Source organism: Prosopis cineraria, unplaced genomic scaffold, assembly GCF_029017545.1.
Source record: "Prosopis cineraria cultivar Desert tree isolate PC_DT_omini unplaced genomic scaffold, ASM2901754v1 PC1, whole genome shotgun sequence".
NCBI classification, from domain to species: domain Eukaryota; kingdom Viridiplantae; phylum Streptophyta; class Magnoliopsida; order Fabales; family Fabaceae; genus Prosopis; species Prosopis cineraria.
This window is the reverse complement of record NW_026555332.1, coordinates 19,193,752-19,265,840: the sequence shown is the minus strand read 5'-3', so window position 1 is coordinate 19,265,840 and position 72,089 is coordinate 19,193,752. Positions and strand designations below refer to the sequence as shown.

Here is a 72,089-nt window from a genome sequence, read left to right as displayed (position 1 = left end):
GATCAATTAGGTATATTAGGTCCTTTTGGACTTGATTCAAGGCCTTGTGTGGTCTAATGAGAGAAAAAGATCGATTTAAGCACTTGGGTGTGCAAATTTTTCAGAAAAAATGACTTTTTGCACCTAGGTATTTAAATTTTAATTGGACCATTATGTGTCTAAACCTATTTCATTAGTTAGCTTATGAGTTAAACTTCATATGGGTGTTTGAATCACTCTAATTGGATGTCGTATGTAAAAACGATGCATGCTAAAAGTTTATCAGTTTTATTGTCAAAATGATAGCAGAAAATCGAATAGGCATGCCGCAGTTCATGGTGTCACATGCCGCGGCACATGACACAGAATAGGTTGAGCGTGTAACTCTATGCCACATGCTGCGATGAACATATTGCACACCACGGCGCAAGAACCAAATTTCTACTTGATTTTTATGATGAGATACATGCATTTGAGATAGGAATGCTGGTGGGCTATGTTCCCTACATATTACAAAAATGTATGATTTGCTTCTGCTGTGTTTTCCTCTGATTGTATTGTGATTTTGGATGATTTGATGAAATGAGTCTTGGACCCAAGCTTTCAAACAAAATATTGTTTAAGGATTGAATTGTGGATGATATGGTAACACTATAATCTTCTCTTATATTAAGTAGATATAAGAAGAGGTTATAATTCAACTAAAGAAATCGACTGTCGAGGGTTAGCATATGCTTCATTTGATGGTCGACCATGTTCAAAAGTGGAATTATTGTATTCAGCATAAAATAATGCATGATCATCAAGTAAAGACATAAAGTGATAATTGGATAGTAATTAACCTAGATGGACTAAATGGAAAGAAATGGATGCCTAGTTATAGCTTTAACTAACAATCAAGTAGTTTTGGTCAATTTGATCAATTGACTAATAATGCCAATTGTGTGTAGATTGGTGTATTTCATGAGTAAATTATGGGAAGAAGCTTATAGAAAGCTATAGTGATAATTAAAAGTCCCACGAGTATCCTTTCTTATGATAGAAGGGTTAAGGTAATCGAATAACTTCTTTTGTTTGACTATTTATTGTAACTGTATGGAAGTATGCTATCTAATGCATGAAATTATTTTAAACTAAGCATATTTTATGGCATTGTATGAATGTTACATGAAAAAGGGGCTTTTGATCAAATAGACAAGTGAAAACAATCGATTTCATTCTTTATATATATATATATATTATGTATTATGGATACATGTATAAATGTGAATGTGAATCTTGTGATTGATTCAGAAAGCATGATCATAAGGGTGGGAATTCACTTGTACGGAGTGTAGTGAAAGACTGTATGGTATCATTCTCTTTAGTGCCTAATAGGGTGTAGTGTTGGAGAATTGTATCTTCTTAATGCCTTTTGAGTTGTGGTGTTGGAGATTCGAACTCCTTAATATCGATGTGATGCAATATTGAAGTCAACAACACCCAATTATGTGTATTAGAGGAAACCATAGTTCGGAAGTGAGATAGAACACTTTTGGCTGAATGATTCTACCACTTTTGGCCAATAAGATTATATATTGGTCTAAAGCAAGCCTATGGTTTCAAGTCAGGGTGATTTGGAGATTCGGTTGGTAGTGGTCATGCTATATGTTAGAAAAATGGTGAAAAGTAGTGAATTGTGGTGAATATATTTAAAAGTGGTGAAATGTTATGTTGATATGATTTGAAGTGAAACTTATGTTATATGCTATAATTAACGGTATATTATGCTATGCTTTCTTATAGTTGTATGTGATAGTCGATAGTAGAGAGTTATTATGTTACTGAGATTATTATCTCACCCCATGGTTACATTTTTATAGGACAAAGCAGTGAGCCAGGCAAAGGGAAAGAGTCTGGACTGGCGCAGTGGTACCATTGCCATGGAAACTCTTGAGTTTGTGTATTGAACTAACTTGGTGTGAATAGTGTATATATAAGTTGCCATAGAATTTGCATGCATGTTTAAGTTGTGATTTGTGAAAAATTTGTAATGACTTTGTGAATCTTAGCCCATATGTGAAATTTTGTGCTAAAATGATTAACTGAGGCTAAGATTTAGTTGTGTATATGTTGTGAATATGTGAAGGTGTAATTTATGGTGATATTATGGTGAAAATATCTACGTGGTGAATAGTTATTGAAATGTGAAAATGGGCTGTCGAATGGCTAAATTTTGATATGTGTGTGTATGTGATATATTATGGTCTATCAAGTGTATTAGGTCTTTTCAGACTTGATTCAAGGTCTACTATGGTCTAATGAGACAATGTAATTGATTTGAACGCTTGGTTATGCTAAAGTTTTATAAAAAGTGACTTTTTGTAACCCGAGTTGTCTAAATTTTGATCGGACTATTAGATCGTATCTAACATATCTCATTAGTTAGCTTATGAGTTAAGCTTTATGTAGATGCCTGAATTACTCTGATTGGACATCGTTTGTAGAAACGGCACATGTCAGAAGTTTGTCATTTGTGTTGTCAAATGACAATAGCATAAATGGGCTTGTGCAGCATGGCACATTGCACATCATGCCACGGCTCATGGTACAAAGAAGGTTAGGGCATGTGGTTCTGTGCCACATGCCATAGTGCATGTGTTGCATACCACAACACATGGCCCCTAATCTAACCTTAATTCTTTGTTTTAAAAGCATGTAATGAATGATATGAATGAATATGTTTTGTTTCCACTGCATATTGCTCTGTGTTATGAATTTTGTTGATTTTACAAAATAAGTCTTGGGCCCAAGTTTTTCAAATAAAGAATTTAATTATGGTTTAGTTTTTTTGTGGTGGTAATTGTGTTAATCCTTTCCTATATCTGGTGGATATAAGAGAGGGTTACAGTTTGGTATTAGTTTCTTAAGTTTCAAGACTTATAAATGCTATGTTTGAATATGTGTGTGTGTGCGCGCGCGCGCGCGCGCACAATACTTTCTTATAGTTACCTTTGATAGTTTAAAGGAACGAGTTATTCTATTACTAAGATTATTATTTCACCTCATAGTTAATTTTTACAGGCCAAAGTAGTAAGCCAAGAAAAGGGAAAGATGTTGGACCGGCATAATAGAGCTATTGTCGTGAGATCTCGAGGTTTGTGTAATGAACTTGATATGTTATATGTTTGTATTTGAATAAGTTGCTATAGGATGTCATATGCATGTTTTAAACTATGACTTGTAGTGATTTTGTGAATCTTAGCCTTGTATGTGAATAAAGGTGTGATATGTGGCGAATTATGTGGCATTAGGCTAAGATATGATTACATATATGTTGTAAATGTGTAAATAGTGAATATATATGGATTATATGGGACATTGGTCAATGGTGTACGTTATGGTGACATAGGACACACAACTCTTTTATTATGTAAATCGGTAATTGGTTGGCCTGTACTTAATTTATATATATATATATATACATTGTGAATATTGGTCAATCATGTGTAAATGGTCCTTTTAGACTTGGTTCTAAGCCCAAAACGACTTAATGAGACAAAGTGTGTGATTTGAACACTTTGGTGCATGAAATTTTTTAGAAAAGTGACTTTTTGCACAAGAATGTCCAAATTTAGATTGGACCTTTAGATCGTGTCCAAGCTCATCTCATTAGCTAGCTTATGATATAAGCTTTGTGTGGGTATTTAAATCACTTCGATCGGACGTTGTATATGGAAATGATGCATGCTGGAAGTTTACCTTTACGAACTGTCATATGATAGTAAAATTATGTCATGTGTGTCGTGGTGCATGGCGCAACATGCTGGGGCACATGGCATAGAATGGGAGCTCGTGGCTCTATGGCACGTGCAGCTACATATGTGGTGCACATCATGGCGCATTGTCCACTTTTTGGCCTTATTTCTCTTGTGATAAAGCATATGCTTGGTGTGATGAATGCTAATACTTGTCTTCCGCTGTGCAATGTGAAATAAGTATTTGATTTCAAATGAATTTACTTGATTTTAGGTGGGTATAGTAATGTGATGATTGAATTAACCCCTTCTTATGTCAGATTTATGGTGGGACCATAGTTTGATATGGGAAGAGGTTACACAAGTAGGTAAAATAATGGAATGAAATTTTAGTTGGCAAATTAACCATCAAAATACACATAACTCAAACTAAGAGGCCTAGAAGTAAGATTTACTCAAAATCTTGTCTCTAGTCATTTTCCTCGATCCTGGTCTAATAGGTTAGGCTTTGAAAATATTGAATAAGAGGTGAGTACAACCACTTAATAACCAAGATCAATCTAGCCTATACAGCTGCATATTAATTAAAAATGGATGCAAATGGCAATAAATATGAATATCATGCACATATAACAAGTATAGCTCTAGCCACAACAATAACAACCATATGACTGGGCATGCAACTCATATCATTAGATATTACAATTATGCACATCTTGGGGTCATAAAACTAACAACCATGTGCCCTTTAAACATGCCGAACCATAATAACAATAACCATATGGCCAGAACTATATACATGATTAATGCCAGCCTTATATGTAACATCCTCAATTTTTTTAACCCGATTAATTAAGCTTGATTAGATGTAATTAGGTTATTAGTGAGGTGTATGGCTAGAGGTGTCTAATGGGCATGTGTGGTTGTAACTTCAACCCTAAATATGGGTTTGAGGGAGAGTTGGGTCACCCGAGGATGAAAAGAGGAAGAAAATCAAAAGGGCAAGGTTCTATGCCACACACCGTAGCTTGTGGATGGGTTGCCAGGACACATGTGTGTTGATACGCTTGGGGAGGACTTCTCTATGCCATGAGCCGCAGTACATTGTGCATCCGCTGTGGCACATGGCCACTTTTCTGTAGAAATAAGATCGTGAAATGAAGCATAAAAAGAGAAGAAATAAAAGGGAAGTGAAGGAGAGACAAAATTGCTTTCTTAGGATTAGAGGAATTTGAACATTAGGAGTAAATTGGAGCTAGAAAACATTAAAGGTAAGCTTTCCAAGCCTAAATCTTCCTACCTTCTTCCATTTTCTTGATGTTAGAAGTTAGAGTTTAGTTAATAATGATGATTTCAATCCATATAGGCTGTAGGTCCAAACTCATTGACTCAAATAGAGTTAATGGGAGTTGTTTGAGTTATTAAAACCTAATATTTATGGTTTTATGATTATTGGTGGTTGGGGGAGCATTTAATATCCGAAATTCCACCATAAATATGATAGTTGGGGAAATATGGCTCTATTAATTGCTATATAAGAGTTTAATGAAGTTAATGTGAGTTAGAGGAAGCTAAGAAACCCTATGAATACTTTTTTATAAGTAGAAAATGAATCTTAAGAGTGAAGAAGTGTTTAAGTTATAATGGAAAACTATCCAAAAATGGATATTAATGAATTATACTGTAAATGTTTGTGGAGTAATCATATTAACACCATTCAAACTTCTTGGAAGCTTTGGAAGTGAGTATTTGAGGGGTGAAACCTTTGATCTCGTAAAAGTTTGAGGTAACCAAAGGAATTCTACCTTGTGCTTTTGTGTGTTAATTAGTTTGTTGTTTGATAATTGATAATTTAAATGTGTGAAATTAAATGAATTGCAAGTGTGGTATGAAATACTTGAGAAATCCACTATGTTGATTTTTGCAAAGTTTAGAACATGTTATATGAAAAATTCTATGAAATATTGTTAATAGAGTTTGTTGACGAGTTTTTCATTGGAGTTCAATGATGTGTGTGTATTGATAAAGAGTTCAATGATTAATTGTTATGGGAGTTCAACGATTATATGTTTTGGTAGAGTACAATGAGTATGTGTTAATGAAGTTCTATGAATATATGTGAAAATGTGAAGTTTCGACGATTGTGAAAATGTAGAGGTTAATAAGTGTAAATGTGGAGTTCAATGATGATATTGTGCATGCTCCTATAATAAATATTTGCATGGTATGAGAAAGTTGCATATCGATGCACTGTATGATCATGGGAGGCGAGAGTTCGCCTCGGGAGAGAAATAGAGATTTAAATCCATGTGGTAAGACTCCCATCTGAGCTCGATGGTTAGCCTAGATTTATTTTGTACTTTGTCTTATTTGTTCAACGAAGAACTTAAACCTAACTAGCTATCCACTTGTTCGACGAGAAAGTTAGTCTAGGGAGAATGACAACCCACAGTGTGAGAAAATGGAGGAAACTGTGACCTATAAGTGAGTTGGGAAGGCTTGGCCTGGTAATCTCTCATAAGTGTTTTCGCTAGGATAGTCTTAGCACATAGATGAACCCAATGTGTGATAGCCCATGATTTCATGTCAAAGGAAGAAGGAGGATATAAGAGAGATGTAATCATGCATATAGTGAAAAAGGGCACATGGTTGTCTATATTGTGACCCTAATAATGAAAATTATGAGTTTAGCTTTATTTTCATATGGAAATATGTTGATAAATCGTGTGATTAGTTCTTTTGTTATATGAAAATTGTGTTACTAATCATGATCTCTTGAGGATGTGCTATTATGCTTGAGAATGTGGATTTATTGTAATATCCCAAATTTCTAATCCTGCATTAATGACTAATTAGGGATAAATTAGTGATTTAATGTGGGATTACGGTTCTAAGTGGTGAAGTGTTATATTGACTCATTGGGATGTTATATGAATAGATATGAGTAGAAGAGCGGAGTCCTGAAGCAGAGCATGTGAGCATAGTGAGGATTTCCTTTATTGTGCCACGCGCCGCGGCGCATGGAGCAAAAATCAGATTAATAGGGACATGTTCTCTTGAAAAACAGAAAGGAGACACGTGGGAGGAGAGGTCTGGTGTGGAGAAGAGAAAAGGCTGTGCTAGGGCAAGCTAAATCAAAAGCAAGGATGTGTCTCCGACTCGTTACTTATCGGGTAAGTTACGTACTGCCTTAACCTCTAAATCTAACCTATTTTCTCTTAGTTTTAACCAATAAGAAAGTGAATTTGGGAGTTTTAAGGGGTTGATTTCTTACCCAATAGTAATAAAAAGGTTCTTTGGAACTAAACTAGCGCTTTGTGACTGATTGCAGTCGAAACAATAAAGTTTTGAAGTTGTAGGCAAGAATTGCCCTAATCTAGAGAGAGAGTAGTGAGAGAAAATTGCTAGAAAATGTTAAAGCTTGAAATGAGGGGTGATCAGTGGTAATGTGCATAATCAAGTGTGAAATATGGATTTGATAACAATTGAGTGTTTAAATGCGATAATTGGCGCTTTTGGTCAAGGAAGAAATTGACTCTGAATGCCAATTCTATGTAGATTATAGTGTGTGACACATAAATTACAAGAAAGGAGCTTGAATAAGGTTGAAGTTACACGGGTAATGTAACATCCAAAAAAAATTTAAGACTCGAATTTATTTTAAAAAATAAAATAAAATATCTATAATTAAATTAAAATTTAAAATAATTTGATAGAGATCCAGAGTTTTAATTTTACTAAGCAAAAGTTTAGTTTTATTTGATTTTTAACTATGAAAAAAATTACCAAAGTTGACTCGAGCTTTTGTGCTATAATAAAAAATGTCGGGCCCTTTATTATAATTTTCCCCAAAGTCTAATATCAGCAATTTAAAAGGGAAAATAGACGCAGAAATTGAAAAGAAAGAAGGAAAGAAAGAAAACGAACACGTGAGAGAGAGAGAGAGAGAGAAAGAAGAAAGGAGAAAGAGAGGGAGTTAGGTTCAGATCTAGGAGGCTTTGCGGCCGTTACGAGCTCGGCTACGCGATAGGTAAACTCCCTACTTCAATCCTCTTCCCTCCCTCTTTGTTTTTATCATTTTTAGAAAAGGAAATTTCTAAAATTTGATCCAAAATGCTTTATTTTTGTAAGCTTTAATTTTCTTAGGTTCTAGGGAGGATGTTTTGAGTTTCTATATGGTGTTCTAATGTTTTGAGTGGATAATTGATGAAAAGAGGTGTTTTGGGCACAAATCAAACCCCAAGAGGTTGGGTTTTGCTCTTCAATGATTTAAGTCTATTGATTTAGTTATAATTTTGCCATTTGAGCCCAATAAGATTTAAATTAAGGTTGGTTTTCATTATAAGGGCTAATGGTGAAAGTTGGTGATAGTAAGTGAAGGTTTTTAATTGATAAAAAAATTATATAAATTGAAAATTAGCCGAATGATGGCTAATATATGGTTTTGGTGGTTAAGTGAGACTATGTGAATGGTTGGTTTAATGTATAGGCCATTGGGATGGATTATGGCTCATAGACTCAAGTTGTATGGTATGAGTTATAGTCTTCATTAATGCTATTTGTCATGATAAGTGATGTGGATCACTTATATGTTGTAGGGATTGTTGGTGGGATTTGTTCGAAAGTTAAGGAACAAGCCGAGTCCTATTTTGTACAAGAGAAACCCTTTTGGTACCAAAGGGTTGAGGTAACAGGAGAATTTATATTTCTTATTACTTTATTTTAGCTATTTTTGAATAAATATTACTAGCTATCATGCATTACGTGTTTTAAAAGATTAAATGTGCTTTATAAGGGGTTATGGGGTACTACTTTGATTATAGTGCAAATATGTTTTCTAATTATTTAACAACAATATTTTTATGAAAACGAGATTTGTTTACATGTATTTTAATCATAAGGAATAGAAGTTGCACTTAAAGAAGGTAACTAAGTAAGGTACCTTAGATAGGCTAAGGAACCATTTAAGAGAGGTTTATAAATGTTATGCTACCTTAGAGTGTTGAAGTGATCAATACTCGGGAAAGGTAGGCATGAATAAAAGGCATGATCTCGGTGGGAGTTCACCAATGAGAAGGTGTAGACTTTTGATATTCTATGGCACACTGCCAGTACTCAGTATTGCCTTACGTATTATGGGCTCAGTGCACTAAAGTGGTTAGTGTATTGAGTGTTTGACACCTCTCAGTGGGGGAGGGAATCCAACATATGAAGTGTGAGGTTGAGTGCCTAGGCCAAGGTAGCCCTCACATGGAGAGTAAGTCGGGCTGGCTCTGGGAGGGAGTTAGCTTCAACTGCTCAGGATTCACGTCGAAGGGGCATAGGCGGTTCGGTGGATTAGATCATGCCTTAGATTTTATTTTGTGCATGTGGAGGTACAAGTAGATATAAGATTTACCTGCGAGTTAAAGAGTGCCAGGGGGCATTCTGTTGGTCATGAAAGGCCATACCGGCCTACGTTATGCATTCATGCATTTTAAATGGCTAAATTATATACTATGTTGAATTTATTATTCATTTATTCGATTATGGCTTACTTTGTAATAATCAATGCAGATTTCTCTGTTACTGAGATTATGGTTGTCTCACCCCTTTCTTTTCAATATTCTAGGTCCAAGCAAAGGAACCAGTGGAGGACGGGGAAAGGAGCAGAGCTAGGGGTTGTTTGTGAATTGTAAAGAACTGCAATCCCTTTCTTTTGAGCAAATCTATTGTAATGTATTTAGAATTAGGGTGCCAGTAGGATATGATTATGTATATGTGCATGAGTATGTGTGGATTGTATGGCTTGTGTATGAATTTTTGTTTGCTTGTAGACTTGTGGCTAGGAAACTTAGCTATGGTATGTGGTTTTGATGGATTTATTTAGTAGACTAAGTTTCCACTACAAGAAAATATTTATTTTGATATATATGTGATTTCACAAGCAAATGCAAAATGGTTGCATTACAAATGGTGTGTTATGGGCAAACATATACCTTGGATAGAGAGAATGGGTGCATGGGCCCCACAGAGATCTCTGAGCCAAGTGAAAATGTTTAGCGTGTCTATTCATATGTGTATACGATATTGGAATAGTTTTTGACCACTCTTGTGTGATTTGTGCATTCTGGGGGTTTAGGGTCCATTTTGGGAAATAGCACCCGAGTGGTCAAATTTTGGTATAAAGGGTTTTTCTACCATTTTAAATGTTCTATCAAGTGTTTTTAGTCCTATTTGACATATCCAAAGTGTTCCCACAAGTTTGTGACCATTAGGATGAGATTTGGACAATTTTGAAAATGGTTTTTATCAAAAACCTGTACTTTTACATCTGGGTGTCCAAATCTTAATCCGACCATTGGATTTCTCTAAAATTTGGATCACAAGTAAAACTTTTTATAAGCTTCATGTAGGCTTTAGAATCACATTAATCGAATATCGGACGGAGAAATGGTGTACTCCAGAATTTGGTCCAAAGGAGCTGTCATGATAGCAAAAGTGCTGTCATGACAGCAATAATTGATAATGTTGCAACTTGTGCGAAATTTAATCCGTCTGTTAGATCTTTTAAAAATTTGGTATGATAATAGTACTATTTAAAAGTGACATGTGGGCTTTGGAATCGCTCTGATTGGAGGTCGGATGATGAAATGATGCACCCCAGAAGTTAGTCCGGAGGTGCTGTCATGACAGCTAAAGACAGCAAAAATAGCCAATTTTTAACATGTCTAATTTTTAATCTGACCATTGAATCTTTTTGAAATTTGGTACACTTATATTACCCTTTGAATGTGACATGTGAGCTTTAAATCACTTCGATTGAAGGTTGAATGACGGAACGGTACCTCCCAGAAGTTGGCCCAGGAGGGCTGTCATGACAGCAATATAATGCTGTCATGACAGCATCTTTTTATTCCACTTTCATCTAGCTTGCTTCCGTGCTCTATAGGTAGAACCTATAAAAAAATTTTTAAGGTTTTAAATGATTTATTTCTTCAGTTGGTTAGAGGATCAACTCTTTAACCACACTTAATTTATTTAAATTATGTGATTTTTGGATAACACTCAAGGCAAGTGTTACATTTGGAGGATTAGTTTATACAGAAGAGCCTATGGTTTCGTGTCGAGGTGCATTGGAGGACTAGTGGATAGTTGATCATGCTAAGGTGTAATAGTATTTGAAACGTGATTCCTATGCAAAAGTGATAATTTAGTATTGATATGTTCTATATATGTGTGTTATATGATGATTTCAGTTACCTTGGCATGGTTATTTGTAGTAATAGACATTTAATGAGCTATATTTGGTTACTGAGATTTTTTATCTCACCTATGGTTATTTACATTTTTTAGGTTTTGGTATTAATAGATCTAAGGGAAAGAATATAGGTTGAGTTGACATCTCTTGCCTAAATCTTTGTAAGATATGGTGTAATGAATTTGGTTGATATTAGTCTTGTATATGTATAAGTTGCTATAGGAGTTGTACATGTGCATAAAATATGATTGTGGTATGTTTTGTAATTTTAACTCCCTAACCCTTGCATATGTGTGAATGATGAAATGACTGGAAGGGCTAGTGGATGGATGTAATTATGTGTGAATATGAAATGGGTGGAGATTATTTGTAGTGCTTTGACCATATATGAAATTAAAGAAATGAAATGTGAATTTAGCCTGAAGGGAGAAATGGGCACTTTATAGGTTGAAATTGTGTATGTGTGTTATATTGTGTATGTGTATGGTTAATTAGGTATGTTTTGTCCATTTGGACTTGGTCAAGGCCCAAAAGGAGGCTAATGGCAATTAGTTTCGAATTGAGACACTTAAGTGGCAAAAATTTAACAGAAAATGGTCAAAGTGCACTTTAGTGTCTAATTTTTGATAGAAATATTGAATTAGGATGAAACTAGTGTCATTAGTTAGATTTTGAAACAAGCTTCATATGGGCACTTGAACTATCTTAATCGAACTTCATATGTGGAAATGGTGCGCACTTGAGTTTCATATCAGAAACTGCCATTTGACAGCAAATTTAGGTGTGTGCACCACGATGCATGTACTCGTATGCTGCAGTGCACAGCACAGAGTGAACGACTGTGGCCTCTATGCCACATGCCGCGGTGCATGTAGCATAAGCCACGGCACACGGTGCTAATTTTTACTTTATTTTTTTGTGATGCACATGTTTTGTAGATTTTTTTACACACAATGCTTTATTACTTCCGCTGTGTATAGTAAGACTTGTACTTGAGTAAATTACATAAAGATTTCTAAAAATCTTTTATTAGGATCCCAATGTTTTCAATAATTTCAACTTAAATGTTCGAAGTAATTAGCCATTTTGTAGTGGAGCATATAGTAATGTCAGTAAGGGCATTACATTTATACTCCTAAATATGTTACATGATTTGAAAATTGAATTGTAACTTGTCACTCGTATTTAAATTAATTAACATGCATTAGTATAAATTAGTTAGATCTTGTCACTGAGTAGTTGTGCTCACCCTATTATCTTCAATATTACAGGAAACAGCTTAAGAAGATCGAACAAAGGAAAATAACCGGAGGCACAGGATTGTTATACTATTAGTAGGCCTCCTTTACTTTTGAGTATTTAGGTGTGTATGTTGAATGATATTGCCAACTAGGACTAATCAATTTGGAACTTACTTGCATTTTGTGTTTTGTGAATTATAAAATGTATTTTAGGCCCTAGGGTGTATATATGAGAATTGTGATATCTATAATAGGGCTAAAATACTGGTATAAGTAAGAGTTGATTATAACATATGGTTTTTGTGGATTATTTGTTGAAATGAGAAATTTGAGTTCCCCTTTCTATTTTTGAGATTAAGGGGTTGAACATTGAAAATTTGATTTATAAGTCTTGTAGATGTTGTGGTGTGTTGCACCGGTCCATTTTTGTCTATTCTATGTGGTTTAGGTGATATTTGTGGCTTTTGGCTTTTGGTATTGAAATTGGACACTTAAGTTTTGTGTTAAAGGTAAAAAAGTGAGAATTTTAAAATGAGTGTCCAATTCTCTATTGGGAAATAATTTGAGTGTGAAACTAAAGCCATTAGCTAAAGTTTGGAAAAAGCTTTTTATGGACACCTAAATTGTGACAATCGGATGTCAGATGGAGAAATAAGGCGAATTGAAAGTTACCCTGGTTGCTGTCAAATTGACAATAGAATTTTGCTATCATGAGACATGTAATGTGCCATGGTGTAATGTTCAATGAGCCGTGACTCATGGCATAGAGACTCATGAGCTACAACTTGAGTTCAATTAGCCATGGCGCATACCTCTAATTATGCAAAATTTTCTTGTTTTCTAATTGAAAGCAAATGCATTGATTCTTTTTGAAATCTTATGCTTTTGCATACTTAATAAACTTTGATTTCTCATTTGTAAGACTTTTTGAGATGGTTTAACTTTGAAAACTTGGGATCCTTTCTTTATAACTTATTAGTGAATTTGTCAGACTTGATGATTACTTTGAGTTAACCTTGAACCAAGTAAGATTTTGAGTTAAACAAATATAATTAATTAAGAGATTACATTATACCCTCCTATTACCTCCAACATAAAACTGGTGGCTATCAGTGGCTACGTCCATAACTTGGACTAACCTAGCCTTCCACTTGTGAGGAGTTACCAGACTAGGGTTAATTCACTCACTTGAGTACCGCAGTTTCCTCCAATACTAACAACTATGGGGTGCCATACCTCTAATCTAGCCTCCTCATGAACCGATGGAGACTAGTTAGGTTTGAGTCCCTTAAAAAATAAGTGGGACACTCTTGAATCAACCATGGGACAAAAACTACCTCCTAATTCCAACGGTTGGTGCTAAAGGAAGCATCTGATTCCAATAGTAAGCTGCCATTACCAGGTAGATTTACCAATCTACTTCTCTCCTTAAGTGAAACTCCCACCAATGATCATGCTATGCATATATTGATACTTAATATGTCATTTTAACTTAAATCACAATCTCTTATCATGTTCACAAAATTTTCTCACTCTAACATACTCCACATGTTAAATGTCACACATTTCTCATTTTCATAATTTCATGCTTTCTAATCATCATCACTAGTCATATATGTAAATAACAAGCATATGGTTTTCCACAATACAAGATAATTCCATATATATAAATAATCATATTGCCAACATTTGCATCAATAGTTTTCAAACACCAAACAAGTTTCAAATCATTAATTTCAAGAAATAACTAATTAATAAACAACTATACAAACTAGACTTTCCCCTAGTTATCTAAAACCTTTAAGAAATCAAAGGTTTACCCCTTAAAATACTGACTTCCAAAACTTCTTCTAAAGCTTGAATGATGCCAATTGATTATCTACAATTATATCACAAGGATATTCATTATTACCCCATATTTGGGCAATTTCCAACACTCTAACTCCACATACTCCTTTTCATCAAAGTTATAAATTCATTATCCATTATACCAAATGGGTTTAATAGGTCCTAACAACTCTCATTGTCATTAATAAACCATTAGCCCACCTTTAATGGCCATCAAACACTCCCAACAACCTTATTTATTGTCATTTTTAGGTATTAATGGTCCCCAACCACTAAGGCTCTATTTGGTTGGAGGTAAATGGAGTAGAGGGGAGGGGTTCTATTTCTCTCATTTGGTTCAAAATTTTTGGAGGGGAGGGGAGTCAAAATTTTGGCTCCCCTCCCCTCCCCTCCCCTTATTTTGGCTCCCTCTAAATTAGGGTTTTTTAGAGGGAGAGTTAAATTTGTTGACTAATTTGCCCTCATTATTTTTATAAAATTACGTTATTGCCCTTGAAACACAATAAATACGTTTGGCTTTCTTTTTCTTCCAGGAGCTCGGTCTGTCTCTAGGGTCTTCTTCTCAGTCTGTCAGAGCTCTCGGTCTGTCGGAGTTCTCGCCGTGCGTCTGGTCTGCCGTGCTCGAAGCCCTGCCATGCGTCATCCCATCAGGTCCTCTTCTTCGAAGCTCTCACCGTGTATTCTTAGGTCAGATGCGTTTTTTTCCGTTCAGACCCTGTTTTGAGATCTATGGTTGTTCTGCTTGTTCTGGTTTTCTTTCCGTTCGAAGCTCTCACCTCCTTTTCATCAAATGCATGGCTTTGTTCTGGTTGTTCTGTTCTGAGCTCTCGGTCTATCTTCTTTGTTCTTTGTTCTGCTTTGTTCCCGTCAGATCACCCTGTTCTTTGTTCTGGGATGTGGCTTTGTTCTTTGATGCCACATCCCTCTCAGCTGCAGCACTGACTAAATCACGTGCACTGTTAGAAACATCAGGAGGTGGGGTTCTTGTTGATGCTGTTAAAATCTGTACATCTTGGACCCAACCCTTGCAAATTTAACGGTTTACCATTCGTAGAAAACCAACTGAGAAGAGAGAGAGAGAGAGATGGAGAGAGCAAGAAGATGAAGCTATATATATAAGGTTAATGGTTATTAAACTTCATGGAATTATGGATAAATTAAGTTGATCTTTTTATCAAAATAGTTTTGCTAAGTCAATTTGACAGGACTTACTTAAACTTATATATCTTCAATTTTTTTTTAGTTTTTTTATTGCTCATATAGGTATCTTTCCATTGTGAAGACAGTCTCCCAATAAGGATTTAAATTTTAATTAGCCAAGATCAGCTCCTTTCGCTATATCCAACTGACCGGTTGGTTTCTTTTGGTATTGAATCACCCACAAGTATTGGGGCCCTAGGTGATCTATGGTGTGAACGTACACAGCCGATCCATGATGATAACTGAATCGTCGCCTTACTAGATTGGAACACACATTAATGCCATGCAATGGTATAGACAAAGAGAGAAAAAGAGTACAAGTGTTCATTACAATATTACAGGAATACCCAGCTGCTGAGTGTCTTGAAAACATTTGGGTTCAGTTTCACCGAGCCATCATCAATACTTCATTTTCTATGTTGGGACTTTATCTAAGGTTTCTCTTTTCACGAAAAAGATCCCTTCCCTCTCTCTGCAAAACATGACACTATTAGCGAAAATGTTTTTGTCTTATCAGAGATTGGGATCACTTCTACTATATATCATTTTATTAGTTGTATATGCACATATATATAGTTTCCTTGTTCTCCATCACAACATATTCAAACGTTAAAGAGTGGTTTAATTTATAGAATGGTATTGCAATAATGAAATATGAATATTAAGGCTTGTTTATTGATTTTCATTATTCTTCTTGATTGCTTTGTTAGATGAGCAGGGAATCTGAAAAATTTTTACTGGTGCAACATTGGTTTGAATTGCGTCGAAGAGCACTAGCTCTTCTTGCTTATGTCCTTGTAAAAGTATGTGCAAGTGACATGTGTTCGAAAAAAATAAGTTACAGTTTGAGTGGCAAGAGAGAAATGGTACGTGATGAAATAATGAGCCGAATTAGTGATTGTCCCTCCAGTCGAAATATCATTAGAATGGCTCCTAGAACTTTTTTAGAATTATGTGCTATGTTAGAAAGAGAGGTTGGCCTGCAACCCGCGCGATGGTCAAGTGTGGAAGAAATGGTTGCAAAAACTCTATACATATTGACACACAACGCAAAAAATCATGAAGTGAATTTTTGGTTTAGGCGTTCTGGTGAGACAATTAGTCGCCATTTTCATCAAGTTTTGACAGCTATCATTGACTTAGAAGAAAAATTTCTGGTTCAACCTAATGGCTCAACCATTCTTCCTGAAATTGAAAAAGATAAGAAATTCTTCCCATATTTTAAGGATTGTGTCGGTGCTATTGATGGAACACATATACGAGTCAAGATGCCTTCTTTAGATGCTCCTAGATACTGTGGTAGGAAGGAATTTCCGACACGGAACATGCTAGCAACATGTACCTTTGATCTAAAGTTCACTTATGTGCTCCCTAGATGAGAAGGTACTGCATCTGACTCTAGAATCATTAAGAATGCATTAACACGAGAAGATAAGCTTATAATTCCTGAAGGTAAATATTTTACCAATTTTGATAAAGTTTATATTTATGAATGTAAAATTATTATAGTAATTATTTTCCTTTATGATAGGTAAATATTACCTTGTCGATGCTGGATTCATGTTAACAAGAGGACTTATAACACCTTACCGAGGAGTCCGTTATCATTTGAAAGAATATTCAAAACAAAATCCCCCCCTAAATTATAGAGAGTTATTTAACCTTCGACATGCAAGGTTACGCAATGCCATTGAACGTGCTTTTGGTGTTTTGAAAAAAAGATTTTCCATTCTATCCAATGCAACTGAACCTACATATGGAATCAAAGCACAAAAAATGATAATATATGTATGTTGCATTCTTCATAACTTCCTTATGAGTATGGACCCTATTGAAGATCTTTTAGAGGAAGTTAATGCTGTTCTTATAAGAGAAAACCATTCAAATGATAATAACCGTGCTCAAAGAGGGGACAATAATGAGGCTGCTCGAGGTGAACTTGTTAGAGAAAATATAGCCAATCAGATGTGGGCAGATTATCAGGAACATCTGGCTGCTCTTGAGGATGAACTTGATGATTGAATTTTGATTTTTTCAATAAGTTAGACTTTATTGTATCATTATAGACATTTAAATATGTTGTATTATTACATTGACTTATATTGAGTTTAATTGAGGTTTGATCAAATATTAAAATTTGTTGTTTTATTGACTTTTATTTGCTTTGTATTATTTGTTTAGTTTGCTATTGAAATTTGATTAGCTTTTCATATTGGGATTGGTATTATGTGATTATATTGTTATGTGATAGGATGGCACCAAACAATAATAAGGAGATTGTGAATTGGACAAGATTAATGGATGATGCTCTCGTTAGTGCTTTCATGAATGAATATAATGAGGGTCATAAAGTTAACGGCACTTTTACAACTACAGCTTATGATAACATATGTAAATATTTGAGTGCTTTATTCTGTAAACAAATTGACAAGGAAAAGGTGAAAAATCGATGGAAGACTTTAAAGAAAAACTTTTCAGATGTTTATGACATTTTTAAAAGTTTGAGTGGGTTCGCTTGGAATCCAATAACTCAAGTATGGGATGCTGAGCCTGAAGTTTGGGATGCATTAATTGAGGTAAATTTCTTACATATGCATTGATTATATTATTATTTGAAAATGAAAAAGTATGCATTTGCAATTGAATTGCTTTTGTAATTTCACTTGTTTCAGGCTAAACCTAAAGCAGCATTGTGGAGAACTACTCCTTTTCCAAACTATGAAAAAATGATGACATTATATGGAGTAGATAGAGATAATGGAGATGAGAATGAGACAGCCCGTGAGTAGAGAAAGAGATGTCATTCTCAGGAAGTAAGTCACTGAAACCGTTAATGACATTAACAATATTGTCTCACAAAATAGAGCCACAATTAATGTTGAGCTTGATAGACAAGAAAACTCACCGAGACAAGAAAACTCACCTAATCAAGAGCACTCACCCACTATTAATAGTGCATGTAGTAAGAAGACAAAGAGGGTGTTTAAGGAGAAGGAGGCTAGTATAAATGAGTTGACAGGAGCAGTGTTAGCTGTGGCTGAGGCAATTCAACAAGGAAATGTGATGATAGGATAAAGTTTCAAGAAGGTGCCACAATTGTCAGGTGAAGAAATTTGGAAAATACTTGAAGAGTGTGGGATTGATGCTGCAAGATTACCTGACATATATTGGTTTCTTATGGCTGATAATGATAGGCTTAGAGTAGCAACTCAATGTCCAGCACCAGTACGGAAGGATGTGATAATGAGGATGTTTTATAGTTCTAATTAGATGATGACTTTTATTGATAATTTTTGTATATTTTGTTAGCTAAATGTCAAAATGTGGTTTTTAAACATGATTAATATGTTAGATGTTATTGCCCAATATATTTTGTTATTAATGATGATAATTATTGTTCAATTGTTATTAAGGACTAGCATTGTCTTGTGCAATTATTGGGGGCATAAAATCATGAGTTTCATTGATTTTTTTCACAAAGTATTGTTTAATATTTAGATTAATTTACTAATAAGATTATTTAATAGTATTATTTAATTTACTTATTTGGGGTGAAGAAGAAAAAAAATTAACAAGATTAGGGTAATTTAAAAATAAATTATACAATTTTAGTTTATATGTAAAATAGATTTGTGTGATAAAAGGGTAAAAAAATATTATTGTACAAGGGTATAATGGTAATTTAATTATTACCTCCCCTCCCCTCCCCTCCTAAACCAAACAAACGATCATTAAAAATCCCTCTCCTCCCCTCCCCTCTAATCAAACCAAATAAGGTATCTTAGAAACCCTCCCCTCCCCTCTCCTCAAACCAAACATAGCCTAAGAACTCACAAAACCAAAAATATGGGGTTTAAATACTTTAAACAACTCTCATTATATCTATTTTAGTCAATGAGTTCAGACCTATAGTTCATGTGAACCAAAAATCACTCTTCCAACTCAAACCCTAACTTTAACCTTTATGAAAATGAAAGGAAATGGGAAGAGGAAGACATAGTGTACTCACCTTATGAGTTAGACTTTAAAACATCTTCAATAGTTCCTAAATTCGTACCTTAGTAGAGCAATAGGTATGCTCTCATTTTTTCTTCACTCCTCTCTTTTGATTTTTCGAACATACACAAAGTAGTTTAATTAAAATTTTGGCTGTGCACCGCGGTGCATGACATAGAAAGGCCCACCCTTCATTGGATGCCTTTGTATGCCATGGTGTATGTTTCTCATGTCACGACATGTGGCACAGAGAACCCTTCTTCAATTCTTTCTTACATTTTGATGCCTAGATGGCTCGACTTCACTTCGAACCCACATTTAAGATTGAAATCATAATCAATTACACAAATTATACCTCTCTAGCCACACAGCACATTAATTCATTTAATTACCCTCATTAAGCTTAGTTAGTTGAGTTTAAATTTTTAGGATGTTACATAAGGAGTATGAGGTCTCCCAATTCCTAAAAGCAATGGCAATTGCTAATTGTTTTTCCCTTCCATGCTTTTTTATATAACACAATATATCTAAACATGGATTGCATCCTCTCAATAATTTAAGATACTTTTACATCTGGCTTGTTAGATACCATTGTTGCAATATAAGATGATATAACATCAGTATCCAACTTACAAGCCCTTACTTTACAATTGCAGTTTTCTCCATAATTAATGCATTGATATTCTTCATACTTGTTACATGAATACTGGACATTAAATGTGTGATGAACTTGAACAGAATATAGCTTGACTGCATGTCTTAGGACACAAAAATTGCTAAACATCTTTCCAATATATAACTCTTCATTGTCACTAAAAGGTAGGATTTCTTCTACTTCATTAAACTTAGGAGTCATAACTGACTCAACATTAAAATGCGACAAGAAAGTAGTTGCAACCTCATTATGCTCATTGTTGTCATTATAGGCATGGGCACCATTATCATTCCCATCACCAAATTTAAATGAGAATCATATTCATTCTCATCCTCAAATTCATCATAATGTCTTCTATTGGAGAAAGAGAACATGATGGCCCATTATTGCCAATATTTAGGGGAGGCTTCAATGGGTGGAAATTTTCCATGTGATCACTAAAGATGGATACTTGTTCTATAATGTTTGCTTGATTGCTACTTAATGGGAGGGTATTTCCAACATAATTATCTATTAGTTGTGATTGAACATGGCTATCAACTTCTAACTCACATATGTTCGCATAAAACTCTACACTTGTTAATTGAGTTGAGAATTGATGGTTCACTTGCCACATTTGTTCTATATTTGAATCATCCTCCAAATTGCATGCTTGGTACTATGGTGGATTCATGCATGTAGGATATCTATATACTAGATTTGTCACCAATTTATTAGGAGGAAATCGTAGCTTTTGTTCAATAAGTTGCTTTAGTCTATCCAAGGTAATATTTGGGTCAACTTTCATTACTTTCATAGTATCTGACTTAAATGTTGCACTAGTTGGGCCATGAAAAATCTATCCATTTGCAAATATACAAATGAACTCTTTTCTATGATCCATTTTACTTCCTAAATATTGCATTATACAATTAACATCCCAGATAAATTAACTAATTTTCTAAATATTTATAAATTAATTATCTAACTTTTATATTTAAGACCAAATAAAGTATTACTTATATGTAATAATCTTTTTTATGTGTATTTAATCTTTTTATTAATAAATTAACTACAAACACTCATATATATTATATAATTTATATAATATATGTGTGTGTGTTTGTTTGTTGTCTGACCCCTCTCCCAATTCCAAAAACATATCAAGATTTGCTATGTTTATAATATGTACATTTTTTCACATATCAATTATTATAAAAATGTATAATTTTTTGTATTGTTTATTTGATAAGTTTTTCATATATTCTTTATATTTGTTATGATTAATATTATGGAAATATAATTTCATTTTTAAAATTTTTGTATATTATTTATTTGATAAGGTTTTCCTATATTATTTATATTTGTTATGGTTAATATTTTAGAAGTATAATTCCATATATAATTTTATAGATATATTTGTTATGATTAATATTATATATAATTTATTCTCTCAGATTTTTAATGTAATAAACTTACATAAACAATTAATTAGTATAAATATTAAAAATAAATAAAAATATAGAAAATTGTATATTAATTTTTAAAATTTGACCCCCTTTTACATTTATGCTGATTTTACCCTTGATTATTCTATAAAAATATTAACCACATGTCTACATCTATAATTAAGAAAATCTTAACTACAAAACATTAATGATTAAATATTAAGATTTTACTCGAAAAGTATTAAGTTTAATATAAAAGTTGAAAAAATATTAAGAAAATATACCTTAATCAGATGAAGAGTCAGGCTTTAAGCAGATAAAAATGGAGAAAATGCACTTCAAACTCTGATCATAATACTAATACCACCAACTACAGTAGAGAATTAGAATAAAAATAAAGAATTTTAAAGTTTGAATAAGAAAGAAATGAGAGAGAACGGGAAATGAAGCAGGCAGGAAATGAAACAAGAATGAAAAGTATAGAAATAAAATGTTAGAACACTAGGCAAGTAAGAGCAAATAATATTATATTCAATCTCACTAGCATCAGAATGAAATGAAAAGAGCAAAAATTACCTCTAAAGAGATTGGAGAAGCTTCGCATTTTCTGGCTTCAATCTTGCTATCACATCCTAATGTTTTCAACCCCTTATATAGCCAGTGCACATGAATTTTTTAATCCCACACGTGAAAAGCAAAAGCTGGGGTTCTGAATAATGACTTGACAAAACAATCAGGGGGTAAAGAAGGTAAGAGCTAGGAATAAAATGTCACATTAGTAGTTTAAGCAGTGAATAATTTCACTTTTAATGAAATAAAAAAATAATTGGGGGAATGGCATTAAGGGCCCTAAAAATAGAATTTATTACACTTAGGGCCTAAATCATTCTGAAATTACTCTGTAGGCCTTGGGGCCCCAGTTGCAATATTTTTTTAGAGCAAAAATACTATCTTGCCTTTTATTTGATTTGAATTAGAAACCTGCACGAACCTTCAGAGAAATGAAGCTCTGTTTAGTGTTTTTCTTATCTTCCTTCTCATGTCACCACTCGTTGCTCTATTTGCTCGTTATTTCTTGTGCTGACGTGTTCTCATCACTATTGCTGGTGATCGGCTTGATCTATTCTTTGCCATCGTCGTTCATCCCGAACGCCCTCACAACTTCCCTTAAGCTTCTATCGGAGTCTCGTTCTTGTCGTCTGAAGCTCACATCCTCACACGGTCACATCCAATCTCTCATTATCACCCAGCATCTCAACACTAAGTCTCTAATGTCTACGACTTTGGTAATTAGTTCTATTCTTTGCCTCAACCTCTTAACATTGAATCCTATTAATTAGATCCATGAGGTGGTTTGGAAAAGGAGAGGACTTTAATTTTAGGAATCAAAAATTTTGTTCAGAATTTCCCTTTTCTCTCTCGGTGTCATATTGATGTTTAACCTTGTTTTCTCATCTTGGCAAGTTGAATTTAGCAAGACTATTCTTATGAAAAGTTAATAGAAACCAAAAGCTAGTTTTGGTTGTGGTTAAGTCCACCTAACTAGTTAGTTAATCTTTTGTTTCAGAAAATTACAGTCACATACGTCAAAAATTAGAAGAAAGACATGAGCCTAAGAGAGATATGTACATCTGATTAATTCTAAGAACAAAGAACAAAGTCACATATCAGTCTTAAGTTGTGTCTTGGATGGTTTGTGTAGCCATATACTTTATATATCTAGCTAATCTCACTCAAGTTTCTTAGCTGTTTGTGTATGATATATACAATTCATATATATTTATCCTTAACTGAATCGTTGATGACATCCTTCCTCCAGCCTGAGTTTCTGGATAGTAAAAAATAGTATTGCCTAAAAATTTTGAACATTTAGATCATGTGAGTAGCCACTGTCAACACAATGATATTTAATGATTTAAACCACAAAACCATCTTTGCTGACTTTTTCTAGATAATAAAAACTAAGATGCCATATTTACCTTATGGAGTTTCAAAACTCCTCTTAGCATCTTACCCCATCCTTTTTGACCTATTCCCACCTATTAATACATCTGTAGCTTCTGATTAGTAAGCTTGAATAATAAATGGAATGTCATATATCTAACCCAGAAAAATATTCCTGTAAACATGAATATGAATGAGTTAATGCCTAGAAGCTTGAGATTCTTTACTTCCATGTATTCTTGAACATGTTCAGGTAGTAATGACTTAAAGGATGTGTTTAGCTTCACTCTATCAGACTTTGACATGTCGTAAGGAAAGCTATTAGGCCATTTGAAGTTAACCTCTCCAAGTGATAAATGGATAAGTAATTCAAGCAACTCATGCTAGTAAGAGCTAAGAGCTCCATATCAGTCATTGAGCAGTGTGATAATTTTATCTATAATATAAGGAAATTAATGAGTGCTACTTAATTTTAAATATAGTTGTGATGTGAGTACTGCCGCCCTACCACATCCCTATAAGCTTTGCATGACGTGGAGTTGAGAGATAACTCTTTTCTGCAATTTGGATAATTTATATGTAGAAATGTGTAAGTTGAGCATCTTGTTCCTGAGTTTTGACGGTAAAAAAAATTAATACACACATATAACTCCAAGTTTAGAAGAAATATAGAGTGAATTTAGTCCATGATTATTTGTTGGCACAATCATTGAGAGGGTAGCATGTTGCAAGTATCAAGGCTTAATTACATTTACATGAAGTTTGCAGGATTCCTTAGGCCAGGGTTTTCTTGGGAGCAGAGAAAATATCAAAATACCTAGAGAGAGAGAGAGAAGAACACTTTGTAAGAGAGGTAAGCTTTCACTTTTTTATATCCCTTTCCTCTTCTTCCAAGCCGACAAGTGCCCAACTACATAAATATTTGTAAGCTTTTAGCATAATTATATGAATGGAGAATATATTAATGCATGCTATGCTTTGCCATCCATGATCATTTTCTCTTCTGCTAATCATAGTCAATTTGTTCAAGTGCATAGCATAAAATGGCTTTCAACAAATCACAAAAGCTAATATCAACTACGGGATGGCGTGATTTTAGAAGAGAATTTTTGGAGATTAATAAAAAGCAAATACAAAAAAGTAGGTGATTCAAATGAGGTTGCAACTGAAGTATGGAAAGAAATGAGCATAGAGGAGAGGAAGCCATATAGAATGGAATTAGGTTGCTATTGAAGTCTAGAAAGAAAAATTATAGGATTGTGGAATTAGGTTCTCTTACTTGGATTATGTACATATTTTAAGATTTTTTTTGTCATTTGGAATTAGTTTTTATTTGTAATTAAAATTATGTATATATTTGAATGAAAAGAAATGAAATCTACAAGTCTCGGCCTTTCCATTATGTACAAGATAATATCCACTATGCACAAGATGATGTCCACGCATGCATAACAGAAAATTCATGCATTTTGAGTAATTCACTAGCCTTTTTTGAGTATTTCACTAGCCTTGGGTTCAATTAAAATGACAAGTTAGGCAAATCATGCACGACACAACATTCACTATGCGCGAGACGATATCCATGTATGCACAACAGAAAGTCCATGCATTTTGAGTATTTCACTAGCCTTAGGTTCAACTGAAATAACAAGTTAGGTAGATCATGCACGACACAATATTCACTATGTATAAGACGATGTCCACGCATGCACAATAGAAAGTCCATGCATTTTGAGTAATTCACTAGCCTTGGGTTCAATTGAAATGACAAGTTAGGCAAACTATGTATGACACAATATCCACTATGTACAAGACAATATCCACGCATGCACAACAGAAAGTCCATGCATTTTGAGTATTTCACTAGCCTTAGGTTCAACTGAAATGACAAGTTAAGCAGACAATACATGACACAACATTCTTTATGCACAAGGCGATGTCTATCCATGCACAATAGAAAATCCATGCATTTCGAGTATTTCACTAGCCTTGAGTTTAACTGAAGACAAGTTAGGTAAACCATGCACGATACAACATTCTTTATGCATAAGACGATATCCACGCATGCGCAACAAAAAGCCCATGCATTTCAAATATTTCACTAGCCTTAGGTTTAACTGAAATGACAAGTTAGGCAGACTATGCATGACACAACATCTATTATGCACAAGATGATGTCCACACATGTGTAATAGAAAGCCCATACATTTCGAGTATTTCACTAGCTTTGGGTTTAATTGAAATGACAAGTTAGGCAGACCATGCACGACACACGATGTTTACACATGCGCAACAAAAAGCCTATGCATTTTGAGTATTTTACTAACCTTGTTCAACAAAAATGACAAGTTAGGCAGACCATACACGATATAACATCCACTATGCACAAGATGATGTCTATGCATACTCAACAAAAAGTCCATGAATTTCCAATATTAAGAAGGACAATTACATCATATATGAAGAATTTTATGTTGGTATTAGCTTAGATACTAAAACAAGTACCCACATGAAATTTGACATGATATTTCAAGTTTGATGTATACAAAAAGTTAGCCACTATATCCAAAACATTTAACAGTTGCTTTTTTATATACAAAAAAAAAATTTGTCATTCCCAATTACCTAAACAATATTATTGGGGAATGTTTCCATATACATAATTATCATTGTTTATGTACACCAAAGAAGTATAATGTGATTATTTCTTATGCTGGATTAGGATTCTTGTATGTCTTGTGACTATATCTGGGCTTCCCACGTCTTAAATAATGATAAATCTTCTTATCTTAGAATTGAGACTTTATCCTCCTTGTTCGTAAGCAAACAATGTATAACACAATATCCATTATGCAAATATAAGGTTCATATATTCTCGCCTGAAAGTCTATGTCTTCCAATTTATCATTAGGCTAGGCTTAACAAAAGAAATGCTTAAGTTAGACAAATATGGCACAACATAATATCCATTATGCACAACACAAAGTTTCTATATTCTCACCTGAAAGTCATGTAATTCCAATTTATTATTAAGCCAAGCTTAACATAATGCACAACTCAATGTTCAACAAAAATAACTCAAAGTTTATTTTTGCACAATAAATACTCTAACATTTTTGACAGAATATTTTCTTTATATTGGATCATATTTTATTCAATTCACATGTATAAGTCCAATATATACAAGTCAACCATTATTATTGTACAAAAACTAATCCATTTTAAAACTTTCGTGGCCAAAACAGTTCAGCAATCTTTACCTCATATCAGCAGTAGAATCACAAATAAAATTTCAATCTCAACAATATCAAATTGCAGTTTGTACAATAAAAAGTCCATCTCATATGCATCCTACTACTTCATGTAAAAACCCATTAAATGCTTCCACTAAATGAATTACTACATGTTGAGTGAGTGAAGATCATCTCTGTTATCACTTCATCAACAACTGACATACAACAATGATAAACCTTAAATCATTTCTACCCTTAAATTATTTCTACAGCAAAAACGGATGTTGCTCATTTTTTCAGCAAGAATAATAAAAATCTTAGCTCATTTCTACAGCAAGAATGTGAGAAACTTAAAAACCTCCAGCTGAGATCTTGAAATCATCAGAAGCACTGCTGAATATGGAGGAATTTTGAAATTTACACACCTCAAAAGTTACTCTTAGTAGAGCTCAGAAACCTTCCCATCCTCCTGCTGAAAACCCATTCTTGCGTTTGTCATCCTCCTTCTGCGTTTAATTTCATTTCTTTCTATTAAGGGCAAAATAGTATTTTTGCTCTAAAAAAAATATTGCACGTGGGCCCAAAGCCTGCAGAGCAATTTCAAAATGACTTAGACTCCAAATGTAATAAATTTTATTTGTAAAGCCCTTAATGCCATTCCTCCAAAATAATTTCTGACTTTAAAACCATTTTAAAATGAGAATGATTTTTTCAGAACTTCAAAACTCATTTTACAAATGAACAATTTTTAATATAGTATTAACATTTGGGTAATTTCATTTACCTTGCGTGTCTGTAGTATTTTGATAAAAAAGTCTCGTTTTTTCTTGACAACCTGCTCAAACTGAACTGTGTTCCCTCTGTTTCGGGCAACGGCCACAGGCATGGCAACAAGATCTGTATTCTTCACTCTCCATATCTTCCTTGTGACTTGTAAGGTTAATCTTCAATGGCCTTATATTCTCTGCACTATCCGGCCTCTCGGCCTTGTCGGGGACCGGCGCCGGCGCCTCCGCCTCCGCGACGTTTGCGTCCGTTTTCCCTACAAAAACTTTTCACTTCAGCCCGAGCAGCTACTTCTGTATCTCAGCATCCATTGCTGAATTCTTCTTTCATCGACAATGTCCATCCTTTTACTTTCTCTCCATCTTTGGTTCCTACCAGAGCTAGATCTCTTAATGCAGTTAAATCTGTTTTCCGAACCAATTTCGATGCCCCTCTGATTTCTCCTGAAGATCAATGGGGCACCTGGACCGGTCTATTCGCCGCCGTTGCTTTTGGCATCTGGTAAATTTTTCACATACCCCAATTACTCGTCTCTTTCTCGATTTTTAAATTTGTGCAGAGAATTACGGTAATGCGCTCAGAAGTTGGTTTGTTTTCTATCTTTTTAACTGAAGGTTGGAAAGGACCAAGATTGGTAGCACATTGAGTGGTTCTCTGGTAAGCATTTTAGTAGGGCTTGCAGCGAGTAATTTGGGAATTATTGCCAGTGAAGCTTCGGCATATAAGATTGTTATTGGTTTTCTGCTCCCAATAGCCGTTACGTTGTTGTTATTTAGGGCTGACTTGCGCCGCGTGATCAAGTCACCTGGGACACTTCTCTTAGCTTTCTTGCTGGGTTCAGGTAATACCTGTTGATTTTGGAGCAACGAAGCACCGATACTTAATATAAGGGTGCCCTATTTTATATGCATTTTTATTAGATATGACGTAACTGATATTATTTTGTGGTTTATATATCGTGTTCCGTCCTCTACCCATGACTGCTTACTAGTATTGCAGCATTATGTAACTCATTAGCAGCTCCTTTGTCCTTCTACAGTCTACAATATATTTTTAGACATGTAAAATTACTCATAAAATTCCATATATTTCGTATATAAGGGGAATATGTTAGAGTGGTTAGTTTGCATTGCAATCATGTATCAATAACTTGTGATGAACCTTAAACAACAAAATGGAATTTTTGGCTGAACATAAGCTAAAACAAAATCTAAACACTTCTCCATAGCATAACTTTTACTTTCAATGGGATATTTTTCTCAATTCTACTCAGTTAATGAAATTAATAGATGATAAGATATATTTGCATCTTGAATCTTATATTAGTTTATGGTTACACGTTGTTGAACATAAAATAATGTTTTGAATGGGAAGCACATGAAATAGCAATTGTAGGATTTAATTATCTTACTATGCTTTTTAGGTTAGTTGCTGACTTGCTGCCTGTTTGTTATCAATTTAAACTTGGTGGTAAATTACATAGGCATGATTATATGAGAGAGATGTAGAATTGCTTTTATACAGAACAGTGGCTCCTTAGAGCCTGTGAACTTGGTACAACTTTTCTACTTCCAATTCTACAGTGGATATTCTATTACTGAAACCATATTGTTGCTTGGCTTCAAATTAATACAGGGAAATTAGCTCACTTTGACTCAGATGCTCTGACTTGGGTGTGCCAACTGGCTTGACAACAACATTTGCCTCGTCCTCAAGGCAATCAAGTTAGAATGGAAAATGAAATTTGTGTTTACAATAAAAATGGAAATGTATTTTTTTAAAAAATTTAATTTAGAGCCAAGGAAGAAAATAAAGCAGATTTCTATTGCTATGGGGGCCTAAGAAGGGGTGTCTTATTAATGTTAAAGTTGGCTGTTGTTGCACTAAACAACATCAAAGTTTGTTGTTTCATTGTGTGTCATCAGTTTTGAAATTAAAGATGGTATGGAGGACCAAAAGCTTTAAAATAGTCTGGCTGTAAAAAGAGAGGCTGGCATCTGCTTCTATAGCCATTCCATTGCTGATGAATACCTGCAGTGTTCCCTCTCCCCTTTTTGTGAAATCTTTCTTCCTTAGCAGTTTCCAAAACTCTTATGGATGCCTATGGTTTTCTAATAGTTAACCAGATAACTACCATCATCTAGATGGATGATGAAGATGCTTTCTCCTTTTCATTTATTGGCTTGCTTATTGAGCTTGAAGCTTCTATCCTCATATTTTACAAACGACAATGGGTTTGATCTCATGGATGAGCAAGTTTTGCTTATGCATGGTGCTGTTTTGTAGCAATACTCTTCCATGAATATGTTAAATTTTTTGGTGTTGAAGTGGACCATTGTTGAGTAAATCATTGAACTGCAACTTGGTCACATCCTGGCTTCTGTTTGAATTTTAATTCTGGTTATTTATGCACTGTCATATAAGAATTATATTAGGACATGAATTATGTGAAGTTCGGGTGTGGTTCCTCGCTTTGCTTGTGGTGAATAGCCTTGTAATTATAAGGCTTTTTGGTGCTGGTATGGATATGGTAGTGTATGGTATTTTAATCCTACTATTTGGCTAAATGCTGGTTTTGAAATAGAGATAATGATGATATTTAATTGTGGTTATCTTATATAAATACTATGAGATATATTTGCAAATCCCTTATGCTATTCTAATGAAGTGGTCTCCCTCTGATCTTCATTCTCTTCTGTTAGAACGCTCAAAATAATAAGAGGAAACAGGAAGGACAATTCTATTAAGATAATATGGAACAAGAATCTTATTCTATATTTTTCTCAATAGCCACACTTAGGAGAATCTCCAAATGGTTTTAAGAACTATTTTATTGATGATGATATGTTTGCTTCTGAGTTGCTAGTCATATTTATAAAGGCAAATACAAATGAAATATTGATAACTAGATAATAAAAACTAAATCCAAATAAGATCGGAATAAATGAGATTAAATAAAATCTAAACCTAAATAAGATCTAAATAAAATCTAAATCTAGATAAAAACTAAATATCTAAATGAAATCTTCTAAGTAAATATTCAAATTTAAACAAAATAATAAAATTTAATTTAATTTATCTTCTGTCACTTCCTTCTCGAATAAATCTTTAGGGCAATCTTATCATTACCCCCTTGAAAACTCAACTTGTCCTCAAGTTGAACAGAGGGGAATTGAGCCTGCAAGTGGTTGTAGTCCTCCCAGCTTGATTCTTCCACAGGCCGACCCTGCTATTGCACCAATAGTTCAAGCGAGTTATGTCGAGTCCAACGATGGTTTAAGACTTGATCTGGTGCCACATGGAACTTAAAATCAGTAGTGGGGGGGGGTAAGGAAGTTGGGGAATTGGGTGGATCAATCCTATGAGCAAGTTGTAAGAGAGATACATGGAAAATAGGGTGAATTCGAGCACCGGAAGGAAGCTCCAATTCACAAGCTACCTTTCCAATCTGCCTAAAGATCTTGTAGGGGCTAAAGAAACGAGGGGACAACTTTTCAAATTTCCTCTTAACGAGCGATTGTTGGCGAAAGGGTTGAACCTGCAACCAAAAAACATCACCCTTAGCATACTTGACTTCCCTCCTATGCTTGTCCGCATGGGCCTTCATCTTGTCTTGAGCCTTGCGCAAATCATCTTTCAGGAGTTTGAGCATTGTATTTCTAGTTTCCAATTGATCTTCTAAATCAACTATAGAAGTTTCACCTTTCACATATGGAAGCAGGGGAGGTGGATCTCTACTGTACACCCACTGGAAAGGAGTAGAATTGGTGGATGCATGATGACCTCTATTGTATGAGTATTTAGCTCAACAAAGGAATTTTTCCCAAATCTGAGAGGGTATAGGTAATGGCTGGAGGAGACCTGCTGGTGCCAAATTTTGATACTTATTTTGCTAACAAGTGGTACAATGCATCACATAAGCCTTCACATTTGCTTTCATTGTAGGCCAATAAAGGTTTTCTAAGAGTTGCTTAAATGTTTTAAGAAAACTACCATGTCCCCCAATAGTCGAAGAGTGAGCTTCTGCTAGTAATTGAGGTTGCAATTGTGATGTATAAGGGATGACTACTCAATTATCATAGAAGAGCTTTTGGTCAACCAAATGGAATCTCAGCCAAGATGACGAGTCCCTTTGCAAATCCAACATTATTTCATTGGTGAAAAGATCTAGAGCCAATTTAGAGGAGAGATCCTGCAACTAAGAGGCGAAAGGTACTGCGATTTGAAAAAAATCTGCATGTTGGGGTCGTCTTGACAAGGAGTCAGCTCCCTTATTATCCACACTTGCTTTGTGGATGATAGTGAAATTAAATGGTAAGAGCTTGATGATCAGCCTTTGTTGGGTATTAGTCGTAATGCATTGTTGTAGTAAATATTGAAGGCTCGCATGATTTGTTCTTACGAAGAAATGCCTCCTAGGAGGTAATGGTGCCATTTTTGTATTGCAAGAACTAATAATGCTAAGAGTTCACGATCATAAGTAGATTTGTAATGGTTAGAGACAGAAAATCCTTTACTAAAGTAAGCAATGGGGTGGTTATTTTGCATTAGAATAGCTCCAGTCCCTTTGGTTCATGCATCACATTCAATCGTGAATTCCTCCTCAAAATTAGGCAGTTGCAAGACGGGTGCCATCATTAATGCAAGCTTGAGGCAATTAAAGGCCTTTAGAGCTTGTTCAGAGCATAGGAAGGCATCTTTCTTAGTCAATTCAGTAAGTTAGCATGCAATGATGAAGAAATTTTTGACAAAACGCCAATAATACCCCGTAAGCCCCAAAAACCACGCAGCTCCTTCATATTTTTAGGAATAGGCCATTCATGTACAGCCTACACCTTTTCTGCCTCAACTTCAACTTCTTGGGCAGAAATTGTGTCCTGAAAAAGGAACTCATGTCTTCCCAATAAAACATTTTTTAAGTTCACACGAAATACATTGTCCTGCAAGGCCCATAAAACTATGCGCAAGTGATCTTGGTGCTGATGGAAAGAGGAACTGTACGCCAATATGTCATCAAAAAATACCAATACAAATTTCCACAAAAAAGGACACAATAAATCATTCATAGCAGCTTGAAAAATGGCCGGGGCATTAGTTAAGCCGAAGGGCATAAATGTGAATTCACAGTGCTCGGAATGAGTATGAAACACTGTTTTGTAAATATCCTCAGGTAACATCCGAATTTGGTGGTATCCAGAACGAAGATCAAGTTTGAAAAAATAAACTGCCCTATGTAATTTGTCTAATAACTCATCAATGTTGTGGATGGGATACTTATCTAGAATTGTAAGACTGTTCAACTTTCCTTAATCCACACAGAAACGCCATAAACCATCTTTCTTTATGACCAATAAGATTGGGCTTGCAAATGGGCTGGAGCTAGGTTGGATGAACCCCTTTTTCAACAATTCTTCAACTTGATTCTCAATCTCTGCCTTTTGATAATACAGGTACTTGTATGGTCTCAAATTAGGAGGACTGGCCCTTGGTAACAAGGGAATGGCATGTGAATGGTTTCTAAATAGGGACAAATTGGTGGGTTTTTCAAAAACTAACGGGAATTCTTTAAATAGTGGCTCTGGTTGAAATAGTGGAACTGGTTAGAGTCAGCAGAAGCTTCTATTTGTTGTAATGAATTAAACTTAGCACTTCTAGTGTTATTAGGAATAGGAACTCCATGGAGTTTATACTTCTTGCTATTGAACCAAAAAATCATAAAGAATTGATTCCAATTGGCTTGTACCGTATTGAGAGATGCTAGCCACTTAATATTGAGAACTAGATCAGCCCCTCCAAGAGTAAAGGGGTAGAAGTCTTTTTTAATGGTGAGCCCAGTGAGATGAATTTCTATATTTTTGCATATTTGGTTGCAACGCACAATACTACTATCACCAATTTGAACCTCAAAGGAAGAAATAGATTGTGTAGGTATTAAGAGATCTTGCACCAGTGCATCTGAGATAAAATTATGCATAGAGTCGCTATCCACTAATAACAGTATCTCACGTGTGTCTAATATACCCCTCAGTTTCATTGTGGAGCCCGTGTTGCCACCTAAGATTGCATTCAGAGATGTTTCTACATTTTTTGGTTCTGTTTCTTTGAGGCCTGTGTCTTCAAGAGGAGGAATGAGTTCCTTGCCTTCATCAGTGATCTCCAGTAGTGAAAATGAGCTGCTGTAGCGATGACCTAGCCAAAATGTCTCCCCACAGTGAAAACAGAGCCCCTCATCTCTCTTGCATTGTTGCTTGGTAATCACAAAGGGGACTTTAGATGCTGTCGAGCTTGCTATTTTGGCTGAGGAAGACGAAGACGGGATTTTGGAGGCTTCGAGTGGTGCGCTCGAGTACAGTTTGGCTATGAACGAATCAGAGGGTCTCTTCTGGTCACGTGCGACTGAGGATGCAGAGTAAGGAAACCTGTTTTGGGTCTGAGATTGATTGGGTCTGGGCTTACTCACATGCATCTTGGTTTTGAATTCTAGGGCAAGACTTACTGCTTTGTAGATAGATTGTGGCTTATGGATGCGTACATCTGATCGCAGATCTTCTCGCAAGTCATTGAGGAAGACGCCTAGTAAATAGTGTTTTGGCCAATTTTTCACTCAGGTAGAATGTTTGGCAAACTTAGTGTGATACTCTTGTACAGATCCCTCTTGCTTGATGCTACACAGAAATTCATTGGGATTTTGGTATTCAGGAGGTCCAAAATTTTCTTGGAAAGTTGTCACAAGTTCATCCCAGTAATGAAGAGTCCGCTCATGGTTGATCCAAGTGAACAAATCGAGTGTGTCTCCTTCCAGATTCATCGATGCCACATCTACCTTATCTTCTTCAGTTGTGTCATAATACTTAAAATACTTTTCGGTCTTTAAGAACCATCCTCATGGGTCACCTCCATTGAATTTTGGAAATTCAATTTTGGTGTGATGAGGCTTGTTACGTCTTCAGTATTGTTGCTCATCTTCACTTTCTTCTTGATAATATCGCCTGTGATGGGTCCCTTGCCATCTTGCTTTTGGTGAATGTAGATACTTTAAGGGCATTTGCCTTTTCTTTTAGCAAATCCAGAGTCTTGAGTTTTAACACGATGGTAGCTAAACAATTTGATACGAGTGGATTTTGATTTTCTGGGGAGTTATTGGATGATCATCGGAAGTATTGGTTTCTTGATTGGTACGTGTGGTAACTATGGCACTGATGCCAAATTGTTAGAACGCTCAAAATAATAAAAGGAAACAGAAAGATCAATTCTATTAAAATAATATGGAACAAGAATCTCGTTTTATATTTTTTTCAATAGTCACGTTTAGGAGAATCTTCAAAGGGTTTTAAGAATTATTTTATTGATAATGATATGTTAGCTTCTGAGTTGCTAGTCATATTTATAAAGGTAAATACAAATGAAATTTAAATAATTAGATAATAAAAACTAAATCTAAATAAGATCGGAATAAATGCGATTAAATAAAATCTAAACCTACATAAGATCTAAATAAAATCTAAATCTATATAAAAACTAAATATCTAAATGAAATCTCCTAAATAAATATTCAAATTTAAACAAAATAATAAAATAAAATTAAATTTATCTTCTGTTGCTTTCTTCTCGAATAAATCTTTAAGGGAATCTTATCATCTTCTCTCTCAATCTCTTTGAACTCTCTCCCTTTTCTCTTTTCTCTGTTCTTCTCTTCTGTTTCTTCCCATCTCTCTATTTCTCTCTCATTCAAAACTGTTCTCTGACAACATTTTAAAATTGTTAGATCTTGTAAACAGCACCTTGGGTATCAATTCTTACACAACAAAGGGTTCAATAGGAAAGTTTTTGGAAATTAGAGTGCTTGAGAGTTTAAATGCTAGAATTTGGATATCAAATTCAATATTAGGCCTTGTGAAGACTAAGATGCTTAGTTCCTAGGGTGCTTGGTCCCTAAGGATACCTTGCGTATCAATTCTTGTACAACAAAATTTTTATATCAAGTAACCTATAATGGATTAGATTGATGAAAGCTTTATGAAGACTAAGATGCTTAGTCCTATATTAGGAAGTATAATTTATAGGTTACTTGAGTGCATTATTTCTCCCACCTCACTAATTAGGTTACTTCAGCTGCTTTAGGATTGATGAAAGCCTTATCAAGACAAATATGGCATTTGATGCTCAGTCCTATATTAGGTAGTATGAGTTACTTTATTGGTTACTTGAGTGCATTGGTTCTCCCACCTCACCAATTAGTTTTAAGGGGAGGGCCTTCACCATTGTTGGGTGTTGATGGAACTGAGCAACATTTTGATATGTAAATAGGATGATTATGGGATAATTAAAATTAATTAGGCTACCATTAGTCAGTTAGTTCTATTAAGTCCTATGTGAGCCTATATAAGGGATATTTGTGTACTTGACTCTCTTATGTGAGATAATATTCAGGAGACTCTCTCCTTTGGCCTCGATTTCTCTCTTCTTTCTCCTATTCTTCTCTATTCTCTTTTGTTCTACACAACAATGGTATCAAAGTCATCGGTGCTTGGCTTGTTTGCCAGAAACTAGATTGCAAAGACAACAACAACCATGGCAAACAATAGTGACGATCGACTTCGTGCCTTGGAAGATGCCTTTTCCAAGTTGGCTAATCTTCCTAGTGATGTACAAGCCCTCACCAATCAAGTTGCCCAGATTGTACGTGATTGCAATGACTCTCTTGATGAGGGCTGTGCAAGCAACAATCATCATAGAGGGCGTCCACGACCAAAACCAATGAGTATCAACCTCATACATGTTTTACGAAGATGAAGCTTCCTAGATTTCCAACAAATGATATCTTGGGATGGATCTTGAAGTGTGAATTTTATTTCCAAATTGACAACACATCTGAGGATTGGAAGGTTCTCATGGCTAGTTTGCATCTCGATGAAAAAGCTTGGCAGGGGCATCAAGCCCTCACTTCTTCATATGAAGGTGGTAGCTGGACTTGGCAAGAACACGTGGAAGAATTGTAGTATAGGTTCGGACCCACCCATGAAGCTCCGATGGAAGATCTCATGAAGCTTTGTCAAACTAGATCATTGGAAGAATTTGATGATGAGTTCGATGCAATTGCTTGCAAGATTAGACTTGCAGAAGATTACCTTGCGCAGACTTACACAGTAGGCCTTGATGAAGATTTTGTAGCACAAGTTTGAATGCTTAAGCCAAAGTCATTACACGAGGCAAGAACTATCACCTGGGCGCACAGAGTGAATTGTCAAAAGGCACAGTTGAAGATGCGTGGCGTTGACTCCATACTACAATCTCTCTAGTAGACTTGAAACGCAGACTTGCAGACTCATGGGAGCATGTTTGATACTCATCCAAGTGAATAGAGGATCAAGTAGGTGGAAGAGTGCGAAACCTCCATCTAGCAACACTGGGTCTTGTTTTAATAAGGGTAAAATGGGCCAATTCTCTAATTCTCTTTCTTTTGTACCTAAGACAGCTTCTTTCACGTTTGTTTCTTCTCATGTAGGTATTGGGTCTTTAAGAAATAACTCCAACAATTCATGAAGGTTAACCTCAGATGAAGTAAAGGAGTTAAGAGCGAAGAATTTATGTTTCTATTGCCAGCAACCCTTTTCTAAGGACCACATATGTCCTCAAACACAAAAGATGCAGGTGCAACTCATTGAATTGGAATATGAGGGACTTGAAGAAGCTGAACAAGACTCGGGTTAAGAGTTTGAAGTTCTAGAAAAATTTGAATATATACCAGAAAATTCAGAATGTCTGCAAATTTCACTACATGCAATTCAAGGGAGCATGGGACCCTCAGCCGTGAGAATTCAATGTTTTGTTAGAAGGCAATAGATCCAAATACTCATTGATAATAGGGCTTCTCATGCTTACATTGATTTTGCCCTGGCTAAGAAGTTGGGTTGGAAGGCCAATTCTCAACCTGTGGTAGAAGTCGAAGTGGCAGGGGGTGGAAAATTAAAGGTTTATGGTGTTTTGAAGGGAGTAAAGTAGAGAATGCAGGGTGAGGAATTTGAGGGAGATTTCTAGACAATGGAAGTCAACACATATAACATGGTTTTAGGGTTATCTTGGCTTAAAACCATCCATCAGGCTCATCGGGATTATGATAAATTGTCCATGACTTTTTGGTATAATGGAAAAATGTGTAAATTGTAGCCTCAGGAATCAACAAGTTGTAAAATTGATTTTAAGAAGATCCAAAATGACTTAGAAGCTGGAGGGTAGGTGTCTATGCTACAATTATTGGAAAATTGTGAGGAAGGGCTACATTACTTTCGATTACAGGGGGAGGATGGTTTTGCAAAAGCTATTCAAGGGCTATTGATTGAGTTTGTAGATGTATATAAGGAACCTAAATCTCTTCCTTCCTTGAGAGAGGGGTCACAAGCATCCTATTATTTTACAAGAAGGTTGTGATCCAGTCAATTTAAGGCCTTACAGGTACCCAGCAGCTCAAAAGAATGCTATTGAAGATGTGGTGAAGGAGCTGCTGCAATCACAAGTCATTCAAGAAAGTAGTTTGCCATTTGTTTCACCAATTGTGTTGCTGAAAAGGAAAGATGGGTCATGGCGCATATACATCGATTATAGTGAACTTAACAAGAGGATGGTTAAGAATAAATACCCTATTCCTCTTGTAGAAGAGCTTTTGGATGAATTAAAGGATGCTAAATGGTTTACTAAGCTGGATCTATGGGCTGGTTACCATCAGATCTAAATGGAGCCCACACACATCTATAAAACAGCTTTTCGCACTCATTCGGGCCACTATGAGTGGTTGGTGATGTCTTTTAGGCTCATTAATGCACCTACAACTTTTTAGGGTGCCATGAATATTATTTTCAGGGAGTATTTAAGGAAATGTCTTAGTTTTCTTTGATGATATTCTAATTTATAGCCTTGCTTAGAATCTCGAACACAACCATGGCGTTTGGTTCTGGAAATTCGAAGAATTTTTATTTTTTTTATTTTTATTTTTGTGAAGGAAAGCAAGTGTACCTTTGCTACAACATAAGTAGAATGCTTGAGACACATAATCAGTGGAGAAGTCATTTCAACTGACCCAAAGAAGATCAAGGCAGTCAAGGACTGAGCCAACTACAGTAAAGCAACTAAGGTCATTCCTGGGACTTGCAAGCTAGTATAGGAGGTTTATTAAGGGTTATTGATAGAAAATATGGCAAATATTACTTTAGGAGGAAATAATTTATTATTTCTTATTGCCTTTCATTAGTTTATTGGTTTTGTTGTTTTTCATTTAACTTTTGTAAGTTTCCTTATTGTGAAGGAAACCAAGCAGCAAGTGGATTCTTATTTTATTAACTTTTGTAAGTTTCCTTCTTGTGAAGGAAACTAGGCAGCAAGTGGATGTTTCCTTGTTAGGAAGGAAACCTCATATGCTTATAAATAGCATGACTTGTATTGAGGAAGGGGATGAATGTTGGAAGCATTATGATTTTCTGAAAGCTCCCTCTCTCTCTTCAGTTCTGCATCTCTCTTCTGTTCTTCCTCTCATATTTCAGTCACTTTTCTCTCTTTTCACCTTCTCTGTTTTCACTTCCCCTCCACCTCCCACTCTCTGTTTTTGTTTCTTCTCCCTTATCCTATTCTGTTCAAATCAGTGTGAGCGTGAGTGTTTGTGTTTTACATCAGTTATGGTTCATTAACTAGGCCCCTAACTTAACTACTCAAGAAGAACAACTTCCATTGGTCAGAGTTGGCTGCTGTTACATTCAAAAAGTTGAAAGAAATGTTGGTGGCAGGCCCTGTTCTTGCTCTTCCTGATTTCTCTCAAGTGTTCGTGGTTGAAACTGATGCTTGTAACTCTGGCATTGGTGCCTTCCTGATGCAACGAGGTCAACCTATTGCCTTTTTCAGCAAGATTTTGGCTCCTTGACACCTGAATTTCTCAATCTATGAGGAGTTACTTAGGGTAGTGCAAGATGTGGAGCATTGGCATCAATATCTTGAAGGGAGACACTTCATTACTAAAACTGAGCAGCAAAGTCTCAAATATTTGCTAGATCAGAAGTTAAAGACAGCATTTCAAATGTATTGGGTGACTAAGCTTATGGGGCATGATTATGAAATACATTACAAAAAGGGCAATGACAATAATGCAGCTGATGCTCTTTCAAGGATGCCTAAAAATGAGATATTTCAAGTGTCTCTTTTCAGATTTCCTTTGTCTGGAAATTCAAAAGAGTTGGGATGATTATGTGGATTTAAGAGCTTTAAAAGCTCATGTGCAACAGCATGGAGGTGCAGAAGGTAAATATTCTTGGGATAGTCAGTATTTGAGGAAGAATGGCAGATTAGTGGTGGGAAATATTCCTAATGTAAGGATGAAAATATTGGAATGGCTTCATGCTAGCCCACAGGGGTGACTTTCAGCTGTGAAAGCTACCTATCAAAGATTTAGAAAAAGTTGTTTTGGTGGCAGAAATTATTTGAAGATGTCAAGGAATTTGTGAAGCATCGTAATACATGTGCAAGGTGTAAGTCTAAATCAATGGCTTATCTAGGTCTGCTATCTATTCCAAGTAGAGTTTGGGAGAGTGTGACTATGGATTTTATAAAAGGATTGCCCAAGTCAAGTGGGAAGGATACTATTTGGGTGATTATTGATTGTTTTAGTAAATATGCACACTTTTTGCCTTTGTCTCATCCTTTTGCAGCATCTATCTTGGCTCAACATTTTTTGGATCATGTGTACAAGTTACATGGAGCTCCAGTCGAGATTATTAGTGATAGAGACCCCCTCTTTTAGTAATTTTTGGAAGGAATTTTTAAAGGTTTTGGGGGTTGAATAGAAGCTTACTTCCTCTTATCACCCACAAACGGATGGGCAATCAGAAGTTCGCAATTGCTGTTTGGAAAATTATTTGAGGTGTGTGTGTTGGGAAAAACCTAAGGAGTGGGATAAATGGCTTTCTTTGATAGAGTGGTGGTATGGCACATCCTATTACACTTCTACAAAAACTACTCCTTATGAATTTCTGTATGGACAGGGTCCTCCTACACATATTCCTTGTTTTCCTAGAGATGTGGCTGTAGAAGCTATTGACAAAACTTTTTCAGCAAGGGAAGAGGCTTTAGCAATTGCAAGATACCACCTCAATTGGGCTATGAATAGAATGAAGCAAAAACCTGATTTGCATAGAAGTGATAGAGAGTTTGAGGTGGGACAGTGGGTGTTTCTCAAACTACAACCTTATCGTCAAAATTTTCCAGCATCATGGAGCTCTCAGAAATTAGCTCTAAGGTATTTTGGGCCTTATAGAATCTGTAAAAAGATAGCTCCAGTGGCTTATAAGTTGGAAGTACCTCCCAAATTAAGGGTTCACTCCACTTTTCATGTCTCTTTGCTAAATTACGTCCTAATCCTTCTGTAAAGCTGCGGTATCCCCCTCTTGATTGGCTAGAGCCTCCTTCAGATCTGGTTTCGGCAAAAATATTGAATGAGCGAAGGGGTAGGAAAAAAGGTAGGATCATTACTGAAGTACTTGTGCAGTGGAAGGGTCTTTTGGATGAAGAAGCAAGCTGGATTTCCTTGTTTCAGTTGCAAAAGCAACACCCTACTTTTGTCATTCCTAGCCCTTGAGGTCAAGGGTTCTTGAGGGGGGGATTGATATGTAAATAGGATAATTAGAATTAATTAGGCTACCGTTAGTCATTTAGTTCTATTTAGTCGTATGTGAGCCTATATAAGGGATATCTGTGTACTTGACTCTCTTATGTTGAATAATATTCACAGTACTATTTAGGAAACTCTCTCCTTTGGCCTCAAATTCTTCTCTATTCTCCTTTGTTCTACACAACATATTTACCATTTGAACCACCCTATATTAGTTAGTTACAGCTTCTCCGGTAGGGAATGAAAGAGGAAAAATGGATAATATATACAGTGAAGGTAGCCTAATGCAAAAGAAAATATAGCTGAAATAGAAATTCTTCCCTAATGTTTGAGAGGTCAGGTGCTCTCCTAGCACACTAATGTCTGAATTTCTTGCCTCACCTAGGCATATGACCCAAGATAACCATCTCCTTGCTGTCTCTTGTAGGATTATCTAGCCTTAGACCTATTGTGGTTCCTTTCTCTGAGTCTTCATTATTATCATGAGCCTCATGGACCTCTTAACAAGAAATGGGGCCATGTATACAAGAGGAAGACTAAGAGAGGCGGCCTACAAGAAGGGAACCAAGATTATGTAGCCCAAGATAGTAAAGGGTAGGATGGGAATAATGCTGGGATTTCTGTACAGGGTTGTTAGAAAGTGGTGGTGCGTTAAGCACCTGTAGGAGATGTAGTGAGTAGGAAGAATTTTCTTTAGGTGAGGAGATGTCCCAGTCTCTCGAAAACCAGGCTCGAGGGTTATTATTTTCTGGGTGTTTTTTAATGTGTGGAGCTCTCATCTAGAGCATTTTAGGCGTAATTTTCTACATTTTCCACTTATAGAGGATTACCATTCAAAGTTCTCCTTTATTTCACTTTTTCATCAATATGATCTATCATTTTGGTATTAGAGCAAGCTATTTTGGGTAATGGTAGGAACAAGAATGGAAAACAAAGTAGAATAGTTGGACAAGGTGATGGATGAGGTACAAGGGAAACAGGATAAGACGAACGTAAGGATAACTGGGGTGAAAACAGCAATGGAACACATTTTAGAGGAACTCAACAAGATTGGAACTGTAGTTAAGGCTTCCAACACAAACAGGAATTAGGGAAGGGATGAGCAAGGAGAGAGACCCCAGAATGAAATCTAGCCTGGAACTAAGTGCCACAAGGAAGGTAATTGTGAGGAACATGTTGAGGTTGGAAAAGAGGACACAAAGCAGAATGATCCTAATCAATATAGAGGTTTGGAGTTACCCTTGTGCAATGGTGAGGACCCATTAGTTGAATGATATTTTGCAGTCAATGGGATTAATGAAAAGGAGAAGCTTGATGCAGCAGTGGTTAGTTTAGAAGGGAAGGCTCTTACCTTGTTTTAGTGGCTTGATATGTGAACTCTGGTGAAATCTTTAAAGCAGTTCAAGATAGAGGTTATTGACCATTTGCACTATCGACAAGCGGGAGATGAGTATGAACAACTATTAGCCTTGAAGCAAGAAGATTTCGTGGTTGAGTTTAGAGAGGAGTTTGAATAGGTCTGGGCACCTTTAGGGGTTATGCCTAATGAGATACTCATGGGGGCATATGTGAATGTGTTGAAAGAAGAGATTCACTGTGACATTAAATTGATACACCTCATAAATATGAAAAACTTGATGGCCAAGTGGAAGACTGTGATCAAGTCAAGGAGAGGATGGAAGAGAAGAAGAAAAATGCGATGAGAACAGCAGTAGGGGTCACTGGAGTGACCTTAAATCTATGATGCCCAAGTATAGTCCCATAGAGATAGTGAAAAACTCAAGTTTGACTTTGATGGCAAAGTCAACAGCAAGTAAAGGAAGGGAGGAAGCTAAAATGGCACCATCTATGGTGTTGACATCCAATAGTTTCACCCTGAGTAGTAAAGAGAGCAGTAGCATGAGGATACGACTTTCAAAAGAGATCAATTGAAGGCATGAGTTGGGCATGTTTCAAATGTGAAGAAAAATTAGGCTCAACTGCAAGTGTAAAACAAACATTTACAGATTATTTTAGAAGAGGGAGATGGACTTGAAGATTGTCGGCCTAAGGAGGGCCAAGATGTAGAGATCCACATGGGAGAAAAAGAAATGGCTTCCCTAGAACTTTTGATGACTATGGCTGTTGGAATCACTAGGAAGAGGACCCTTATGTTAGTCAAGGAGATGCATGGAAGGGAGGTTGTCGTTCTAATTGATGGTAGAGCCACCCATAATTTCGTGGCCACAGCATTGGTGAATCAACTCAGAATCCCAACTAGGTGTGAGGGAAGTATTTAGTCACAGTTGGGGATGGGTACTGGATTTTCTCGGATCTCAAGTGTCTTGAGATTTGACTAAATGTGCAAGGGCTGGAAGTACAACAAGCATTCTACCCCTTTAATTTGGGGAATGTTGACCTTGTGCTTGGGGTCGAGTGGCTTGCATTGTTTAGGGAGACTTGGATGAATTGGCAGCAACTGTCGAGATCCCCTTGTCTTACTCAAGTGGAAAGAGTCTTCTAGGGTCCATGATTTATGCCAACAAATCAAGGACGGGAACCTAATTCTAGATGAACTCAGCCCAATTAGAATGAGCACAGTCCCAGATGAAGGATCAAGCAGATAAACACAGGCGAGAACTCCAATTTGATGTGGGTGAATCTGTATATTTAAAGTTGAAACCATTTAGGTTCAAGTCACTTGCCAAGAAGCCAAACGAGAAGCTAGCTCCCTGGTATTATAGCCCCTATTGCGTTCTGGAAAAAATGGGTACAGCGGCATATCATATTGAGCTACCCCCTACTGCAAGGATACATAATGTATTCCATGTCTCTCAGCTAAAAAGGGCCTGAAAGCTTCTTCTACAGCTCAACCTTTACCTAACAGTCTTTTTCAAGAAGTAGAGCTACCGCTGGAACCTGAATCTTTTTGGAAGAGCATCAGGATGCTAAAGGAAAGGTCCAGCTCTTGATGCATTGGCGTGATTAAGCTGACTGTGAAGACACATGGGAAGACTTAGAGGTCATACGAGAGCAATTTCCCCATTTTCACCTTGGTAACAAGGTGTCGCTTGAAGAAGGGGTAAATGATGTGCCTTTCAACAAGAAATGGGGCCACATATACGAGAGGAAGACCAAGAGAGGCAGCCCACATGAAGGGAACCGAGATTCTGCAGCCCAAGACAGTAAAGGGTAGGATGGGAATAATGCTGGGATTATTGTATTGGGCTGTCAGGTGGTGGTGGTGCTTTAAGAGTGCTGTAGGAGATGTAGTGAGTGGGGAGAATTTTCTGTGGGTGAGGAGAGGTCTTGGTCTCTCGAAAGCCAGGCTTGAGGGTTGTTATTTTCTGAGTGTTCTTATTTAATGGAGCTCCCATCTGGAGCATTTTAGGTGTAATTCTCTACATTTTATGCTCATAATAGAGGATTACCATTCACATTTCTCCTTTATTTCACTGTTTCATCAATAGGTTCTATCGGAGCCTTAGTTGTAATTTTGGGCTGTCTTCTTTTATAAACATGGCCTGATTGGGTATTGGTCTATCAGGTGCCCATTAGTATATGATTATATGATAGAGCTCATGATTTCACTAAAACCACTAGAGTTTCCTTCAGTTTCCCTTGCTTTCTATGCTTTCTGATTCACCAAAAGCTTTATCTGTTTTTTCTTGGTCATGGGACCAATTAAAAACAAAATTATTTCCCAGGGAAAATTAGTCTTACAGTTATAACCATCATTATGACGAGCAACTTGTCACAGCTATATATACTTGTTTGGTTCTTGTGTTGTTTCAGATTTCGTTGACCTTCTCACCCATAATATTGGCAGTTGCAACAACAGTTGGAACGGCAATAGCATATGTGCTGGTTCCAATGCGATCACTTGGTCAAGATAGTTGGAAGATAGCAGCTGCACTCATGGGCAGACATATTGGGGGAGGTCATTCTCATTTCTTTACCTAGATCTTATTAATAGTGGTTTCTAATCTTCGACGCAGACATGGTTTTCTGAAGTTTAACTGGTGATGAATAATTTCCCTTGTTTAGCTGCCAACTATGTTGCCATATCTGAGGCGCTTGAAATTTCTCCTTCAGTTTTAACTGCTGGGTTAGCTGCAGATAATGTTATCTGTGCAGTATATTTTTCAACATTGTTTGCACTAGCCTCTAAAGTGCCTCCAGAGGCTTCATCATCAGGAAACGGTAACTTTTCTTCCTTCCTGGTTATAAGGAACAAATCTTTGTTTGAGCATTCCAACACAGGCAAAGACTTGTAAGCATATCAGGCACACTAAACTTTCAAGCGAAACTGATCTTTCACATGCTTGATTGGTTTTTGTTTTACTTATCTCTCATAGATTGGGTCTATGTTAGGATTTCTACAATAATATTAATATTAATATCATATATAATTTGGGAAAGGCATGATATATTCCCTGATGGACCCATAGCTTTTGGGTCTAAGTTGTTAATGGACTATCGCAGGAGGGTAGAAATGAAAGAGAGTTCAAAGGCCTGGTCGAAGGGAAGGAAAAAGGTATTAGGTACTGTGAGTGTCATTTGGGCCATGAGTGTGGTGAGTTGGATGAGGGATTGTGTTAGTGGGATTGGAGAGCTTTATTAAAGGGGTTTGGAGGATCGTGAGGAGGCTGGCGGAAAGTGAGTATTGTGAGGGAGGGTGCTTGGTCTCTCTAATACTAGGTTGGGGGTGGAGGAAGTTCATCTTTCTTCATTTTCCTTTATGCTTTGAGAGTGTAATCTGTTCATAGGCTTCATTAGAGTTGCGTATATTTGTCACTTTCAGTAGCTTATTGCTAATATGTGTCTGTTTTATAGCTTGCAAGGGAGTTGTAATAGACTTCTATTACTATTATATTGAGCCAAATATTTACAACAACAACAACAACAACAAGCCTTTATCCCACTAGGTGGGGTCGGCTACATGGATTGCAAGACGCCATTGTGCTCTATCATTTATCAAGCTTTTAGAAATATTATTAATTAAGAGATCACGTTCAATAACTTCCAAGAGTGTTCTCTTAGGCCTTTCTCTACCTCTCTTAATCGGACTCAAAGTTATATGTTCCACTCTTCTCACTGGTGCCTCCCTTAGTCTTCTTTGTACATGCCCAAACCATCTCAACCGATTTTCTACCATTTTTTCCTCAATAGGTGCCACCCTCACTTTTCCGCGTATGTGTTCATTTCGAATTTTATTTTTACGTATATGTCCGCACATCCATCGTAACATTCTCATCTCTGCTACTCCAACTTTATGCTCTTGCTGTCCCGTTAGAGCCCAGCATTCACTACTATTGAGCCAAATATTTAGTAGAAGAATATTTCAATTTCATTTGGGTCTGGTCTCCATCATTCTCTTAAATTTTGGATTCATTGTCTTTCAATGCTTATGGTACTAGATATGGCCGTTTGAATTGCATGACAAGTATATCAGTGACAGTGACACCTAACTGGCGGAGTTTGGGAGATGGTGCAACGAATTCAGAATCTAAGTCTGGGAACAAACTTCCGGTGCTGCAAATGGCAACTGCCCTTCCTGTGGCCTTTGCCATCTGCAAGACTGCTGCCTTTCTTATTCGTTATTTTGGAATCCCAGGGGGTAGTCTGCCAGCTATAACAGCTATTGTTGTAATACTCGCAATTGCATTTCCAAAGCCATTTGCTTTTCTTGCACCGTCTGGTGAGGCTATGGCTGTCATTCTCATGCAGGTGAGCTTGTATCTAATGGTACTGCTGATTGCATAGCGTGTCATAGACCAGGTCTTTCAATGTTACTTGAAAGAGGTCACAAGCTAAATTTTTATGCTCAACAAAATAAAATAAAAAAATATAAATGTAAATAAAATCCAATTAACTCAAACGCTATAATTTTTCTAAAAATTACGAAAGGTGAGGTTTTTGGGTGCAGGTGGCTATTATTATTCTTTGGTTTAAATACATTTTTGCTATCTCTGGTTTTGATTGGAGCCTTTATTTTCTTCGACATTTAGAAATATGTAATTTGATCTTTTATCACAAGTTTAGTTTTGTTGGCAACATAAATGTCATGTTTTAGTTAACTTGCTTGTGTAGTTGAAATTTAGGCCTTGGGGATTTGCTAGGTGATAAGTAATCTAGTAATATCATACTTTAGTCACGTGGTCCGTGCGTCTGGACCAGTTTTTCTTATGTTTGAGGGAAATTTAGGGTGGTGTCATTTGATTCTTCGTCATCTAGTTAGGCCATATAACTCAAACTACACCATGAATTAAAGCTTCACATGTTTATCCATTATTTCCTTTTTATCCTATTTATTTCTTAATGTTTATAACAAACGAGGTACTGGGCCTATAGAATAGTAGTGAAAAGGGGCAAGGTTGCAACTTCAAGTTTTCTCAATCTCCAGAAAAGAACTGAGATGGAATGGCTCAGTTGCATTATTGTTGAATGTGGAAGGAGAGCAAATCAATTAAATTAAGAAGGATCAAGTTGAATCTTCTCCAGTATTTGGCGGACCAAAAAGGATATTTGAGCCTTTATTCTATTATAATGTGGAAGTAGAATTTTCACCTTGTATCTCTGTTCTCTTTTTTGGATACGTATAAATGATAGTAAGAGTAGGTTATTCCAATACTAATATCAAGACTTCCGGTTGCAAACATTTCTTTCTGGTAACTATGAGTAATTGACACAATGAAGGTTGGATAAAAAATAGGGAGAATGACAATAAATCCTAAAAATTGGAATTTATGACAGTAAGTCCCTGACAAAATTTTGTAAAGAATAAATTGTAAATATTAATTCAAATAGTTACAAATATAAATCCTAACTGCAAAGTGACGTTTGTATTTAAAATTTAAATGTTTTTATTTATAATTAGAACTTTTAAATTTATGACTATCGAAATGTTTATAATTGATTTTTCAGAAAATTTTATTGGATATTTAACGTTCATAAATTCAAAGATTCAGGACTTTAATATCATTCTCTCTTAAAAAAAAAATGCGTTTATGGGCCTCATTGTCATAAATTTTGCATACTCAAAACTACCACTACTCTTCAGACACACATGTTTTCCTCCCTCTTGTTCTCTGTGGAATGTATTGTATTTCATTATTTATGAAATATCTAACAGGATCTTTACTTAATTGACTGTATGACTTTTGGCATGCCTGTGAGAAATAGGTATTCTTTGCGGTCATAGGTGCAAGTGGGCAACATATAAAAAAAATAGGACCATTCATATTGGAGAGATACTGCTCAACCTCTGCTACATGGTCTCATTAACACTACCGTCTTAATTTCGATCCACTATTGGCAATACGTAGGACTAGTGGAAATAGAACTCCTCGGGGCTGACATAGACGGGCCTGTATCAGTATTGCCCCATAGAGCCAAGAGAAGAGGAAGAGTACAAGCCTATAAGCATGCAGGCACAGGAAGAAGGGATTATAGAGCCTGTCTGCCAAATTACTTTGCAAGCGATAGAAGGAAAACCAAAGCGGGCTGTCCTGGAGAAACCCAGCGCAAAGATGACCCAATACCTGAAGCCTTTATACATCAAGACACATTTCGATGGGAGACCAATGACTAGGGTCCTCGTTGATAATGGCTCGGTAGTGAACATTCTGCCAGCCCATATGATGATCAAGATAGGGTGAGAGGAGCATGATTTAATACCGACTGAGGTATTAGTTGTAGGGTTTACTGGGATTACATCTAAGGTCCTTAGCATACTACCATTACAGGCTGATGTCGGGACCAAGTCGTCACTGACGGCCTTTTTCACGATCAGCACCATAGCATAATACTAGGCCTTCTTAGGATGGGATTGGATCCATGCCAATGAATGTGTACCCCCTTCACTGCATCAGATGCTCCTTATGTGGAAAGGAGAGGAGGTAGAAGTAGTCTGGGCTGAAGACAAGCCATTCACAGCAGCCACTGATTTCGTGGATGTGAGGTATTACGATGCTGACGTGGGCCCGTTCACATTTTGAAAGGCTCAAGGAATCCTTTCATGTAGAACAACAACAGACGCTATAGTACCTCTAACCTCATAGGGGCACGACCCCATCATAGAACTGGTTGGTGCCTAAAACAAATGAAGGAAAGTTTGTAGTAGTCATGGCCATCCAAAAGTTATGGTTGCACAATCTACAAGAGAAACTAGAAGATTATGGACCCGAGATCTATAGGACCAAAGTTGTATATGAAGATGAGACCCAGAAGGTAGCACAACTGCATGAGCTAGACCCTACACCTTTGAAATTCAATGGCATAGCCTCAGAGGTCCAGGATCCACTAGAAGAAGTAAACCTTAGATCCTCAGAAGAGTCGAGGATCACATTCATTAACTTACTACTAGATAAAGAACAGAAGGATGCCATCAAGCTAACACTGTTGTAATTCAAGGACTGCTTTGCATGGGACTATGATGAAATGCCAGGGCTATTATGCTAATAGCATTGAAGGTTATCCTAGACTAAGGTAGGGAGTTGTGGTCCTACTTTGTGCAAGGCTAGGAAGTCCTGATAGTTTTAAGCGTAGAGCTTGACTCCACTGGGAAGGACCTAAGAGACCACCTATATACAAAGAGGATACCTAGTCTTAGACAGAGGTTTGTTGGGCCATGTTTTGTGTAAGACTGGAAGTCCTTGTTCAAGCGTAGAGCTTTCTCTACTAAGGAGAACCAGGAGTGCATGAAAATAAGCATGGTGGATGGATGAGTATGACTTTGTGTATATGCATATTATTCTATTTTACTAAAATAATGCTACTTTATCTCTTGTTTATGATTTTACTTACTAACCGGTATTTAGGTTATATCCGAGTTATTAGGACGTATGTCTTATTCCGTTACCTTTGTACACAAGAAGGCCAGGAAAGGAAGTGAGGAAAGAGTAGCCTCGTTTGGTAGTAGTATGACTACCGATTGTGTAAATGAATGTATAATATGTTGTTAGAGTTAAATTGCCAACTAGGATGCATAAGTGTATGTGAAATGAATACGTGAATGTGTATATGTTATGTGGTTAAAAACTTTCTTGTATATATATAATTTTGCATCTCGCCAAGGGTACCACAGTAGTGGGTATGTGGGTCGGCCTAAATTCCAATCAAATAAGTATATGTTACTTTGTAATTTGTTCCACTTGTATATATGTGAATTGTTATGTGAAATTATGTGTACGTGAGAACTTGACACAAATAGTGAGGCTAAGCCCCATTTGGAGGAGTCAAGTATATTTGTGATTCTAGACTGTATGGTGAGGCATAGCCCTATATGTAAGAGTTGGATGATTGAAAGTGAAACAAGTTTATATATATTTGTGTTGAATATTTTTGTGCATCATATAAGTCAATAATTGTGTAAGAGGTCAAATTGAGTATTTGATGTGATATTTGTATTATGATGAGTCAATTAGGTGTATGTAGTCCTTTTGGATTTAATTCAAGACCCAAAGTGGTCTAATGGGATAAGGAATGAGAATTGAACACTTAGGGTGCAAGTTTTGAAAGAAAAGTAGCCTTTTGTACCCGAGTGTCCAATTTTAGATCGAATCATTGGATCAAGTTTAAATTATCTCATTAGAGAGAATATGTTATGAGCTTTGTGTAGGTACTTGAATCATTCCAATCAGACATTGAATGTGGAAATAGTGTGCAGTGAAAGTTTTGCCCTGCAAATTGTCATATGACAGTAGAATTTGTTATCATATGTACTGCAGTACATGGCATAGAGAAGAATAGATCTTGTGGCTTCGTACCACATGCCACTTTTTCAAGGAGAGATGTTGTGTTTCATTGAGTCATTGAATTGTGCTTATACTTCTATTAGCCCTCTTATTTGAACATGTTTTTGATGAAGTCAAGATCCTACATTTTGAAAACAAATCGAGGGCTATTACTATGATATTGTATATATAATTGTATTGTGATGTGTGAGAAAGATGGTAAAGTCTATATGAGGTTATGGACTTTACACGACGTATTGCATTGCAAGAACCCTAGGTTCTATGTGCCATCCATCATGGGGGATGACACAGGCGCCATGGTAGATGGAGCACTTTTTGGGTAACCAAAAATGCCTCTTTTAGTGCTTGTTTGATAGGTTATTCAATTTTCTTGCTTCCGTTAACTTTTGTAACTTATTTTAAACTATTGTTTAAGCTCAAATGGCTTTTCAAAAAGGTTTTCTTAGGATCCTAATATTTTAAACTATCTATTTCTAAACTATTAGGTTGCAATGACTTTAGATAGGAATTTTAATTAAGGGTTAAGGTGAAATTTTTTTCCTTAAACTATTTTCAGAGGTGTAATATTGCCCTTAAACTATTCATTGCAGCAATGTTGTCCTCTCCATTAAAATGTCCGTTACTGTAGCTAGTGGGACCCACTTTTCATGAGTTAAGGTGCAATTTTACGCCTAAACTGCTCTTAAAGGAGCAATATTGCCCTCACAGTTTAAAATTATAAAATTAAATAAAAATAAAATTATAATAATATTAAATACAAATAATATTAAATGTATATATAAAATAAATATAAGAAAAAAATTTATAGTATGTTAATAAAATGTCATAAATTAATAATAGTATAAATTATAATGGCTTAAAGTACAAATCTACCCTCAAAGTTTCCATCCAGGCGCATCTCACATCCTAAAGCATTTTTTGGTACAATTTCAACCCCAACGTTCTTTATTTTGGTACAAACTCACCCCGCCATTAGAATTTGACCAAGTTGAATGTTAAGTCAAAAAATTTGACCATTAACGGCCTTGATAGCAAGCCATGTTGGTCTCCACATGTACCTCCTCTGCCACCTCATTCCTCTCCTCCAAACCTAGATTACGAGCCCTAAACCCAAATGCTCTTCATGAATTCTCACCCTCTTCTTCTTCTTCTTCTTCTTCAACATCTTTTTCATTACTGCCTCTGCCTTCTCTCTCCTTCAAACTCAATCTTTAGTAAATCAGTAGGTGATAACTAAGAATCTACCTTTTCAATGAACAAGCAAATCAGATCCTTTCATCTTGCCATAGCATATGTTCGATTTTAGGTTTTTGGGTTTGACTGAGGAAGGAATCAAGAACCTCACAATGGTGCATGGCAATGAACTCGTGAGAAGAGGAACCTCTCTACATGCTCGAGGAAGCATCGCATGGTCTTGCTGTCATATTTTTTTTTATTTGTTTGAGGAGCCTTGATTTGGAAATAATCACCTAGATCTATTCGAAATGGTCAAGCTTGGATTTAGAAGTAATCATTCAGAATCTTTTAAGGTGTTTTAATTTCCTAGATTTCCAAATTTGTAAATTAAATTCCTTAAGATTCCAGTAGATTATATTTTTTGGGTTCAATTTGACCACCCATATTTTTGGTTTATGGAAGAAGGTTATGGTCTTCGTAATTGTAGGTCTTTGTAAAAAGAGAGACATAATCAAAGAAAACAATCTTGATGAAAGCATATGCTTTTTCCTAGTGTTCTTGAATTATATCTCTATTTCATGTTTATTCATTTAATCAATCTTTACTTTTCAAGATTACATACACTTAGAAAGCCCAAATTGCTTTTTGATTTTTGTTAATCCAAAGGTTTTCATAAGATTTAATTCTTCAAAGTTTCTTTATGGCCAAGTTGAGTGTTTAGGTTGTCTTGTGCTTGCCTTTTGCTTTCTCATCTAATCAGTGCAGAGGATCAAAGGTAAATTGCATTAAATTTTTTTTCCTTAGCAAGAGAAATTATATTATTGTTTCTCTTCAATTTTGCTTTGGTTATATCATTTTTATTTTTGAGTTGAAGCAAAAAGCAATCCACATTAAAAATTATTTTCAAAGAAAAAAAAATGACATGGATGCCATATAAGCATGCCACGTGAGCATCAATAGGTCAAATAGGTCAACTAACACTCAATTTGGTCAAATTGTCATGTCAGGGGAAAATTGTACCAAAATAAAAAATGTCAGGGAAAATTGTGCCAAAAACTACTTTAGGATATAGAGTGCGCCTGGCTGAAAACTTGAAGGGTAGATTTGTACTTTAACCTAATTATAATTTTACAACTTGTCAACTATAAGTGGATCTTGATTAAATTATATATGAGTATACTCAAAAGTATATGCATTTACACCTATAACTATTGACCAAAGCCGTTGTTAATGACTCAAATTGGACTAAAAAATTGTTTTCATGATTGAGCTGGATTGGGCAAGAGTTAAGTTACTATTAAGCCAAAAACCGAAGTTGAATTGGGAACCAGAGTGATTTTTAAAAAATTAGATGGTTTTAAATATAATATTAAAAAAAGCTTAAAAATTTTTAAAAATTAGATCCTACTAAAAGCCAAGTTTATTTTTGAACAATTTACACGTATAAAATAAGATTTGAAACTATTTTTTTATAAAGATGTCGATAGTTGTAGGTGCAAATGTAGACATTTTTGAGTCTGCTCATATCTAATTTAACTAAGATCCACTTATATTTGACAAGTTATAAAATTATAATTTATATTTTTTTATATTTATTTTATATATACATTTAATATTATTTTATTTAATATTATTTAATTTTATTTTTATTTAATTTTATGATTTTTAAACAGTGAGGGCAACATTACTCCTTTGAGAGTAGTTTAAGGGCAAAATTTCACCTTAACTCATGAAAAGTGGGTCCCACTAGCTACAGTAATGGACGCTTTAACTGCAGGGACAACATTGCTCCGATTTGATTAGTTTAAGGGCAACATTGCTCTTCCAAAAATAGTTTAAAGACAAAATTGTACCTTAATCCTTTAATTAATCTTGGTTGTCACAATGGTGTGTTAAAGTTTTGTTCTAGTAATATTGAGGTAGACATTACAAAATGTCTTATCGGTTGTGATTAAGGCTTTATAAATGGCCAATGACACTTAGTTTGGAATTAAGGAGCTTGAGTAATTTAAAATAATTTAAAACAGTCATTTTACAATCAGGTGTTTAATTTTCAAATAGAGTATTAGATTTAAAGGAAACCAGTGTCATTAGCTAGATTTTGAAATAAATTTCATGTAGGTACTTGAATCACCCTAATTGAATATCAGATGTGGAAATAGTGTGCGTCAAAAGTTCCCATTAGTGAACTATCATGACAAAAAAATTCTATCATGTGTGCTGCGGCATATGACATAGAGCTAGAGCTCATGATTTTGTACCACATGCTGCAACGCATGTGCCTTATACTGCAATGTATGGACCAGTTCAACATAAATTTTCCATTTCACTTTTGTTTTCTTCTATTGCTTATATGGGATCCTAACCTCTTAAATGTTTTTCAATTGTAAACTTAAGTGTGTTGGGATGTTATAACCATGATGTCTGGAAGTGCATTACATTGTTGGTATCAGTTTCTTGAATTTTAAGATCTAGTCTTTGTGTTTGCTTGCTGCATCCCTTTTAGTTCATGGCAACGTATATCATTTCATTACATCACCCTTTCCCTTTTTTTCACTTGTATTTCTTTTTCATGTCCTTAGGAGGGGAGAAAATGATAAGAGGCACTCAGACTTCACAACGCGTAGGTAGGTAATAAACTTGTGCTAGAGGTTTAGCTAGTTGAGCAGCAACCACGAGATAAAAGAGATGAGTTATTAGAGGAGCTGAGGGACATGGTAGTAGATATAAGGAAGACTATGCGTTACCATAATGTGTTATTGAGAGGCAGAGGTCATGAGGACATAATGGAAGGTTAGGGAAGACTAGATCAGGAAGAAGCCTATAGTAGACCTAAACCATTCCAGGGATTGGTTAGTAGATAGGCAGTTGGGGTTAATCTGGATCTATTAATAGACTGAGCCTGGAAGACTTTTGTGAGATTCAGCCCACCAACTTTTGATGGTAGCATGAAAGAGGATGAAGCTAAGTAGTAGATAAAGTACCTCGAGACTATATTCGAGGTAATGATGTGCACGTCAGAGCAAAAGGTGATTCTAGCTATCGTATAATTGGTCAGAGTAGCCAAGAAATTATGGGATTTAGTGAGACTGTTTAGTGGTGTGTGTAACATCCTGAATTTCTTAATCCTAAGTTTAGAGGTTAATCGAGGGTGAAGTGAAAATTAAAGTAGGATTAGAGATTCGAATGATTAATTAGTATTTTGACTTGTTTATGTGTTGTATGAACAGATATGAGTTATAGGAGTGCGTTTCGGGTCGAAACAAGTGCGCATGGTGAGAATAAATCTCACTGTGCCACGTATTATGGCGTATGGACCAGAAATTCACTACATAAGTCATGAAATTTCAAAAATTTTAGAGGAGAGAATTTGATAAAAACACAAGACAGAGAGAGGAGAAGGGTTGAGGAGCTAGGTTAAGTCATTTTGGAGCGGTGGAAGGTGATTCGGATTGGTAACTTGCCAGGTAAGCTACGTATAACTCTTACCTTCCACTCTACACAAATTTCTTTAAAAATGAGTTATAGGGAAATTGAATCGGTAGAATTTGAGGGGTTTGATTCTTGCCCAATAGTAATAAAAAGGTTCTCGAAAGTTAAATTAAAGCTTTGTGTCTGGTTTAGAGCTAAACAGTAGAGCTTTAAACCCAGAGGCTCAATTTTAGCCTTTAGAGAGAGAAAGTTAGGGCAAAAATCTAATCTGAGAGAAATAAGACCAGTTGAAGTGATGTAAAGTAGTAATTGGGTAGTCATGGACTTAGAATGGATAAATGAAAAAGAGTTTACGAATAAATATAGCCCTAAATAGTAAAAATGAGTTTTTGGTCAAAATGGACTAAATGACTAAAATGTACCAAATGTGTTCAGATTGGCATATTAGATGCGTGAGTAGTGAAAGGAAGCTTGAGATAAGCTTGTGTGATAGTGGAAATTCATGGGTAACCTTTCTAGTGACAGAAGGGTTCAGGTAACTGAATAACTTTTTTAGTTTGACTGTTCATTGTAACTGTATGTTAGTATGCTATGTAGTACATGAAATGGTTTTGATTTGAGCATGTTTTGTAGCATTAAGTGATTGCGTGTATAAAATGACTTTTGGTTGAAATGAGCATTGAAATTGTGTTTTGTAATGTAAAGTGTTATATATATATATATAATGTGCAAGAAAGTGTGATAATGGTAAATGGGAACCTTAAATGGTTCAAGAAAGTATGATCAAAGGGGTGGGAGTTCACCTAAGTGTAGGCGATGATAAAGACCATATGGCAAGGTTTCCTTAGTACTTGTTAAGGTGCAGTATTGGAAACAATTCTCCTTAGTGCCTTGAAAGGTGAGATGTTGGAGAAGATCTTCTTAGTGCCTATAAAGGTACGGTGTTGGAGATGAGAGACTCCTTAGTATCTTTGTAATACGATATTAGAGTCAACGATGCCTTATTGTGTGTATTAACGAAAACCATAGTTCGTATTGTGCGTTAGAACATCTTTGGCTGGGTGATTCTACCACTGCAAGTGAGCTCAAGACTAATGAAGGTGTACATTGGTTTGAGATGAGCCTATGGTTTGGTGTCGGGGTGATTTGGAGGTTTGGTTGGTAGAGATCATGCTAGTATATTATGTGATATGATGAAATATCTTGAGATAACATGGAATCCTTTAGGATTGATGAAAAGTTGAAAATGAAATAAGATATGTGATGCAAATACTACTTTATGAGATTTTAATAATATACTATGTTTACTTTTATATTGTTGCATGTGATAGTCAATAGGAGTGAGTTATTCTATTATGGAGATTTTTATCTCACCCTTTTGGTTACATGTTTACAGGACCGAGAAGTGATCAGGCCAAGGGAAGAGACTCTAGACCGGCTTGAGTTGTGAAGCCGTGCACTTTGAGGTTTTGTAATGAACTGAATTGAGATTGTATATACAAGTGTATATGAGTTGCCATAGAGTTGCATGCATGTATTGAATTGAGTTTTTGTGAAATCAAGCCCGATTATGTATATATGTGTTGTTTAAGACAAAAAGGGCTTTGATTTAAGTAGGTTTGTGTTGTAATGGTTGTTTGTGTTAGTGAATCTTAAGCCAAAAGACAAATTATAATAAAATGAGTAATTTGGGGTCTAATATTGCATTGTGAATATGATTGCATATGCATGAGTCGAGAAATAGCCAAGGGGGCTAAGTTATGCCAAGAGATGGCATAATATGTTAAGTTAGTGAATTGTGGAAATTGGCCAAAAAAGGGTCAAATTTTGATATATGAGTATGATTGTGATTAATTGTGATTAATCAGGTGTATTAGATCCTTTTGGACTTGATTCAATGCCTAGTATGGTCTAATTAGAGAAAGAGATCGAATTGAGCGCTTGGGTGCTCAAAATTTTTAGAAAAAGTAACTTTTACACCCGGTGGTTGAAATTTGATTGGACTGTTAGATCGTGTCCAAACATATCTCATTAGTTAGTATATGAGCTAAGCTTCGTGTGGGCGCTTGAATCACTTCGATTGGATGTTGTATGAGAAATTGGCACACACCGGAAGTTCATTATTTTTGTTGTCAAAATGATAGCAGAAAAATGGACAGGCATGCCGCAACGCATGGTGACACATGCCGCAGCTCATGACACAGATAGGGTGAGTGTGTGGCTTTGTGTCACATGCCACGGTGCACAAACTAAAATTTGTTTTTATTTTGGGTTAAATGCATGTAATTGAGATAGGAATGCTGGTGGGTTATGTCCATTATATATTTGTGGTGTGTATGATTTACTTCCACTGTGTTTTCCTCTAATTGTGCTGTGAACTGATCAATTTTATAAAACAAGTCTTCAGCCGAAGCTTTTAAAATGAAATTTGATTGTTGTGTTTGATGTGAGGTAATGGTAATACCGTAATCTTCTTCTATATTAAGTGGACATAAGAGGAGGTTACAGTGTGAGACTGGGTTAGGAAGAATTCAAGATGGTTTTCTTTAACTACTACTTTTCAGTCTCCTTTCATATTGAAAAGGAAGAGGAATTTCATGCTTTTTGACAAGGGGATCTTGATAAAGAGGAATTCATTGGAAGATTCTATTAGATAGGAAGATGCAACAAAAGATTAAAATTTTAATGTCCCTATCCTGATATGGATCGAACGAACTTTTTTAAGTCAAGGTGGATAAAAGAGTTACCTTTTAATTCTTCAAACTTGGTGCAAGTTTTCTTCAAGAGTTTAGATCTCAGGAGCCAACAATGTAGATCTGCTCGCTCACCGATATCCACACGAACAACTCTCTAACTCAAACAGTGTGTTAGTGCTCCTAGCGTCCATCTTTCTTTGAATGTTAATTTTTCTTTCTATAGGGTGTTTTGTGGCTTTCAGTGTCTTTGCCATCAAAACCTTTCTAACTCTCTCCTACTCCATAAAGGATGACCCTATCTATGTATATAGTATATGGATCAGGGTTTTCGTCCTTTACTTAAAGACCGACATAAATTTAATTAAATTTATCTCATAAATTTAATCCATGATATCATATCTAATTTAAACTTATCTTATAAATTCAAATTATAAAACTAACATGATATTCTCTCATATCATGTTAGTTATTAAATTTAATCTATCATATAAAATTAAATTTAAAACTAACATAACATAACATAACATAATATAATATAATATAATATAATATAATATATACATATTATTATATATATTTAATTTTATATATCATATACATATACATATATATCAGATACACACACACTTATAAATATATACATATATTTCAAATATATATATATATATATATATATGAAATTATATTTTGAATTTTATATTTCATATATATATATATTTATCAAATAAATATTCAAATATATATATATATATATATATAATTCATTCACCTTATATTACATTCATTGAATCTAAACATATTCCAGATTCAATGAACTTGGACATTATAGCTCTAGTTGGGTTGTTCTTATGTGCAACCCTATAGGCCCATATGAAATTGGCAGTACGGTAATTATACTATTAGCTCATAAGTCACAAGTGGCCTCTAGCAAGACATTGCAACTACCTAATTCACATAGGGATCAATGATCTGATGTAACCTATCATACAACCATATCACATCCCTTTTGCCATGTGATATTTTAGTCAAATGTGAGACATGGAATTGTCATTCTCCTTTACCTGACCGTTACTTTCTCGATCTCTAAGTAGACTGACTGTAGCAATGGAAAACACCCTTTCTATTGTAGTATGACCATACATTTTCTCAGTCTTACTCATCGAGGGGCCCAGTAATATCTCTCACTTAATGTGAGGGATAACTTTCATCTTGACCACTCATATTCCTTTGCATGAATATTACTAAACTCAAGCATAGCCTTTATGATCACTTGTTCAAAGGTGACTTTTGACTAGGTCAAAGTTCAGTGGTCATCATATAGGAATCCATGATGATCTCAGGTCAAAGGGCTTAATGATATAGTTACATGTGAGATAAGCTTATGACTTGTACCATGTAGCTATTTCATAGTGAGTCAGTCCAGTACCTTGTAATCTTTCAAGTGCCTATGACTTTGATTTGTATCTCTATAATTAATCAAAGTCATACTAGTCATGTTTCATCTATTGTCCCTTATAGATGATCGACTAGGGACATTTAGGACAATTACTATAGTTTGTCCAAGGATACAGTTATCATATTGAACATGCAATTGATATGATAACAAAAGAGAAATTCATTAAATAACAATGCCTATAGTATAATGATTGGTCCTAGGGCACAATTTCCAACATCCTCCCACTTGTACTAGGTACAATCATTAACTTGTCTAATTCCTATTATCCTAACATGACGCTCTTGCTTCGCCTGTGCAAGAGATTTTGTAAGAGGATTAGCAACATTGTCTTCTCTTGCTACTTTGCATATTTTTATTTCACCTCTATCATTGTTCTCTTTGATAAGGTGGAAATGCTTGAGTATATGCTTGGTCTTTTGGTGTGACATTGGCTCCTTGCTTTATGCAATTGCACCGCTATTATCATAGAACAAGTTTATTAGATTTGAGATGCTAGGCACCACTCCTAGTTTAACAATAAACTTCCTAATCCAAATGACTTCCTTAGTTGCATTTGATGCCACTATATACTTAGCTTTTGTTGCCAAATCAGCTGTTGTGCTTTACTTTGAGCTCTTCTAACTCACTGCCCTACCATTTAAGGTGAACACATATCTTGATTGTGATTTAAGTTCATCTTGGTTAGTTTGGAAGCTTGCATCTATGTAACCTATTACAACAAGCTCATCATCCAATCTACCATATACTAAGAATAAATCCTTAGTCCTTCTCAAGTACTTTAGGATATTCTTGACAATAGTCCAATGATTCTCTCTTAGATCTGCTTGGTATCTGCTAGTCATACTTAAGGAAACTAAAACCTTTGGTTGAGTGCATAGTATGGCATACATGATAGATCTAATTACCGAGGCTTATGGAATCTTACTCATGTGATCTCACTAATTTTGTGTACTAGGATACTAGTCTTTGCTGAGATGAATGCCATGAGACATGAGGATGAAATCCCTCTTTGAATCATGCATACTGAACCTATGCTATATCTTGTCTATATATGTGCTCTGACTTAAGTCTATTAACTTTTTAGGTCTATCTCTATAGATCTTAATACCAAGGATGTAAGTGGCTTCACCTAAGTCCTTTATAGAAAAAGATTTTCCTAACCAAGACTTAACATTCTGTAAGGTAGGAATGTCATTCCTAATGAGTTGGATGTCATCTACATATAGCACTAGAAATATAACTGTGCTGCCATTAATCATTTTGTAAACACAAGGTTCATCAATGTTTTGAATGAATCCAAACTCTTTGATTACTTTATCAAAATGTTGATTCTAGCTCCAAGATGCTTGCTTCAATCCATAAACAGATCTTTGAAGCTTGCACACTATTTTAGAGTCCTCTGGATGCACAAAGCCTTTAGGTTGTGTCATGTACACCTCCTCAAGTAGACATCCATTAAGGAATGCTGTTTTCTCAGTAATAAAAGTAAAACCTTAACATTATAGCTCGAGTTGGGCTATTCTTGTGTGCGACTCTGTAAGCCCATATGAAATTGGTAGTAGCCTAATTACACTATTAGCTCACAAGTCACAAGTGGCCTCCAACAAGACATTGCAACTACCTAATTCACATGGGGATCAATAATCCGATGTAACCTATCATGCAACCATATCACATCCCTTTTGTCACGCAATATTTTGGTCAAGCATGAGACATGAAATTGTTATTCTCCTATACCTGACCGTTACTTTCTTGATCTCTAAGTAGACTGACTGTAGCAAAAGAACACACCCATTCTATTGTATGGCCATACATTTTCTCAGTCTTACTCAAGTAATATCTCTCACTTAATGTGAGGGACAAATTCCATCTTGACCACTCATATTACTCTGCATGAATATCACTAAACTCAATCATAGCCTTTATGATCACCTAGTCAAAGGTGACTTTTGACTAGGTCAAAGTTCAGTGGTCATCATGTAGGAATCCATGATGATCTCAGGTCAAAGGGCTTAGTGATATAGTTAAATATGAGATAACTTTATGACTTGTACCATGCAGCTTTCTTATAGCGGATCGGTCTAGTACTTTGTACTCTTTCAAGTGCCTATGACTTTGATTTATATCTCTATAATTAATCAAAGTCATACTAGTCTTGTTTCATCTATGATTCTTCATAGATGATTGACCAAGGACGTTTAGGACAATCACTATAGTTTGTTCAAGGATACAGTTATCACATTAAACATGCAATTGATATGATAGCAAAAGAGAAATTCGTTAAATAACAATATATATAGTACAATCATTGACCCTATGGCACAATTTCTAATAGATTTAATGATCTGTTAGCCTATTCTACCTATTTATAGCACAATAATGACATAAAGTGGAAGGTAGAGAGGTTATTAGAGAACATGTGCCTAGAGTATCAACAAGAAATCTCGTTGTTTGATGTGACTACATATAGGATGTGCTATAAGTTAAGAGTAGCTACTAGATGAGGTAAGGAGTTTGAGTCAGAGAGGAAGAGAGACACTATAGGAAGATATTCATCTTCTTTAGGTTTGTTTGGCAGTGTGTTGAAGAAGTCTAGTTATAGCTCAAGCAATTCTAGAGCTTTTGGGAAGAAAAGTTTTCTCAAAGGTTCTCAGACTCAGTCAATTCAAAAGAGTTTAGGCTAGTAAAGTATCGAAGTTAGAATTGGACCTTCACAACCTTCAAGGAAAGCTTCTAATGCACTGGTACCTACCCTGAGTATTGCAAGATCACCTTTGTGTAACTAGCATGGTAGATTTCATGCAAGCAAGTGTTGGGGTTGTTTCAAGTATGGCAAACTCGATCATATTGCTAAGCATTGTCCAGAGAGTAGAGTAGAAGCTACAGAGTAATGGTTGACCATTTTAGGGCGAGTTTTTTTGTGAAATATAAAGAGACCAGAGTGTTCTCGAATTTGATTAAAGGTATAATCTCTGTTTATGGTAGTAAGATAGAAGTGTTGTTTGACACTGGGGCTCCACATTCTTTTATTTTGGAAGAATGTGTGGATAGGCTGAAATTAATATTGAAAGGGTTACTAGTGTTAATTAAAGTGACTACCCCTTTGGGATCTTCAAGTATTATGAGTAGAGCCTGTCAAAATGTAGAAATTGAGATTGAGAATCGAATTTCTATGATATATTTAATCTATATTCTTATGAAAGAAATAGATGTAATAGTTGGCATGGATTAGTTAGCAGCTAACAATGCTATGCTAAATTATGCTAGGAAATTAGTTTCTTTGCTAGTGTTGTCCACAGGAACTAGCTCTTTGGAACAAAAAAAGTTTATGTCAATTGTATAAGTTAAGAAATTAATTAAGCAAGGGTGTTACATGCATATGGTTTTCTTTATAGCCAGTAGCATATATGACGGTGGCATTGAAAAGATCAGGGGTTGTAAGTAAATTCCTTAAGGTGTTTTTTGAGGAGATGTCTGGATTACCTCCTCAAAGAAAAGTGGATTTTTCAATTGATTAGATTTCTGGAGCTGAACCTATATCTAAAGCTCTGTATCCACTAATGGAATTAGCTTAATTGAAAATACAAATTGAAGAATTGCTAGATAAAAGGTTTATTAGGCCAAGTGTATTAACTTGGAGATTGCTAGTGTTATTTATGAGAAAAAAGGATGGTAGTTTACTACTATGTATTGACTATCAGCAATTAAATAAAGTTATAATGGAGAATAACTTTGCCCAGGATTGATGATATGTAAGATTAGTTGGCTGGAGCCTTATTTTTTTCCAAGACTGACTTAAGGTTGAGGTATTATCAGTTGAGGGTTGGTGTAGAAGTTATACATAAAACTACTTTCAAGATGGGGTATAGGCATTATGAGCTTCTGGTCATGACTTTTGGTCTAACTAATGTGCCTGTGGTATTCATGGACTACATGAAATCATATTTTCAAGCTATACTTGGATTAGTTTGTTGTGGTTTTCATTGAGGACATTCTAATTTATTTTGAAGATGAGGAGTAACATGCCAAGCACTTTAAGATTGTGCTTCAGATTTTAAAGGAAAATAAACATTATACCAAACTTAGCAAATGTGAGTTTTGGCTAACAGAAGTCAAATTTTTAGGGCATGTAGTTTTGAAATACGGGATTTTAGTTGATTAACATAAGGTAGATGTAGTGTTGAAGTGACTATAAAGATCCATAGTTTTCTAGGGTTAGTTAGATATTATAGATGATTTATCCAGATATTTTGTCAAATTGCTATTGCTTTGATGAAACTTACATGAAAAGTTCAGCCATTTACCTAGGATGACATATGTGAAATAGCATTCTAGAAGCTAAAAGAGAAGTTGACCACTACACCTGTGTCAGTGTTCCTGAATTTGTGGTTACCTTATGAGGTATATATCAATGCTTCTTTAAAGCGTTTGGGTTGTCTATTGATGCAAGATGAGCAAGTAGTAGCTTATGCTTCATGGAAATTGAAAAATATGAAGAGAATTACCCAGTATATGACCTAAAGCTTGCAGTTATGGTTTTTTCTTTAAAGATTTAGTGTCATTATCTATATGGTGCAGTGTTCAGTATATTCAATGACAACAAGAGCTTGAAATATCTAATAGATCAATTGGAATTGAATAGGAGGCAAAGGAGATGGATGGAGTTGCTTAAGGATTATAACTTCGAGCTGAAATACCACTCAAGTAAAGCTAATGTAGCTGCAGATGCATTGAGTAGGAAGGCACTACATATTGCTAGTTTATTAGTGCAAGGTCATAGTCTAATGGAGTCTTTATTGATTCACAACAAGATGCACCATTCGAAGCATTAGTTGATACTTACTTTACTGTGTAATGTCCATTTGACATTACTTAAACTATCACACATATCTTAGACAATCTATATTAGAGGTCCCTCTAACCTCTATAAAGTCAACAATCAATAGTTGTATAACAAGGTAAATAAATATTTAAAAAAGAAGTTTGGGATCCTAAAACCTTTTCCAAACTACTTGAAAACGTTTTTATATAAAATATAATGTACAACATAAGCCAATGGGCTACATACATGAATCAGAGCCAAATAATGAATTTTAGGAAAAGGACTATATGTCACGACATGTGGTACAGAGCCATAAGCTCCCTCTCTATGTCATACATAATGGCATGTCACCATGCACCGTGATGCACATGATAGGATTTTCTACTGTCATGGCTGTTTATAAATGTGAACTTCTAATATGCATTGTTTTCACATATGATGTCCAATTGAAGTGATTCAAATGCCCATATGAAGCTTATTGATTTATGCTATCTAATGAGATAAGTTTAGACATGGTCTAATTTTTGAATCTTAATTTTAATACTCGAGTATAAAAAGTCAATTTTAATAAAAATTTAAGCACCGTGTTCAAACTTCATGTAATATCTTGAATTTCTTAATCCTGTGATTAGTTGTTAATCAAAGGTAAAGTGATAATTAGTTTGGGATTAGTGATTTGAATGATTACTTGTTGGCATCTTGTATGAATAGATATAAGTGAGAGGATTTCATTTTGGGTCAAAGCAAGTGCGTGTGGTGAGAATTATTCTCACTGTACCACGCATCGCGGCTTGTACTACATGCATTGCAGTGCATAGACCAGAAAGTGACTTCTTAAGTTGTGAAATTTGGAAATTTCACAAGGAAGAAATTGAAAAAACAAGAAAGGGATAAGAGAAAAGTAAAGGGTGTGCTAGGGCAAGAGATTTCGAAGCCATGGAAGGTGCTTCTAATTAGTAACTTAGCAGTAAACTACATATAACTCTTACCTTCTATATTACCCAAATTTCTCTGAATATGAGTTATAGAGAAATTCAATTGGTGATATTTTAAGGATTTGATTCTTGCCCAATAGTAATAAAAAGATTCTTGCAAGTTAAATTAGAGCTTTGTGACTGGTTTAGAGCTAAACAAGAGAGCTTTAAACTCGTAGGCTCAATTTGGCCCTAATTCATTGAGATTTTAAGGTGAAAATTATGTTTGATTAAAATGAGACCAGCTGAGATGATGTAAAGTAGTAATCGAGTAGTAATAGACTTAGAATGGATAGATAGAAAAGAATAGATAGCTAAATATAGCCATAAGTAGCAATTATGTGCTTTTTATCAAATTAGACCAATTGACTAAATTGTGCCAATTATATTTAGATTGGCATATCGAGCATGTGAGTTGTGGAAGGAAGCTTGTGACAAGTTGGGGTGGTAATTGAAATCTATGGGTAACCTTTCTAGTGATAGAAGGGTTTAGGTAACCAAATAACTTCTTTTGTTTGTTAAAAATTCAGACTAGCATGCCGCAGTGCATGGTGTCTCATGCTACGGTGCATGTCACAAACAATTTAGGCATATGGTTCTGTGTCGCATGCTATGACAACGTATTGCATGCCGCGACCCATGGCCCATTTTTCTAACTTATTTTGTGGTTTTTAGTGCATGCAACTAGCGTTATGAATGTGAATGATTTACTTCCACTATATGTTACTCAAATGTGTTGTGATTTTATTGATTTTGCAAAACAAGTCTTTGGTCAAAGCTTTTCAAACAAAGTTTTTAATTACCAATTCTTATGATTAGTGTGGTAATTTAGTTAATCTTCCCTTATATCAGGAAGATATGGAAGGAGGTTACACTTCACACGTCACATTAGACCACTTTGGGCCTTAAACTAAGTTCGAAAGGACTAATTACACCTAATTGAACAATCATATCATCATAATTGCACAAACATACACGTTTGGCTAATATATCGCCATTTTCGCACACGATAGACTATATCTTTGGTCAAATTCTCTATATATTTACTATTTTTACATACACATATTCACACATAACACAATCTTAGCCCACAAATCACATTTCACCACTTGTCACACTTCATCACACATGAGCTATGATTCACAAAATCATTACACATCATATCAAGATATGCATATGTATCCTATGACAACTTAATTCTTTTAAGTTTACAACAAAATAAATTTATTACACAAGCTTTTTGGTCACACAGCAATAGTACCACTATGTTGATCCTTAGTCTTTCCTTTTGCCTTGCTCATTATCAGGACCTGTAAAAATGTAACCACAAGGTGAGATTAGAATCTCAATAATAGAATAATTCACTACTACCAAGTAACATACATAACTACAAGTAAGTAAAACCATTATATGCAAATATGTTTGTATATAATGCAAACACTTGTCAAAAGATAGAAATCATTTTCACATGGATATCATATCAACCAGCATAATCATCTACCATCTAAACCTCTATATTACCCTGACTAAAACTGTAAGTTTTACTAGGTCAATCACACCTTACTAACCTGAGCACACCCTCAATGGTAGAACCACCTAGCTAAAGATGTTCTTTCCTACTTATAGACTATGGTTTTCCCCTATTACATAAGACCGGAGTATCGTTACTCCAACATCACATCACACAGATACTAAGGAGCACAAATATTTAATATCATACCCCATATGGGAACTAAGAAGATAATCTCTAATACCGTATCTCACTAGGCCTTAAGGAGATGAAATTTTTCAACACAGCATCCCGTCGAGTGTTAAGGAAAATAAATGCCATATGGACTTTTGTTACTCCTTCCTATAAGTGAACTCCTACCCCCTACATGATCATGCTCCCATTCTTCATATACAAACAACTTATCTGTATCTATCATATATATGTCCATATACATATATTTTTATAAATTCATTTCTTTAAAACCATTTTCATGCATAATATACCCATTTAGAAAACATGCATAATTTCATAATACAAGAGATAATATTACATATCTACTCACAAAATAGTTAAGAAATTTAATCCAATAGAGCAAATTATTCAGTTACCTCAACTCTTCTGTCACAAGAAAGGTTACCTATAGATTTTCTTCTACCTTAAGGCATACTCATAATATGACAATCTATGCAATTTGGCACTTATTAGTCAATTACCAGATTGACCACAAGTACTAACTATCACTACTGATCATATCTAACCTTTAATTTCCATGCAATTAGCTATTCTAAGTCTCAATTACCTTCTTGAACCTTCCTATCACTTTGACACATCCTAATATAACTCATATAAACTTTCACCCCTTTTTTCACTTTTTAATTTATGGCTATTTCAAACTTACTGCTTTAAAGCTTTATCATTAACTTCCAAACTAGTCATAAAACCTTAGTTCAATTTTCAAGAATCTTTTTATTATTAAAGAGTAAGAAATAAACCCCTTAAAACATCTCGATTCAAATTTTTTAAAACTTAAACTAAGAGAAATTAGGATAGAATTAGAGCTAAAAGCAGTGTAAAACTTACCTAGCAAGTGACTAGTCGTAAACACCTCCCTAGTTCTTAAAATCGATTTCCCTAGTAGAGCATAGTCTCCTTCTCCTCTCCCTTCATGTTTTCCTCTCGTTCCTTTTGGTTTATGAATTGGTCCATGTACTTATCAAATAACTTTTTGTGCCATGTGCTGCAGCATGTAGCACAATGAGATAAGCTCTCACTAAGCTCTCACAATTTGCTCTGCAATATCATTCTTCTACTTAATCCTACTCATTCAACATTCCAACAAACCAAAATATCAATTTATCATCTAAAATTCTAATCATATACTAATTTACTAATTTACCCTTAATTAGCAATTAGTTTCAGAATTAGAAATTCAGGATGTTACAATTAGTAGTGATTTTTGAAAAGAACTAAGGATAGTACGACTAGAAGATGAGTATCTTTTGGGATTTGAGAAGAGATTGAATCGAATCTAAATAGATATTTTAGTTTTAATCATGATGGATTTGTGATGTACTAGGATAGAATTTGTGTATTTGGTGATGCAGACCTAAGAAAGGTAATTTTGAGTGAGGCTCACTATAGTAAGTACAATATCCATGTAGCAGCTATGAAGATGTATCAAGATATGAAGCACCATTGGTGGTGGCTAGGAATGAAAAGAGATGTGATGGAGTTTGTATCGCAGTGTCTGACATGTCAAAAAGTAAAGATCGAGCATCAAAGACTAGCTTGAACATTGCAAAAAGTGTGTATTGAATTTGAAAATGAATGAGAATGGACGTGCATAGAGTGTTGGCATCAGCTGAACACTAATTAAAATAAAAGAAAACAAAATAAGCAGGAATTTTGAGTGAGGCTCACTATAGTAAGTACAATATCCATGTAGCAGCTATGAAGATGTATCAAGACATGAAGCACCATTGGTGGTGGCTAGGAATGAAAAGAGAGGTGATGGAGTTTGTATCGTAGTGTCTGACATGTCAGAAAGTAAAGATTGGGCATCAAAGATTAGCTTGAACATTGCAAAAAGTGTGTGTTGAATTTGAAAATGAATGAGAATGGATGTGCATAGAGTGTTGGCATCAGCTGAACACTAATTAAAATAAAAGAAAACAAAATAAGTAGGAATTTTGGGGCCTTGTCATACTTGTTAGGTAGCACCCTCCTATTGGCTTGTAGATGGTTCCAAGGTGTGTTAAATTAATCCCATGTATCATCCATATTTTAAGCTGATTTAGACCACCCAATATGAAGTAAAACATGTCCAAATGCTTTATCTTTGATCCCACAAACTTTTGACTTCATTTGCCCAATTGATGTACAAGTCACATGTCACCTATATAACAAAAATCATATAATTCAATTAAATAACATGTGACATCATAAAATATAATTAGAGTGTAGAATTAAATTCATATTTAGAAGGGAGAATTTATTAAAATAACCAAGATCTTGGATACACAAAATCATATAAAAATTTCCATACAAATATAAACCAAAAACTAGGTTAAATAGCACACTTGAGAAAGTGTTGAATTTTTATTTAATTACTCCCAAACTAAAATGAATTAGTAAAATATAATTTAGCCACTCTTCTTCTACACTAAAAGTACATTTTGTCAATTTTTCTTATACATTTTCTTAAAAGTTTATTTTTGGACTAAAATATCCCTAGTGCATAGAACCTAGACATCTGGGCAGATTTCCAAATCTAATGCAATATGTGTGCACTTTGAGATAATAAACCCTTATAAATGGTCTTAATTGACATAGAAAAAGTGTGTAATAAATATGTTCTATCACCATGGTCGAGAATTTGACAATTTCAACTTCGTTAAGTTTTGTGAAGAATAGAGAATAAGTCATGAATTCTCAGCTCCTAGAACTCCTCAACAAAATGGAGTAGTAGAGCGAAAGAACTGTGACCTCCCCCTATATCCACCAGATAAAGGAAAAGATTAACTAAATCACCACTCTAATCACACCAAATAGTAATCAAATACTTTTTTAAAAAGCTTGAGCCCAAGATTGATTTTGCAAAATCATTGAAATCATAACACAGTTAAGCAATACGCAGTAAAAACACATTATATGCATTTATAACAAATATTGCATGCCTTATGAATAAAGAAGTTAGGTTCAAACCTGACCTTCTTTGTGTCATGCATTGTGGCATGAGACGACATGCACCATGGCGCATAATTTGCATTTGTCGCTGTCATTTGACAGCATAAATGATGAACTTTTAGCCTGCGCCTTTTACATACGAGTTCGATCAAAGTAATTCAAGCACCCATACAAAGCTTATCTCATAAACTAGCTAATGAGATAGGTTTAGACATAATCTAATGATCTGATCAAAATTTAGACACCCAAGTGTAAAAAATTACTTTTTCAAAGAATTTCACGCACCCAAGTGCTTAAATCGATCCATTTATCTCATTAGACCACACAAGGCCTTGAAATTGGTCCAAATAGACTCAACACACTTGATTAACCATATTATAACACACATATACTCATATATCACAAATTGACCACTCAATGTCCCATTTCCACATTTCATAAATTTCACAATTTAACATAATTTGGCTCAAAACTTCCCTTTAGCCATTTTCACCACAAGTTCACTTCATTCACTACTATCACATTTAGAACATAATCACAACTCAATCTTAGCAGCAAATTACTCATTTCATCACATAATTCCAATATGAGATAAGATTCACCAAAACTCACAACATTGACCACAATTTCTACACTCAACAACTTATAACCATTCAAATCATGCATACAACCCCATGGCAACTTATACATATATATATACAATATTCACATCCAGTTAGTTTACTACATAAACTCAGAGGTCTCACAGTCATGGCACTACTATATTGGTCCATACTCTTTTCCCTTACCTTGATCACTACTCTGTCCTCTAAACATGTAACCACGGGGGTGAGATAAAAATTTTGGTAACAGAATAACTCACTACTAGCAACTATCACATGCAATTATATGAAAGCACATCATAATATATGAGTAAACATAGCATAATTATATTTTTCATTTCAATTCAGAACAACATATGCCAATTCACTCTTTTTCTACTTATTTTCCACTTTTCACCACCTTTTCACATATAGCATGATCACTATCGATAAAACCTCCAAATTACCCCGACTTGAAACCATAAGCTAGTCTTAGACCAATATACACTCTTATTAGCCTTGAGCTCACCTTTAGTGATAGAATTACTTAGCCAAAGGTGTTCTATCACATGTTTGGATTATGGTTTTTCCCAATACACACAATGGGATGTCATTGACTCCAACACTATATCACACAGACACTAAGGAGTCCAAATCAGTATGTTATCAATAAAGGTCACCATAAATTGATTCAAGTATGGACTAAAGATTCAGTTCATATAGTCCATGAACACTGTAGGTGCATTGGTCAAACTAAACAGCATAATCAGGAATACATAGTGTCCATACTAAGTTCTAAATGATGTCTTGGACACATCTATTACACTAACTCTCAACTGATGGTACTCTAACCTCAAATCTATCTTAGAAAAGACTAAGGCACTAACTAACTAATCTAGAAGATCATTAATCCTCCATAAAGGATATTTTTTCTTCACAGTCACCTAATTCAATTGCCGATAGTCTATACAAAGACATAGACTACCATCCTTCTTCCTCACAAAATACACTGGTAACCCCTAGGGTGATATGCTTGGTCTGATAAACCTTATAACATCTAGGAAAATTTAATTATGATTAGTTAATATAATGATTGTGATTATTGGGTTAATCAGGTGTGTGGCCAGAGGGGCCTAATTGATGTAATTTATTGTAATTTTAGCTCTAAAAGTGGGTCTAGATCGATGGCGAGCCACCCGGGCAGGGAAAAAGGAAGAAAAAGTAAGGGAATGCCCTCTGTGCCATATGTCACAGTGTATGATCAATCTACTGCAGTGCACAGGGGCATATTCAAATGTAATGGCCTCTTTGTGCTATACACCATGGTGAAGGGTATCATGTGCTATGATGCATGACCAAAAATATGATAAATCATATGCATCTCTGTATGTAAAAATAGAAGAGGGGAGAGGAAGAAAACAAAGAGCTCAACCAAAGCTCTACTAGGGCATGAACGTTAGAACCTTTGTGGATAGATTAAAGCTTTCCTACATTAAAGGTAAGTAATCTAAGCCCTCTTCTTCCATTCTTTCCTTCGTTTATGAAGATTTATGATAGGGTTTGAGTTGGAAAGTGGATTTTCGGTCCATAGGAGTTATGAGTC

The 72,089-nt window shown here is 35.3% G+C and overlaps 1 protein-coding gene across 13 annotated transcripts; it reads left to right on the top strand.

Annotated features, from left to right (window-relative positions):
* Positions 1 to 27,349: 27,349 nt before the first annotated feature.
* Positions 27,350 to 56,978, top strand: LOC129293557 (uncharacterized). Of its 13 annotated transcripts, none has more exons than XR_008589180.1 (4): positions 27,350 to 27,787; positions 27,901 to 27,943; positions 28,063 to 28,127; positions 56,676 to 56,978. XR_008589180.1 is itself a non-coding variant. In XM_054931607.1 (4 exons), exons 1-3 carry the CDS (start codon positions 27,450 to 27,452, stop codon positions 44,807 to 44,809), a joined length of 666 nt encoding a protein of 221 aa, XP_054787582.1. In that variant the 5' UTR covers positions 27,350 to 27,449; the 3' UTR covers positions 44,810 to 44,853; positions 45,009 to 48,088. The 13 variants fall into 13 exon arrangements, 8 of the variants coding, with proteins under 8 accessions (XP_054787582.1, XP_054787575.1, XP_054787597.1 ...); XR_008589173.1 differs by adding an exon at positions 44,709 to 46,643 and having other exon boundaries at positions 27,901 to 28,127; XR_008589172.1 differs by lacking the exon at positions 56,676 to 56,978 and adding exons at positions 44,709 to 46,643; positions 48,099 to 48,136 and having other exon boundaries at positions 27,901 to 28,127.
* Positions 56,979 to 72,089: the final 15,111 nt, after the last annotated feature.

Bases quoted from the DNA above. Each gene is read 5' to 3' on its own strand.
- LOC129293557 (XM_054931607.1), top strand. From the start codon at position 27,450: ATGGCCTTATATTCTCTGCACTATCCGGCCTCTCGGCCTTGTCGGGGA. The intron at 27,788-27,900 runs GTAAATTTTTCA...TTTTAACTGAAG, and splicing joins GCCGTTGCTTTTGGCATCTG to GTTGGAAAGGACCAAGATTG. The intron at 28,128-44,708 runs GTAATACCTGTT...GTGTTGTTTCAG, and splicing joins AGCTTTCTTGCTGGGTTCAG to ATTTCGTTGACCTTCTCACC.